The following is a 72,089-nucleotide window of genomic DNA, read 5'->3' as shown; positions in this document are numbered from 1 at the left end:
TGTTAACTTTTGTGTAGACTCCCCAGCAACGGCGCCAGAAATTCTTCTTGCTACCTCTTGAGCACTGCGTTGGATTTCCCCGAAGAGGAGAGGATGATGCAACAAAGTAGCGTAAGTATTTCCCTTAGTTTTTGAGAACCAAGGTATCAATCCAGTAGAAGGCTACGCTTCAAGTCCCTTGGACCTACACAAAACAATAGCTCAACGCAACCAACGCGCTTAGGGGTTGTCAATCCCTTCATGGTCACTTACGAAAGTGAAATCTGATAGAGATATGATAAATAATATTTTTGGTAATTTTGGTATAAAGATGCAAAGTGAAAAGTAAAAGCAAAGCAATAATAAAGTGATGGAGATTGATATGATAAGAAAGAGACCCGGGGGCCATAGGTTTCACTAGTGGCTTCTCTCAAGAGCATAAGTATTCTACGGTGGGTGAACAAATTACTGTTGAGAAATTGACAGAATTGAGCATAGTTATGAGAATATCTAGGTATGATCATGTATATAGGCATCACGTCCAAGACAAGTAGACTGAAACGATTCTGCATCTACTACTATTACTCCAATCATCGACCGCTATCCAACATGCATCTAGAGTATTAAGTTAAAAACAGAGTAACGCCTTAAGCAAGATGACATGATGTAGAGGGATAGTTTCATGCAATATGATAAAAACCCCACCTTGTTATCCTCGATGGCAACGATACAATACGTGCCTTGCTGCCCCTTCTGTCACTGGGAAAGGACACCGCAAGATCGATCCCAAAGCTAAGCACTTCTCCCATGGCAAGAACAACCAATCTAGGAGGCCAAACCAAACTGATAATTCGAAGAGACTTGCAAAGATAACCAATCATACATAAAAGAATTCAGAGAAGATTCAAATATTATTCATAGATAAACTGGATCATAAACCCACAATTCATCGGTCTCAACAAACACACCGCAAAAAGAAGATTACATCGAATAGATCTCCACGAGAGAGGGGGAGAACATTGTATTGAGATCCAAAAAGAGAGAATAAGCCATCTAGCTACTAGCTATGGACCCGTAGGTCTGAAGTAAACTACTCACATTTCATCGGAGAGGCTTGGATAATGATGTAGAAGCCCTCCGTGATTGATGCCCCCTCCGGCGGAGCTCCGGAACAGGCCCCAAGATGGGATCTCATGGATACAGAAAGTTGCGGCGGTGGAATTAGGTTTTTGGCTCCGTCCCCGATTGTTTGGGGGTACGTGGATATATATAGGAGGAAGAAGTACGTCAGTGGAGCTCCGAGGGGCCCACGAGGTAGGGGCGCGCCCTAGGGGGGCGGTGCCCCCCACCCTCGTGACCACCTCGTGGCTTTCTTGACAGGGGGTCCAAGTCTCCTGGATCTTATCTGATGAGAAAATCACGTTTCCGAATATTTTATTCCGTTTGGACTCCGTTTGATATTATTTTTCTCCGAAACACCGAAATAGGCAAAAAACAGCAATTCTGGGCTGGGCCGCCGGTTAATAGGTTAGTCCCAAAAATAATATAAAAGTGGAAAATAAAGCCCAATATAGTCCAAAACAGTAGATAACATAGCATGGAGCAATCAAAAATTATAGATACGTTGGAGACGTATCAGTGTACCCTTTTTGAATACTACAGGGGTTGTTATTGGTTGCAACAAAAGCAAGGTCACTTTTCATATCAATGGTAATGAGTGCACTTTCCGGAGAAACAATTTCAAGTGAATAGTATAATGTTATTAAAAAGGCTCCAACAATTACTATTGGAAGGTTCCAACTTCCCCTTCTTCCAAAAAGAAATATGAAATACTTATTGTTGGGGATGTGCATATCCTCTTGAGGTAACTTAGTGTTTTACGAAAGTTCTTCGGGTTCGTGCTAATCGAAAGTGGTTGTTAATAAGACTTAATCAAACTTATTAATGGATTATTTTCGAGAGTCATGTGATCGATGAATTTAGTAAGCATAACCTTTTGTACCCAGTTTATATTTTTTGTTATTTTTAGTTAAATACAATAAAATGCCCTGAATATCCTGTTTTCTGAATTATCCGTGCAATAAAAAGTGCCCAAAAATGAAAGTGCTCAGAATGACCTGAAATTTTAACACAATTTTTTCTGAATATTTGAGAATTTTTGGTACTAAAAACACCACAGGGGGGTGCCCCAGCTACCCACTAGGCACCAGGGCGTGCCACACCCACCTAGCGCGCCCTGGTGGGTAGTGGGCCCCACAAACACTCCCTCAATTACCTCTTTATCTCACATCATCACCTACCTCCACAAAAAATCTCTGTAGCTCTCTCTCATGTTCTTGCTCTCAAACCCACAAATTTTGATCTCCTTGCTCGGAGCTCTGTTTCCGAAAATATTTTGGGGGATTGCTACTTTGTATGTGACTCCTCCATTGCTCCAATTAGTTTTTGTTCTAGTGGTGTATATTTGGAGTAATTATCTACTCTTGGTGCTACTATAGATGAGCTTGCATGTTGAATTCTTTGAGTTCCAAGTAGTTTGAATGCTTGATATAGCCTCTAGACATCCATATGAGTAGTTGCTATCAATCTTGTGAAGTTTTCTTGATATCATTCTTGTGGCCAAAATTTTAGAAATTGTTCCTAGATAAAATGCACCTCTTTAGGAGGAGTTCTTCGAAGCGAAGGTCTTCGGAGGCATTATCGAGTGAGAGCTCGAAACGACAAGCCTATGATAAACCAAGGGTAAGTTCGGTGTGGGATACCGACACCAGATCGTGCCTATGGTCGTGTGACGAGTTCATGATAGGTGCGGGCATTAAAGAAGAATTTGATCAGTATGTTCACAACACTGAGCTCGCACCCTTCATCACAGATAAGTGTACTCAACATTACAACTTTACTAAATCGTTCACCAAAAAATTTAAGTATCATTCTCGTGAATTCAGAGTCTCATTTTGCCTTTATGATAGAACCTTTAGTATTACTTTAGAAGAATTCTATGATGCATGCAAAATTCCATATTGAGGCTTGCTAGATGAACCACAAAAATCTGACTATGAGATGTTCCTGAGCAGCCTCTGTTTGAAGGAAATATGCCCGAGAGGCAATAATAAAGTTGTTGTTTTATATTTCCTTATATCATGATAAATTTTTATTATTCATGCTAGAATTCTACTAACCGGAAACTTGATACATGTGTGGATACATAGACAAAACACCGTGTCCCTAGTAAGCCTCTACTAGACTAGTTCGTTAATCAAAGATGGTTAAGTTTCCTAACCATAGACATGTGTTGTCATTTGATGAATGGGATCACATCATTAGGAGAATGATGTGATGGACAAGACCCATCCGTTAGCTTAGCATGTTGATCGTATAGTTTTATTACTATTGCTTTCTTCATGTCAAATACATATTCCTTCGAATATGAGATTATGCAACTCCCGAATAACGGAGGAATACCTTGTGTGCTATCAAATGTCACAACGTAGATGGGTGATTATAAAGATGCTCTACAGGTATCTCCGAAGGAGTTTGTTGGGTTGGCATAGATCAAAATTAGCATTTGCTACTCTGAGTATCGGAGATGTATCTCTGGGCCCTCTCGGTAATGCACATCATAATAAGCCTTGCAAGCAATGTGACTAATGAGTTAGTTGCGGGATGATGTGTTACGGAACAAGTAAAGAGACTTTCCGGTAATGAGATTGAACTAGGTATGAAGATACCGACGATCGAATCTCGGGCAAGTAACATACCAATGACAAAGGGAATGACGTATGTTGTCATTACGGTACAACCGGTAAAGATCTTCGTAGAATATATGGGAACCAATATGAGCATCCAGGTTCCACTATTTGTTATTGGGCGGAGAGGTGTCTCTTTCATGTCTACATAGTTCTCGAACCCATAGGGTCCGCATGCTTAACGTTCGATGACGATTTTGTATTATATGATTTATGTGATTTGGTGACCGAATATTGTTCGGAGTCCCAGATGATATCACGGACATGACGAGGAGTCTCGAAATGGTCGAGAGGTAAAGATTGATATATAGGACGATGATATTCGGACACCGGAAGTGTTCCGGGGGTACCGGGTGCATATCGGGTCACCGGAAGGGGTTCTGGGCTTCGCCCCGGCAACTACATGGGCCTGAATGGGCCAAGAGGGGGACATACCAGCCCCTAAGGGGCTGGTGCGCCCCATGTAGACCAAAATAAGGGGGAAGGAAAGAGGATAAGGGAGAAAGGAAGGGGACGGATTCGGGCTCCCCCTTCCATCCATCCTTCCTCCTCCTTCCTTCCCCCTCCGGATGGATATGGAAGGGGGAGGCCGAATTGGGAGGCTCCCAAGTAGGATTCGACCTACTTGGGGCACCCCCTTGGCAGCCTCTCCTCCTCTCCAACCTATATATATATATATATATATATATATATATATATATGAGGGGGGAACCACTCGAACACACAACAACGATTGTTAGCCGTGTGCGGTGCCCCCCTCCACAGTTTACGCCTCCGGTCATATTGTCGTATTGCTTAGGCGAAGCCCTGCGTGGATCACTTCACCATCACCATCACCATGCAGTCATGCTTAAGAAACTCTCCCTCAACACTTTGCTGGATCAAGAGTTTGAGGGACGTCATCGAGCTGAACGTGTACAGAACTCGGATGTGCCGTACGTTCGGTGCTTGACCGGTCGGAACGAGAAGAAGTTCGACTACATCAACCGCGTTGTCAAACGCTTCCGCTTTCGGTCTACGAGGGTACATGGAAACACTCTCCCCCTCTCGTTGCTATGCATCTCCTAGATAGATCTTGCGTGAGCGTAGGAATTTTCTGAAATTGCATGCTACGTTCCCAACAGTAGCATCATGAGCCAGGTCTATGCGTAGATGATATGCATGAGTAGAACACAAAGAGTTGTGGGTGGTGATCATCATACTACTTGCCACCAATGTCTTATTTTGATTCGGCGGTATTGTTGGATGAAGCGGCTCAGACCAACCTTACATGACCACGCTCATGAGACCGGTTCCACCGACAGACATGCAACTAGTTTTGCATAAAGGTGGCTGGCGGGTGTCTTTTTCTCCAACTTTAGTTGAGTCGAATTTGACTGCGTCCTGTCCTTGTTGAAGGTTAAAACAACAAACTTGATAAATCACTATTGTGGTTTTGATGCGTATGTAAGAACGATTCTTGCTAGAAGCCCGTAGCAGCCACATAAAACTTGCAACAACAAAGTAGAGGACGTCTAACTTGTTTTTGCAGGGCATGTTGTGATGTGATACGGTCAAGACATGATGTGATATACGTTATTGTATGAGATGATCATGTTTCATAAAACTTACTGGCAACCGGCAGGAGCCTTATAGTTATCTCTTTATTGTATGAAAGGCAAACGCCATGTAATTGCTTTACTTTATCACTATGCGTTAGCCTTAGTTGTAGAAGCAATAGTTGGTGAGACGACCACGACACTACGATGGAGATCAACGTGTCAATCCGGTGACGATGGAGATCATGACGGTGCTTTGGATATGGATATCAAAGGCACAAGATGATGATGGCCATATCATGTCACATGTTTTGACTGCATGTGATGTTTATCTTTTATGCATCTTATTTTGCTTAGTACGGCGGTATCATTATACGATTATCCCTTACTAAAATTTTCAAGTGTTCTCCCTGAGTATGCACCGTTGCGATACTTCGTCGTGCTGAGACACCACGTGATGATTGGGTGTGATAGGCTCTACGTTCACAAACAACGGGTGCAAGACAGTTTTGCACATGCGGAATACTCGGGTTAAACTTGACGAGCCTAAGCATGTACAGACATGGCCTCGTGACACTGGAGACCGAAAGGTCGAACGCGAATCATATAGTAGATATGATCAACATGGAGATGTTCACCATTGAAGACTAATCCATCTCACGTGATGATCGGACATGGTTTAGTTGATTTGGATAACGTAATTGAAGGAAATATGCCCTAGAGGCAATAATAAAGTTGTTATTTATATTTCCTTATATCATGATAAATTTTTATTATTCATGCTAGAAATGTATTAACCAAAAACTTAGTACATGTGTGAATACATAAACAAAACAGAATGTCCCTAGTATGCCTCTACTTGACTAGCTCGTTAATCAAAGATGGTTATGTTTCCTGACCATAGACATGTATTGTCATTTGATGAATGGGATCACATCATTAGAGAATGATATGATGGACAAGACCCATCCATTAGCTTAGCATAATGATCGTTAAGTTCTATTGCTATTGCTTTCTTCAGGACTTATTACTATTGCAGGATGCTGCTAATGCGACACTATGATCAAAGACCCTTCGATGAAACAGTGTGTGATGCCATAATCACAAACGGTGGTGTAAAATAACCGTCAAAAAGGTGCAAAACGTTTGCGATGAAGGATGCATCAAACATGGTTCAAATTTTAGTTGTGTGTGCGATGCAGGGCATACGGTTTAGCTCAATTAACCATTTGCGATGAGGAGGAACAAAAGAAACGAGCAACCAGATGAAGGTGTGTGCGATGTACAGCATACAGTTCACTCTGATGAACTGTTTGTGATTAGGCAAAAGAAAAGAAACGGTTAGCCGGATCAAAGGTGTGTGCGATATACAGCATGCGGTTCACTCAGATGAACTTTTTGTGTTGAAACATCAGAACAGAAACGGTTCAAATGAACAAGATGTGTCTGATACGAGGCAAACATGTGTGTAATCGGAAACATGTGCGAAGACCGATAACAACACAGACGATTACTGCTAACAAGCCATGTGTGTCGTGAGCAAACGATTGCTGGTATACAATTGTGAGTGATTCTTGAAAACATCACCGATGGGTTCCATTGTTTAGTCCATGTATGATGTGATTTTCTTTGTCCGCACAACATTTATGCTCTGTCTACAGAGCATCAACATATATACTTGAAAGGACAGCTTTGCATAACCAAATTAAGCATACAATTACACAAGTGACTACACACATAACATTTCCACACACCAAATAAAGCAATTACATGCATACTAAAGTAGGAGAAATGAGGATCTAATCATCTACTTATTGTTGCGACGATGCTTGCCTTTGCTCTGCTTCCGGCTGGATCCCTCGCCTATTTGGGGAAGGAGGGACTTCCTCATGTCAACGATCCGCCTGTACATGCCGTAGCTCGTGTACGCCTCCTTGGCCGCGTACACGACGCGAGCTTTATCGAGTTTCTCCATCCATGCCGAGTGCCAGGCACGCTTGTCGTTGTTGCACGAATCTTTCATGTCTCAGTAGTAGGGGTCGATGATGGCCTCGACAAGGTGAACCAGTGAGTCCTTCTCATGCTCCTTGCTTCCCCTGATCTTGTATTGGACCTGGATGTCGACAAGATTCTGGCAGGCAATGCCCGAATTCTCGAGTGCCTTTACATTGTTGGTGATGTCCACCGTAGCGAACATGTAGTGGCGGCTATTGACAAACCTGGCGAAATAGTCACAAGGCCTTGTGCCAAGGTAGTAGTGGTAGACGAGGACGTGGTGGCGCACACACATCTGGGCGACGACGACCTTGGGACGAGACCCGGCATGAGCGTAGGTGTACTCGAGGTCGAACCCGACCACCTTGTACTTCTCCTCGGCAAGCAACACCTACATGATGTGGATGGAGTGCTCCGCCCAGACCGGGTCATTGGTGTACACCACCGAGAGGTCCATGAACCTTCTGTGGGTGTCCACCACGGCACGCATGGTGAACTGCTTCTCGTCGCCGGCAGCCGCGCAGGATACCCTCTAAGAATTTCTCATGGTGGGTGTGCTTATTGCAATGGTGGGGCGTGATCGAAAGGTTGAAGAGACACAAGGGTAGGTTAAATGGCCGCTGTAATAAATGGGGGCCGGTCGGCCTGTAATCCTCACGTCTTGTCACGGCGTTCAAAGCGAAGGATTTCAGAATACAGTGCATGCTTGACAAAACTGCACCCCAGGCGTGGGCTCGAAGAGGCGCCAAATGTATCGTCGGTGAGCTTGTTCCCGTGCTACCGCGCAAGCTTCCCGCCCGAGTAGTTTGGCCACACGTCAGCTAGAAGAGGGACAAATCGTGGGTGTTATTGGCAAAAAGCTTTGTAAAAATGAAGTGTGTGGGATGACATCGGTCATAAGTTTACCCTTAGGTGATGAGGTCAAAGTTACACAGAAGGGTGATGATGGACACTCGAGTGCGATAATTAATTCTGTGCTCTACAGTGCACACGGTGGAAGAAACCAACTATGTGCAATAATGTCGAAGATTGCAGTCGAGTTAGCTATACAGATCGTGTGCTGTGAGATCGACAAGGTAAACTGATTCGAGAATGGTTAATAAAATCTAAGACCATTGCATATTAAGGTCAAAATAGTGCTAGCAATATACGAGTCTCATACGATGCCATTTCAACGATTGTACCACAAAAGCTCGAAATGTTACAAGGTACAAATTCCAGAGTTATATGGCTCAAATTCAAAGATTACAAGGTTCAAACTGATATTAGAAATGAAATTCAGCTCATGAGCTGCAAATGCTCGCGCTAATGCGCCGAACATGGATATCAGAGAGGTTCAAACTAATATCACCGCTTCTATGTCTGGCTTCGAAACCTCGCAATTTTTGCAAAGGGGTCAGCCACTAAGAAGTCATGTATGGGGTTGACCCGATGAGTTCCGATTACTCTGTCATCTGAAGTTCCAAAATGAAATTCAGCATTTTTGGAGCCTACTCCATTCTGCCGCAGGCACCGGTGCTGATCAACAGACCATTCATTTAGGCGAAATAAATGTAGGGAAAACCTCATTTCCTTCAGCACTCTTGCTCTGAGAACAAAGAACCTGGCGAATATAATCTCCGGTAAGGTCCCTCGGTAGGAGTTCAAAGTAATTTCTGAGAGATGCAGATCTAAGCATTCGACGTGATTGTTATATTGTACCCGATTAGCCACCACTTGGCCTAATCTGCAAAACAAGAAAATGTGTTAGTACCTACATGCAGTTTCGAACATTACTACAGGCCTAGCTATTTGGTTTGCAGGATTTGTAAAATGCACTAACATGCCATCTTTGATCTGACATGATTAACATGGGCATTTGATTACATTCTAGAAAAATGTAGCCTTCTTCGCAAGAGGTTGGAGTGGATGAGAAGTTCCCTAAGAAAACTAGTACAGATGAATCCAAAGGATAAATGCTTATTGATTGTAACCATATGGATCAAGCAACCAATATGGGGGGGGGCATGTATGTACTGAAATCCTCCAAAAGAACCATCAGAAATCATAGTACATTGTCATTGTGAACTTGGAAAAAGGTGTCACAAATTGAACTCCCTGTTAACATTTAACATGAAAGGAACATCACCTTGATATATAGCTTCTGCACGCACGGAAAGCATCTCAGGAAACTGACAACTTGCTCCAAGTCGGGCCCGATAGATTCTAGTGCCAAGACCTTCACTGTGCGCAATTTCGGGGTCAAGCTTGTCGGAATCATTTTTTGAATGATAGATGAACAAGCATCTTCAATATTAGAAATAATGTTAATTTGTAGAAGGAGAGGTAGAAGGCGGATGTTGTACTTGAACGGGTGTGGATCCAATAACAAGTTCGGAGTATTTGTCTGACGAGCAGCCCACCAGTGTCAATTTCGGCGCAGAAATGACATTAATTCTTGTTGGGCCTTCTTGATAAACTAGAAGTAATCTCTCAAGTGCAAGTGTGTCCTGAATGACCATACCGTGGTCCACCTTTTGTGATGTCTTCCTGCCGCACCAGCAACACACATAAGTAGTCCAGAGAGTCATGGAGGTGATGTGGAAGGTACTCAACCCATTGATCGCCTAAAGATGAAGGTACTCGAGTGCAATACAGCCACGGAGCAGGCACTCCATGTCACCCTTTGAGAGGCAGACGGCAATGAGCTCGAGGTGCTTAAGTCGTGGTAGAATAAGAGCGGGCGCATCATTAAGGAGCGGGAAATGGCAGTTCCTGAACTTGGCGATGCGCAGCATGGGCGCGAGGCGGAGTGCAGACGTTGGCAGTGACCGCATATGCCCATCATCAAAAGTGAGCTCCTCGAGCTATCTAGGGCGGGGGATCGGAACCAATCGTCAATCTTGGCTCGGTCCTTGTCGTTGGAACATTACTTGCCCATTCTAAGGCCTTTGGTTGGGCCAAGGTGACTGCCGAGGATCTTGGAGAACCCATCCTAGCTTTTGCGATGGCCATGATAGAGCTCGTGGGTGTCGATGAGGTCGAGAGGGCTGGAGTTCCATAGGGGGCGCCACCGCCGGGAAAGGAGGGTTGTTCGCGCCCCATATTTGATTCGGAGGAGGGAGATGATGACTCTCAACATATCATCGGGGAGGCTGCTGATTAAGTCCAGGCCTGCCAGAATCGCTTGTGGTTCTAGCTCGCCCCGCCTCCGCTTGTTGGCAGCCCCGTTCTCCACCTCCAGAGTCTCCTTGTCAGCGGCGCTTTCTAATAGAAATGGGAGTACCGGGAATATTTAGTTAAAACAGGGCAATAGAAAAGTGTATTGGTAACTAGAAGTTATTAGGTAGGAATATAGTAAGAAAAGGGAATAACAATTGGTTGCTTAAATACTACACAATTCATTTGACATTGCTGGGTAAGTCAACATAAGCATATAGTTGAAAAGAAAACTTACTTCGAACAAAGTCTGGACGGATGATTTTGTCGAGGAAGTTAGCATATATCTCATGACCAGGCCCTTCTATGTGCAGTGCAATTTTAGTGCCAACTTTCAGTACATAAAACTTTGCAATTTCATTCCAAAAGCTAGTGCCAAAATAGGAGTTACCACGTTCATCAAGTCGTACAGTAGCAACAATTGTAAATCCATGGTTTGTGTGCAGTATGACATTCGTGGAGCCTTGATGTATGTAAATGGAAAAATTGTGCACTACATAATCTGTTGCATAGTGAGGGATGTCCTGTAGAAAATGGTAGGATTGTTAAAGAAAATATGGTAACATGCAAATATGGACCCAAATTGAAAGAACTGTATAGCAGTTGAAATCGAAGGACAAAAGTCTATAATTAAACAGATAGGGTAAACATGATGTCATGGAAATATGAGAGTAATCGAAAGAACAATACATCATTAATTTGCCTAATATAGAAAGATGAGGGGGGAATCCCCTTTGATGTATATGGTGCATGTGGCACCTTTTATCCAAATATAGCAATATTTAGAATATGTTCAGGAAAGTAGGCCATGCCAACCGACTTAGGGTGAGATTGAACATACCGCGGGCGTCCTCAAGTTATCTGGTATGATGAGATGGAATCTCTGGCGGCGGTCGCCAAGTCCTGAAGTGTCGGTGCACTGTACATTCTATGAATGAAATAAAACCCTCAAATCAGCTCGAATAAAAATGAATTCACGGCGATTTCCGCCGGGTGATTAAAGGAGGCAGATGAACTGGGATAAGAGATGAGATAATATCTCGTTAAAATAGTTACCTTGTCGTCCATGAGAAAGAACCCTCGGCACGGCAGATTCCCCAACCGAGCAGAGCTGGGTCGACCGCGAGCAGCGTTGAGAAAGTCGATGGCGATAGGCGGCAACAAGCGGAAGTGGCGAAATGCAGTGGGCTTTGCCGAAAGCCTGGCGACGGCGGCAGGCGTCGAGCTAAGCGTTTACTGCTGCGATAGGCGGTGCCATGGCATAGACGCGGAGGAGCTTGTGCATGTGTGATTGGGGAACGTACCAGAGGCACCGAGGGGGTGGCAGGCGGGGTGAGGGGTTTTGTGACATGGGGATGGTGAGGGTTTTCTTTTTTTTCTTTTTTGAATTGGGTGGTGAGGGTTTTCTGTCCCACAAAGAATTTTGGGGCGACGGTTTGCTAGAGCTAACCATGTGTGATTGACGCATCAGGCAAAATGGAAGTCATTGCACACGGTTCCAATTTTGGGAACAATGTGTGATTGACGTACTACCTCCGTCCTGGTTTATTGGTCCCCCGTTGTAATTTTTACCAAAATTTGGCGAAATATTTAACATACTCAGACATAGATAATAAGCGTACACGTAGATAAGCATAGTTCAACCATAAGTAGTACATAGTTCAACAGTATTAAGCATACTCAAGCGTACATATATTGTTCCATCCATCCCACATCTCATCTCACAGACCGGTATGATCCTGAAGCTTCTCCAGGTACTCGGTGTACGCGCCGTGCGCCACCCTGCGAGAATACTTCTACTTGAAGGAGCCAACGACCCGTCCTCTTGCATGCGCTAGAACACTTAGATACGCGTCATGAAGCTTCTGGTTGCAAAATGGGCATCCATAGCCGTCGTTCTAGGTCCTAATACGCCTATTATGCATTCCCGCATAAAGCTCCCTCAGGTTTTGCCTGTTGTACCTCCTCTGGACATCTTCATCCTCGCTGTCCACATCATCAGACAACACCTATACAAATAGTAAAACAAATTTGGCATCAAATCAATGATTACATGCCGTGAAGTAGGGTTAGGAATTTATGGCTATTTATTTATACATATCCAGAGATTATGATTCGATTTTTAAGCGCAATCATCTATGTACAGACCAATCTTGAAGAAAACAATGGCACAAACATATGTAGGTCATTGAATATCAATTCTGAAGCCCTGGCTAGGAATTATTAGCATGAACAGTAACCCTAGTCGGATTACTAGCAGAAATCATTTGCACAGATGAAACAACTAATCACTTATCAGATGTACCATTCAAATAATCAATACAATACACGGATCTAACGAAACTTACTCAGATTTCATGGATTGGGAGAACATAACCATAGGATTTCTATTCCAAAAAGGGGGAGGCAGGAGTAACCAGAGAAACCCTATGATCTATTTGACACATAATTGGGTATAGATGACTAACCAGCTGTCTGTCGTCATCGGAGTCGTCACCGGAGTGGTCGTCGGAGTCGTCGTTGGAGTGGTCGTCGGAGTCGTCGCCATAGTGGTCGTTGAAGTCAGTGTGGAACTCCGCCTCCGGCTGTGGAAGCTCAATGCTGTCGACGACGTCAGGGTGCAGCGATAACTCACCGGCTGTGACGGCAACCTATGTCTCCATCTCCATACCGTGCTCCGATGCTTTAGCAGCCCCGGCATCGCTACTCCCTCCAATGAGGCGCTTCGGTGGCATCCTCATACACTGACGGCTTTGAGGATTGAGAGCGGCGTCGAGGATGCAAGCAGAGAGAGAGGATTGTGTGTGCGTAGCGAGGATGGGGGGTGCGGCCGCTCGGGCGCACCATTAATATGGAGTAGTGGGAGTAGTGGGAGAGAGGCGGGCGGCAGTCAAACCGATGGCTCACCTCCCAATGAGCCTACGCACCAGACTACTGGCATGCCTACCAAAGTTTCACACAGCTACTCGCAAGCCTCCCGATGACACTGCGCAGCAAGCACGCCTCCGTCAATTCACACACCTGCATGCATGCCTCCCCGTCTACCTGCACGGTGGACGCGTCCCATCAACGCACGCCTGCTCGCATGCCACACGGGTCGCGTGGTGGCATGTATATTGTTTTTCTATTTGGATGATTAATGCTTCCGCTTTATTGCTTAACCAAAGCATGGCACGTATCCATTGTTGCTCTAACCCTCACGGTTCGAATAAATAATCCGTTTGGGATATTGGTGTTGGGGAACGTTGCAGAAAACAAAAATTTTCCTACTCGTTTCACCAAGATCCATCTAGGAGTTCAACTAGCAACGAGCCATCGGATGCATCTACATACCTTTGTAGATCGCGTGCGGAAGCGTTCAAAGAACGGTGATGATGTAGTCGTACACAACGTGATCCAAATCACCGATGACCAAGCGCCGAACGGACGGCACCTCCGCGTTCAACACACGTACGGGACGGGAGACGTCTCCTCCTTCTTGATCCAGCAAGGGGGAAGGAGAGGTTGATGAAGATCCAGCAGCACGACGGCGTGGTGGTGGATGCAGGGCGTCACAGTAGCAGGGCTTCGCCTATACTACGCGAGAGAGAGACGTAACGGGGAGAGAGGGAGGTGCCAGGGGCTAGGTGTGAAGTCCCTCCTCTCCCCCACTATATATAGGGGTGCTATGGGGGGGCGCCGGCCCTAGTAGATGGCATCTACTAGGGGGGGGGGGGCGGCGGCCTAGGGTGGGGGGCTTGCCCCCCAAGCAAGGGGGCGCCCCCTCAACCCTAGCCGCATGGGCCCTTGGGGTGGCGCCCTAGCCCACTATGGGCTGGGTTCCCTCCCACTTCAGCCCATGGGGCCCCCCGGGATAGGTGGCCCCACCCGGTGGACCCCCGGGACTCCTCCGGTGGTCCCGGTACAATACCGGTGACCCCGAAACTTGTCCCGATGGCCGAAACAGCACTTCCTATATATAATTCTTTACCTCCGGACCATTCTGGAACTCCTCGTGACGTCCGGGATCTCATCCGGGACTCAGAACAACATTCGGGTTACTGCATATACATATCTTCACAACCCTAGCGTCACCGAACCTTAAGTGTGTAGACCCTACGGGTTCGGGAGACAAGCAGACATGACCGAGACGACTCTCCGGTCAATAACCAACAGCGGGATCTGGATACCAATGTTGGCTCCCACATGCTCCACGATGATTTCATCGGATGAACCATGATGTCGAGGATTCAATCAACCCCGTATACAATTCCCTTTGTCAATCGATATGTTAGTTGCCCGAGATTCGATCGTCGGTATCCCAATACCTCGTTCAATCTCGTTACCGGCAAGTCACTTTACTCGTACCGTAATGCATGATCCCGTGACCAGACACTTGGTCACTTTGAGCTCATTATGATGATGCATTACCGAGTGGGCCCAGTGATACCTCTCCGTCATACGGAGTGACCAATCCCAGTCTTGATCCATGTCAACCCAACAGACACTTTCAGAGATACCCGTAGTCTACCTTTATAGTCACCCAGTTACGTTGTGACGTTTGGTATACCCAAAGCACTCCTACGATATCCGGGAGTTACACGATCTCATGGTCTAAGGAAAAGATACTTTGACATTGGAAAACTCTAGCAAACGAACTATACGATCTTGTGCTATGTTTAGGATTGGGTCTTGTCCATCACATCATTCTCCTAATGATGTGATCTCGTTATCAATGACATCCAATGTCCATAGTTAGGAAACCATGACTATCTGTTGATCAACGAGCTAGTCAACTAGAGGCTTACTAGGGACATGTTGGTGTCTGTTATTCACACATGTATTACGATTTCCGGATAACACAATTATAGCATGAATAAAGACAATTATCATGAACAAGGAAATATAATAATAATGCTTTTATTATTGCCTCTAGGGCATATTTCCAACAGTCTCCCACTTGCACTAGAGTCAATAATCTAGTTACATTGTGATGAATCGAACACCCATGGAATTCTGGTGTTGATCATGTTTTGCCCTAGGGAGAGGTTTAGTCAACGGATCTGCTACATTCAGGTCCGTATGTACTTTACAAATATCTATGTCTCCATCTTGAACATTTTCACGAATGGAGTTGAAGCGACGCTTGATGTGCCTTGTCTTCTTGTGAAACCTAGGCTCCTTGGCAAGTGCAATAGCTCCAGTGTTGTCACAAAAGAGTTTGATTGGCCCCGACGCATTGGGTATGACTCCTAGGTCGGTGATGAACTCCTTCACCCATATTGCTTCATGTGCTGCCTCCGAGGCTGCCATGTACTCCGCTTCACATGTAGATCCCGCCACGATGCTCTGCTTGCAACTGCACCAGCTTACTGCCCCACCATTCAAAATAAACACGTATCCGGTTTGTGACTTAGAGTCATCCAGATCTGTGTCGAAGCTAGCGTCGACGTAACCCTTTACGACGAGCTCTTTGTCACCTCCATAAACGAGAAACATTTCCTTAGTCCTTTTCAGGTACTTCAGGATATTCTTGACCGCTGTCCAGTGTTCCTTGCCGGGATTACTTTGGTACCTTCCTACCAAACTTACGGCAAGGTTTACATTAGGTCTGGTACACAGCATGGCATACATAATAGAACCTATGGCTGAGGCATAGGGGATGACGCTCATCTCTTCTATATCTTCTGCCGTGGTCGGACATTGAGCTGAGCTCAATTTCATACCTTGTAACACAGGCAAGAACCCCTTCTTAGATTGATCCATATTGAACTTCTTCAATATCTTATCAAGTTATGTGCTTTATGAAAGACCTATGAGGCGTCTCGATCTATCTCTATAGATTTTGATGCCTAATATATAAGCAGCTTCTCCAAGGTCCTTCATTGAAAAACTCTTATTCAAGTAGGCCTTGATGCTGTCCAAGAGTTCTATATCATTTCCCATCAAAAGTATGTCATCTACATATAGTATGAGAAATGCTACAGAGCTCCCACTCACTTTCTTGTAAACGCAGGCTTCTCCATAAGTCTGCGTAAACCCAAACGCTTTGATCATCTCATCAAAGCGAATGTTCCAACTCCAAGATGCTTGCACCAGCCCATAAATCGAGCGTTGGAGCTTGCACACCTTGTTAGCATTCTTAGGATCGACAAATCCTTCCGGCTGCATCATATACAATTCTTCCTTAAGGAAACAATTAAGGAATGCCGTTTTGACGTCCATTTGCCATATCTCATAATCGTAGAATGCGGCAATTGCTAACATGATTCGGACGGACTTCAGCTTCGCTACCGGTGAGAAAGTCTCATCGTAGTCAACCCCTTGAACTTGTCGATAACCCTTAGCGACAAGTCGAGCTTTATAGATGGTCACATTACCATCCGCGTCTATCTTCTTCTTAAAGATCCATTTATTTTCTATGGCTCGCCGTTCAACGGGCAAGTCAGTCAAAGTCTATACTTCGTTTTCATACATGGATCCTATCTCGGATTTCATGGCTTCTAGCCATTTGTCGGAATCCGGGCCTGCCATCGCTTCTTCATAGTTCGAAGGTTCACCGTTGTCTAACAACATGATTTCCAAGACAGGGTTGCCGTACCACTCTGGTGCGGAATGTGTCCTTGTGGACCTTCGAATTTCAGTAGGAGCTTGATCAGAAGTATCTTGATCATTATCACTAACTTCCTCTCTAGTCGGTGCAGGCACCTCAGGAACATTTTCTTGAGTTGCGCCATTTTCCGGTTCAAGAGGTAATACTTCATCAAGCTCTATTTTCCTCCCACTTACTTCTTTCGAGAGAAACTCTTTCTCTAGAAAGGACCCATTCTTGGCAACAAAGATCTTGCCTTCGGATCTGAGGTAGAAGGTGTACCCAATAGTTTCTTTTGGATATCCTATGAAGACGCATTTTTCCGACTTGGGTTTGAGCTTTTCAGGTTGAAGTTTCTTGACATAAGCATCGCATCCCCAAACTTTTAGAAACGACAGCTTAGGTTTCTTCCCAAACCATAATTCATACGGTGTCGTCTCAACGGATTTCGACGGAGCCCTATTTAAAGTGAATGCGGCAGTCTCTAAAGCATAGCCCCAAAAAGATAGCGGTAAATCAGTAAGAGACATCATAGACCGCACCATATCCAATAGAGTGCGATTACGACGTTCGGACACACCGTTACGCTGAGGTGTTCCAGGCGGCGTGAGTTGTGAAACTATTCCACATTTTCTTAAGTGTGTGCCAAACTCGTGACTCAAGTATTCTCCTCCACGATCTGATCGTAGAAACTTGATTTTCCTGTCACGTTGATTTTCAACCTCACTCTGAAATTCCTTGAACTTTTCAAAGGTTTCAGACTTGTGTTTCATTAAGTAGACATACCCATATCTACTCAAGTCATCAGTGAGGGTGAGAACATAACGATAGCCACCGCGAGCCTCAATACTCATTGGACCGCACACATCAGTATGTATGATTTCCAATAAGTCGGTTGCTCGCTCCATTGTTCCTGAGAACGGAGTCTTGGTCATTTTACCCATGAGGCATGGTTCGCACGTGTCAAATGATTCATAATCAAGAGACTCCAAAAGTCCATCTGCATGGAGCTTCTTCATGCGTTTGACACCTATGTGACCAAGGCGGCAGTGCCACAAGTATGTGGTACTATCATTATCAACTTTACATCTTTTGGTACTCACATTATGAACATGTGTAGCATTACGTTCGAGATTCATAAAGAATAAACCATTCACCATAGGAGCATAACCATAAAACATATCACTCATATAAATGGAACAACCATTATTCTCGGATTTAAATGAGTAGCCATCTCGAATTAAACGAGATCCTGATACAATGTTCATGCTCAAAGCTGGCACTAAATAACAATTATTAAGGTTTAAAACTAATCCCGAAGGTAAGTGTAGAGGTAGCGTGCCGACGGCGATCACATTGACCTTGGAACCATTCCCGACGCGCATCGTCACCTCGTCCTTTGCCAGTTTCCGCTTATTCCGCAGCCCCTGCTTTGAGTTACAAATGTGAGCAACTGCACCGGTATCAAATACCCAGGAGCTACTACGGACGCTAGTAAGGTACACATCAATTACATGTATATCACATATACCTTTTGTTTTGCCGGCCTTCTTGTCTGCTAAGTATTTAGGGCAGTTCCGCTTCCAGTGACCGTTCCCTTTGCAATAAAAGCACTCAGTCTCGGGCTTGGGTCCATTCTTTGGCTTCTTCTCGGCAGCTTGCTTGCCGGGCGCGGCAACCTCCTTGCAGTCCTTCTTGAAGTTCTTTTTACCCTTGCCTTTCTTGAACTTAGTGGTTTTATTGACCATCAACACTTGATGTTCCTTCTTGACTTCTACCTCCGCTGATTTCAGCATTGAGAACAACTCAGGAATGGTCTTTTGCATCCCCTGCATGTTGAAGTTCATCACAAAGCTCTTGTAGCTTGGTGGAAGCGACTGGAGGATTCTGTCAATGACCGCATCATCCGGGAGATTAACTCCCAGCTGAGACAAGCGGTTATGTAACCCAGACATAGTGAGTATGTGCTCACTGACAGAACTATTTTCCTCCATCTTACAGCTGAAGAACTTATCGGAGACTTCATATCTCTCGATCCGGGCATGAGCTTGAAAAACCATTTTCAGCTCTTCGAACATCTCGTATGCTCCATGTCTCTCAAAACGCTTTTGGAGCCCCGGCTCTAAGCTGTAAAGCATGCCGCACTGAACGAGGGAGTATTCGTCAACACGTGTCTGCCAAGCGTTCACAACATCTTGGTTCTGTGGGACGGGTGGATCACCTAGCGGTGCTTGTAGGACATAATCTTTCTTGGCAGCTATGAGGATGATCCTCAGGTTCCGGACCCAGTCCGTATAGTTGCTGCCATCGTCTTTCAGCTTGGTTTTCTCTAGGAGCGCGTTGAAGTTGAGGACTACGTTGGCCATTTGATCTACAAGACATATTGCAAAGATTTTTAGACTAAGTTCATGATAATTAAGTTCATCTAATCAAATTAATAATGAACTCCCACTTAGATTAGACATCCCTCTAGTCATCTAAGTATTACATGATCCGAGTTAACTAGACCGTGTCCGATCATCACGTGAGACGGACTAGTCAACGTCGGTGAACATCTTCATGTTGATCGTATCTTCTATACGACTCATGCTCGACCTTTCGGTCTTCTGTGTTCCGAGGCCATGTCTGTACATGCTAGGCTCGTCAAGTCAACCTAAGTGTTTGCATGTGTAAATCTGTCTTACACCCGTTGTATGTGAACGTCTGAATAAAACACCCGATCATCACGTGGTGTTTTGAAACAGCGAACTGTTGCAACGGTGCACAGTTAGGGGGAACACTTCTTGAAATTATTATGAGGGATCATCTTATTTACTACCGTCGTTCTAAGTAAACAAGATGCAAAACATGATAAACATCACATGCAATCAAATAATAAACGTGACATGATATGGCCAATATCACATAGCTCCTTTGATCTCCATCTTGGGGCTCCATGATCATCTTGTCACCGGCTTGACACCATGATCTCCATCATCATGATCTCCATCATCGTGTCTCCATGAAGTTGCTCGCCAACTATTACTTCTACTACTATGGCTAACGCGTTTAGCAATAAAGTAAAGTAATTTACATGGCGTTTCTCAATGACACGCAGGTCATATAAAAGAATAAAGACAACTCCTATGGCTCCTGCCGGTTGTCATACTCATCGACATGCAAGTCGTGAATCCTATTACAATAGCATGAACATCTCATACATCACATATAGATCATTCATCATTCATCACAACTTTGGCCATATCATATCACAAACCACTTGCTGCAAAAACAAGTTAGACGTCCTCTAATTGTTGTTGCAAATTTTACGTGGCTGAATTAGGGTTCTAGCAAGAATGACTTCTTACCTACGTTAAAGCCACAACGTGATTTGTCAACTTCTATTTACCCTTCATAAGGAACCTATTCATCGAATCCGCTCCAACTAAACTGGGAGAGACAGACACCCGCCAGCCACCTTATGCAACTAGTGCATGTTAGTCGGTGGAACCGGTCTCACGTAAGCGTACGTGTAAGGTTGGTCCGGGCCGCTTCATCCCACAATGCCGCTGAATCAAGAAAAGACTAGTAGCGGCAAGAAAGTTGACAAATCTACGCCCACAACAAATTGTGTTCTACTCGCGCAAGAAGAACTACGCATAGACCTAGCTCATGATGCCACTGTTGGGGAACGTTGCAGAAAACAAAAATTTTCCTACTCATTTCACCAAGATCCATCTAGGAGTTCAAATAGCAACGAGCCATCGGATGCATCTACATACCTTTGTAGATCGCGTGCGGAAGCGTTCAAAGAACGATGATGATGTAGTCGTACACGACGTGATCCAAATCACCGATGACCAAGCGCCGAACGGACGGCACCTCCGCGTTCAACACACGTACGGGACGGGAGAAGTCTCCTCCTTCTTGATCCAGCAAGGGGGAAGGAGAGGTTGATGAAGATCCAGCAGCACGACGGCGTGGTGGTGGATGCAGGGCGTCACAGTAGCAGGGCTTCGCCTATACTACGCGAGAGAGAGACGTAACGGGGAGAGAGGGAGGCGCCAGGGGCTAGGTGTGAAGTCCCTCCTCTCCCCCACTATATATAGGGGTGCTATGGGGGGGGCACCGGCCCTAGTAGATGGCATCTACTAGGGGGGGCGGCGGCCTAGGGTGGGGGGCTTGCCCCCCAAGCAAGGGGGCGCCCCCTCTAGGGTTTCCCCTCAACCCTAGCCGCATGGGCCCTTGGGGTGGCGCCCCAGCCCACTATGGGCTGGGTTCCCTCCCACTTCAGCCCATGGGGCCCCCCGGGATAGGTGGCCCCACCCGGTGGACCCCCGGGACTCCTCCGGTGGTCCCGGTACAATACCGGTGACCCCGAAACTTGTCCCGATGGCCGAAACAACACTTCCTATATATAATTCTTTACCTCCGGACCATTCCGGAACTCCTCGTGACGTCCGGGATCTCATCCGGGACTCCGAACAACATTCGGGTTACTGCATATACATATCTTCACAAGCCTAGCGTCACCGAACCTTAAGTGTGTAGACCCTACGGGTTCGGGAGACAAGCAGACATGACCGAGACGACTCTCCGGTAAATAACCAACAGCGGGATCTGGATACCCATGTTGGCTCCCACATGCTCCATGATGATTTCATCGGATGAACCACGATGTCGAGGATTCAATCAACCCCGTATACAATTCCCTTTGTGAATCGATATGTTACTTGCCCGAGATTCGATCCTCGGTATCCCAATACCTCGTTCAATCTCGTTACCGGCAAGTCACTTTACTTGTACCGTAATGCATGATCCTGTGACCAGACACTTGGTCACTTTGAGCTCATTATGATGATGCATTACCGAGTGGGCCCAGTGATACCTCTCCGTCATACGGAGTGACCAATCCCAGTCTTGATCCATGTCAACCCAACAGACACTTTCAGAGATACCCGTAGTCTACCTTTATAGTCACCCAGTTACGTTGTGACGTTTGGTATACCCAAAGCACTCCTACGATATCCGGGAGTTACACGATCTCATGGTCTAAGGAAAAGATACTTTCACATTGGAAAACTCTAGCAAACGAACTATACGATCTTGTGCTATGTTTAGGATTGGGTCTTGTCCATCACATCATTCTCCTAATGATGTGATCTCGTTATCAATGACATCCAATGTCCATAGTCAGGAAACCATGACTATCTGTTGATCAACGAGCTAGTCAACTAGAGGCTTACTAGGGACATGTTGGTGTCTGTTATTCACACATGTATTACGATTTCCGGATAACACAATTATAGCATGAATAAAGACAATTATCATGAACAAGGAAATATAATAATAATGCTTTTATTATTGCCTCTAGGGCATATTTCCAACAATTGGTTCCCAATTATTAATAATCTCCCGTCTATAATTAGATAAAGATTACATCAAAACTGGTCTCAAATTTGACCAAAAAAGTACAATGCCACATTGTATTGGTGTCCATATGACAACACAATAAGTTTCATGAACTTCAAATAAGTTTTGGATGTACTAGAATTTAAAAATCAAGATTCTCAATGCTTGAAATTTGTTGCACTGGGAGTAAACATGCACCCAGTGAGACACATGTGTTTTTGCAATCCATTTAGGTGCACTATCACGTGTTCATATAGCTCAAGTTTTAGTTTTGCACATTATACCCGTAGAAAATCAATCAATCAATGTACTAAAACGTCCTAATGATCTCTGTGATTTTTTTGAAATTAAAACATCCCTCAATTGGTAACATGTATGTTTAATTAATTTAACATGCATCATAGTTGCGGTAGATTCGCGGTGTGTGTGGGTGTGTGCGTCTGGGGGTGGAGGGTGGCTCGCAGTACACTACGAGTTGTGAGCCACCGTGTGGGTTGGCCGTTTTGTTAGGCAGGCCGATGCCACATCAGAGTCGTGAACTCGTTATTTAAAACATTACACAACCCTGTCATACATAAATGTTTTGGCCACATGCGGTCGATGGTTGTCCTACACGACACTTGATCATCGCGTGTGACGCTTTTTGTGGGCCCACGAGGTCGTCGTCCATCACTTGACGAACAGCCGGTAGTGAGGTTAATTTGACCAGCAAGGTGGAATCTTTTTTGTTTGTGTTATGGTGGTATATAGTACGCGTCGAAGAGGTGGGAGGGGACTAGCATATATACTATACGTACGCATCCGTGAACAAGTACACCTCACTCAGTGTCGGGACTTTTTGGTTTCCGAGGTACGTGCCGCATTAAAATTGTGAAATTGGCTATTCAAACATCACACGACACCTTTTTGGGCCACATACATATCCTAGCTAGGACACTCACGTGTGACGCTTCCATCTGTGGGCCCACGAGGCCATCGTCGATGCATGCATGCATCACTTTGACCTACATAGGGAGAGGTTAATTAATTTCACCATCGATGAGGATTCTTTTGGGTTACATATATTACGGCAGGAGCATATAGTATGCGGTGAAGAGGAGGGAATGGGACCATCATATGTAGTACGCTTGATATGATCCTCGCTCTGTGTGGGTGCATGGTTTACGGTTTTTAAGGCATGTGGCACATCAAAGTTGTGCATTTTGGGTTTTCAACATATATATGTTTGGCCCACATGCAAAGCGATGGTGGTTGTCCTCTCGCACCCACTTAAGCGGTTATCAGCGATATCGATGCTTTCCATTTGTGGGCCCGCTTGGTCCATCACTACTTTTTTCCTGACAACAAGAGAGGTTAATTTGACTTAGGAGGGGATTATTATTTTTGCTCTGGGATGACATGTATGATACAGCTTGAGCACACACGCATGCATGAGTATGCATGAATCCCTCCCATCGAGTCGAAGAGGCTAGTACAACGACACATCATGAACCGATCTCGCTCTGTGTGGGGAGATAGTGTATGATTTTTGACACACATGCCACAACAATGTTGTGTATTCAACCATGCATGCACGCATCACCTCCATACATATGCATGTAGTGGTTGCCTTCGAACGGTACACTCCCTCACGTGGTTATCGGCGACAAGCCTATATATTCGTGGGCCCGCGTGGGCATCCATGATCACCTGACCAACAACAAGATAAGTTACCATGGTGGATTCTTCATTTGGTTCGTGTTATCGTAGTATAGGTCATGGTGAGATTCAGACCTAATTAAGTTTGAGCACATATATTATGCATGCATGCATGAATCCCCGTCGTTGGCTTGAAGTGTGGTGTAACATACATATGCATCGTCAACCTAACCCTCACTCAGTCTGGGGATTTCTAGTTCGAAATCACGGTGCCACATCAAAGTTGTTCCATTGTTACTCAAAAACACACCTCTCCATACCTATGTTTGGGCCACACACATGCAGTGGTTGTCTTCGGGGACTTGCTACTTGCATGATTATTGGTGAGCTAGCCCATCTCCGGGGTCGCTTGGACGACCATCACTTTGACCAACAACAAGAGAGAGGTTGTATGACCAAGGTGGATTATTCTTGGTCCGTTTTACAATCCATGTAGGTGAGATATATGCCTCTCTGGCCCGCCGACTGAAAGTGTGTGTGTGTGGGGGGGTGCTACTTCGCACTTTGCTAGGTGAACCTCGGTTCGGGGGGCATGCATTCATAGCATAGGATTCCCTTCGTGGCGACACGAGGGGTGGGGGCTGCTAGCTACTTCGTAATTTGCTAGGGGAACCTCAGTTGGGGAGGGGGAGAGGGCATGCATTCATAGCTTAGGATTCCATTCGTGCCAACACGAGAGGGGGGCTGGTAGCTACTTCGCACTTTGCTAGGTGAACCTCGGTCGGGGGGGGGGGGAGGGCATGCGTTCATAGTTTAGGATTATCTTCGTGCCGACATGAGGGAAGGGTGGCTGCTAGCTACTTCGCACTTTTCTAGGGTGAACCTCGGTTGGGGGGGCATGCATTCATGGCTTAGGATTCCCTTCATGCCGACATGAGGGAGGGGGCTGCTGGCTACTTCACAATTTGCTAGGTAAACCTCGGTTGGGGGGCATTCATAGCTTAGGAATCCCTTCATGCCGACGCGAGGGGGGGCTGCTAGCTACTTCGCACTTTGCTAGGTGAACCTCAGTTGGGGGGCATTTATTCATAGCTTAGGATTCCCTTCGTGCCGACACGGGGGAGGGGGGCTGCTAGCTACTTCACACTTTGCTAGGTGAATGAACCTCGGTTGGGGGGATGCATTCATATCTTAGGATTCCCTTCATGCCGACACGAGGGAGGAGGGGGGCTGCTAGCTACTTCACACTTTGCCTCGGTTGGGGAGGAGGGGGCATGCATTCATAGCTTAGGATTCCCTTCGTGCTGACACGAGGGAGGTGGGGGCAAGCAATACAGTGCACTTTACGAGAGAGGTGCCACATCGAAGTTGCATTTGGTATTTGAAAATCAAACCACCCTTTTGATACATAAATTTGGTCCACATGCAAGTGTGTTCGTGTTCTGACCCTCTTCCGCGTCATTTTTCGCCAAATTTATGAACATTAGATAAGTCGGGTGACGCAAGAGACACGGTTCACTCAAATTAACCGTGTGCCACGCTGGTGCACCTGTCACGCACACATCCGCACAGTACATTGGGCTCCACGAGGCTCCCCCTCTCAAAAATATCTACCCACTTCGAGGGTTTTTCTGTTTCATAACACACGGTTGTTATCTCCGGACCGTGTGCGATGTTTCTTGTTCCCAATCCCACCTGAATCCCTAGAAAATATCTGCTCGCCTCGAGGGTTTTTCTATTTCATAACACACGGTTGTTATCTCTAGACCGTGTGCGATGCACAATCATCAAAATTTTCAATAGCCCGGCATTTCAATCCCGCGTTTGACTCCCGTGTAGTAAAATTTTCAGTACCCGCGTCATTTCCTCAAACACCCCGCCCCCTCTCCACACACACACACACACCAAAACCTTCTCGGGCATGCGCGCGCGCACACACACACCCTCCCTCGCTCGAAACCCTAGCAAGGTCCCCGCCGCCGCTGCCGCCGCCACAAAGCCTCCATTGTCAACATCTGCCGGTTTGCCCGTGCAGCTTACCCACCGATCTCCATACCCAGGCCGCCCTGAGTTTCTTTGATGACGCCTGCCAAATGCCCCCTTTCCCACAGATCCCCATCCCCACCCCCACTCCAGAGCGTCGCAGCCTAAGCCCGGCTACACTTCCCGTGGAGCTCGTGGAGCAACTGGCCCAAAAGAGGTGTATAGCGGTCTCTTAGCCCGACGTTGCCGAGGAAGCTAACGACCATTACAGGCGGCAGGCACTCAAGCAGCGGGCTAGAGTATGCGGGCATGTCTCGTCCGCCGGCTACGACATCGAGGTCATCGACAGCGACGGCCTGAGGCGGGCTATGTCACAGGTTAAGTGGCCCACACCCAACCCCTCGGGTTCAACCACCGTCGATCTCATCCATGGCCCCGCCGCTGATCTCCTCTCGCTCGCTGTCAACAATTTTCCATTCTACATCGCCATCGAGCCCCTTTTGCCATTTCTGAAGGATAATTTCTGCGATGCTGGCTTGGGATCCACAGCTTCCAAGTCAGACCTCATCAACGGCGACCACGAGGAGGGCACCATCTCCGGCTCTTCCAAGGGGAAAGAACCCATATGCTCTTCCAAGGGGAAAGCGCCCCTCTGCGACATCAGGGAGGGCACCCTACAGCCGTGCTCTTCCAAGGGGAAGGAGCCCATCTGGGACAACATGGAGCGCATCCAGGGTCCGTGCTCTTCCCATGGGAACGAGCCCATCTGTGACAAGTGAGGAAACCTATGATTTGTTTTGTCGTGCCTCTTCACAGGGGAAACCCATGATTTGTTTTGTCGAGTCCCTTTTGTAGTGTAGTGAGAATATGGCCAGTTTTAATTGCTATATCTGGTTGTTTGTAGTATGCCTTGTTTATTTCAGTTGTTCACAATGTGATGCTCTATATGTGCAATTATTTACTGTGCGGTACATTTCATCATTCCAGTTTTAAACATACCGATAGGAATGCATATATTTGCTTGCTGTTAAGCCTGTTATAGCTAGCATATGCATCTTTTAAAGTTTTGATTGTTCGGTTGTTTGTAGTTAGCATATGTCTAGTTTCAAATGCTATCTTTGGTTGTTCGTAGTATGCCTTGCTTATTCCAGTTATTCACAACGTGATGTTCTATATGTGCAAGTATGAACTGTTGTGCTTAACATGCTTCTCGATGTACCTACATAGGACAATTTTGGGAATGACTGTTGTTTTCCATCGAGGTTAGTTTCAACCCATGGCTTATATCTGTTCACTGTTCAGGATATCGGTCGCTGGTACCATATAGGTCGCCGGCTGATAAGGGACTAATCGGTGAATCGGACTTTTAACTGAATATATCCACAACCTATTTATCATTAGGTTAACTAGGGCCATATGTAATATATCCGAGGCTACATGGAAACATGCAGTGTACTTAATGTCTAAATATGCAATCCTAGGCTACATAGCAATAAGGAAGAGTGTTACATTAATGTTCTAATGATGTCTAGATATACATAGAAGAGCGGCAACAACAACAACAACAACAACACAACCCTGTTTGGATACTCAACTTAGCTAAAGGTTAGAGTTAGTTTCTAGCTCATTACTAACCCTGAACTAACTCCATCCAAAGAGTTGTTTGGATGGCAGGCTTAAATTGACAATAAATGCACTAGGAGAACTAGCTCCAATTAGCACCTCTTGGGATGGATATTTTTTGGTGGGTTATAGATGCAACTAGCTCAAACTAGCCCTCATGTTTAGATATACTTTAGGCTATGTGAGCCTGAACTAGCTCAAACTAACTATAACCCCTGGATACAACAACAGTTAATCAGTCGATAATTTGTAAGAATGCACTAAACTCCTTCTGTCCCATAATATAATATGTTAATTCATCTAATATGTGAGTATATTGGATGTTATAAGATACTCCCTCCATTCCTAAATATTTGTCTTTTTAGATATTTCAAATGGACTACCACATACAGATGTATATAGACATATTATAAAAGAGTGTTGTGCTACATCATTGTGCAATTGCTGTTTAGCTTCTAATATTAACTTGGTGCTTTTAGGTACATACGTCATTGGTAAAGATCCGCGCTTCGGCCCTTTCTGCGTATGGGGCAATGTGATATCGATGAACCAGCATCAAGTGAGGAAGCTGATAAAGATTGTTAGTAAAATGGGTCCAAAGATGGCAATTAAACTATTTGTTTACACTTTATCCAAGACAACAGCGAACTGCAGGATGGTAAGTAAGAACTCTGCAGCCTTCTTTTTACTGCCCATAATGAGTTGTGTTAGATGACAATGTCTGAATATTTTTCCTTTGCAGTGGTTGCCAAAGCAGTTTACTCAAGATTACCTCTCAAACTACATGATTGGTGGGCATGCAAAGGTTAAAGTATTTATACCAGAACACGATGATTATCTAGATGTTTTCATGAAGATCGTGAAGGATGGGCGGTCGGCCATCACAAGGGGTTTGACTAGATTCGTGTGTGCCTTCTGTATGGAGGAGGACACAATATGGGCATTCCGCTTCACCTTGTTCAGCAACCAGAATATATTTCGCCTCTTTCATTACCGTCTTTAATAGTACAAGTAACAAGTGTGGTTCATCATTCTTTATTTGGTTCTTATGTAATTCTTGAACATATGTACCTATGAATCGAATAATGCATTGATTGTTTGAACCTGATGGATATGAATAAAGCTGTAGCATACATTCAAATCCAAATCCAAATCTGGTACGATTTGGAAAATCAGCAATTAAATTAGGGTGAAATTATGCTCTCCAGGTTGTTACGGCACACACGGTTGGTAAAACACAAACGTTTGCGATATGCACCATAATCCGGGTTCACAGAGAGGAAACGTGTGCAAGCATGCACACGGTTGCCGTTTGCAAACTGTGTGCGATGTCAGACAATATCACAAATGGTGCGGGTGAAAGAACATGTGGTGCCCCCATGTTTGGTTTTTGTAATTGATGACAATCTCTATGGACTAATGGTTGCCTTGAGTTATATTTGAAGGGTTTGTCCATAGGATTTTCTTGGAGTCCATTTTTTGGTTTCGAGAGTTTGTGATGACCAAGGTGCTATTAAGGAATTATCCAAAGATTGGTCTTGTGAGGGGTGAACTTATTACAAGCATGTCTTGAAGAAGAAGAGTGTGTGATCATTCATGTTTACCTTCAAGATATCATCCAAATGAAGAGAGTTGGAAAGATTCAAGGTTGATCAAGACTAAGTCAAAGAGTGAATCAAGTTGATCAACACATAAAGCATAGAAGATGTACCAAGAGGGATCAAGCGATCCCATGGTATCGTAAGCATTGTCAATTACGCTTTGTGTACTAGCCCATGGTTTTCGTGAGAGTTCTCTGTGGGGTTAGGTTGTGGTGTGCAAGTTCAAGTAGGATCATCACAAATACATTGTATGCTTGAAGTTTGCCATCCATTGTGGTGGCAATGGACTTGTGAAGATGTGCCGAAGAGTGGCTCACCCATAGTGGAGTATGGGGGAGCAATCTACTAGTCTTCACCGAGCCAATGCAATCAAGAAAGGTGGTCCAACTTGAGGGAGTCAAGATCATCATCATCTAGCTCAAGTGGACTATGTGCAAGGCAAAGGTTTTCCCTTGATAGGTTTTCTATTTTACCGGTCTCACGGTGGTAGTTGGGAGACCGGGTTATAGGATCGATTGTCGTACTATCAAGGGGGGCTCTCGATGAGTAGCTTGATCGTATTGTTCATAGAGAGCTCAAACCTTTGCATCCTTGCATCATTTTATTGGTTCTTGTTTGGTTCTTATCTTTGTGAGTTTTGGAGCTTATGGTCATCTTGGTGACAAGCTCGAGTTCATCAAAAATGGAGTTCACTCGCATATTCTATGATTTTTTTGATGTTGGGGGTTATGTCGGTTCTTCTCGGTCGTTGTTTTGATGCTCTCGTCTTCCTCTATCCAACAAGCTTGAGTTTGCTCAATTCGGAGCTCTCATGAAGAAGTTATGGGAGTTTTGGGTTTTCTCCCTGTGGTAGTGCCGTGGTCGGTAGCGGTAGTTCCGCTCGTCATGCGGTAGTACCGCTTCAGTACCACTCTACTACTACTGCCTCGATTTTGGGTCCTGCACTTTTTGTGTCGGATTTAGCAGTAGATGCTCGGCAGTAAGGCACGGTACTACCACCTATAAGCGGTAGTACCGCTCCGGTCGGGCGGTAGTACCGCTACTACATTACTGTCGCCGTACTCGGCTCTGCCCTGCCTCATTTGGTCCCATGTTCTGCTCCTCCAGCGGTAGTACCGCTGGGGTGAGCGGTAGTACCGCTTACTACCGCCCCAAGGTTCATGTTTTGTTGCTCCATTTCCTTGCTTCATCCGCCTGAGCGGTAGTACCGCTCGTGTGCGGGCTGAGCACATAACAGTTTGATTTTTTTCCTCCTATAAAAGGGGGTCTTCTTTCCCAATGAACCTTATCTCTTTAGCTTGTGTTATTCCCCCATTGTTGACCTTCTTCGAGCTTGCTAACTCTCAATCCCTCCATGGATTCTTGCTAGTTTTTGAGGGAAAAGAGAGAGGAGATCTAGATCCACATTTCCACCAATCACTTTCTCCTCTATGTGAGGGGAACCCCTTGGATCTAGATCTTGGAGTTCTTCGTGTTCTCTTCTTCGTTCTTCCTCTCATTTTCCTCCCTAGCATTTGTTGCTTTGGTGGGATTTGGGAGAGAAGGACTTGGGCACTCCGTGTGCCCTTGCCATTGCATTTGGTGCATCGGTTTGAGTTCTCCACGGTGATACGTGGAAGTTACAAGTTGAGAAGCTTATTACTCTTGGGTGCTTGGTACCATTGAGCTTGTTCCTCTTGGGTGCTTTGGCGCCCTAGACGGTTGAGGTCACCTTGGAGCCATATTCCATTGTGGTGAAGCTTCGTGGTGTCGTTGGGGAATTAACCCCAACCTTTGTGGTGTTCGGAGCTCAATCATTGTGGTGTAAAGCTCCGAGCAAGCATCGGGGTCTCCAATTAGGTTGTGGAGATCGCCTCGAGCAATTTGACGGGTTCCGTGACCGCCCCCAAGGGTTGCCAAAGTGTACGGGTTCGGTGACCGCCCCCAAGGGTTGCCATTTCTACGGGTTCGGTGACCGCCCTCAAGGGTCCCTTAGTGGAATCACGGCATCTTGCATTGTGCGAGGGTGTGAGGAGATGACGGTGGCCCTTGTGGCCTCTTGGGGAGCATTGTGCCTCCACATTGCTCCAAATAGAGATTAGCATCTGCAAGGGTGTGAACTTCGGGATACATCGTCATCTCCGCATGCCTCGGTTATCTCTTACCCGAGCCCTTTACTTATGCACTTTACTTTGTGATAGCCATATTGTTTCTTGTCATATATCTTGCTATCACATAGTTGTTTATATTGCTTAGCATAAGTTGTTGGTGCTCATAGGTGAGCCTAGCCGTTTTAGGTTTTGTACTTGACAAATTAACCGCTAGGTTAATTCCGCATTTGTTCAAGCCTAAACCGTAATTATATTAAAACACCTATTCACCCCCCCCTCTAGGCGACATCCACGATCTTTCAGCGGGCAAATTAGACGTTTGTGTTAGTTGCCTTATCGTACACGATTCGCAAACCATGAACTGTTTCTGATGAAGTATGCATCGTAAATGTTGCACCATAGGATAGCGTGTGCGGTAGTTGTCGTGTACGACGATGTTACGACGGGGTCCGGCGTTTCGTAGTCCTGTCCGACACTCGTACAACGATTAGCTAATCTTCTTAACGGTGAACCGTTTATGATGGGCCGCGCATCGTAAACGTAGCACCACAGAATACCCACTGCGATGGCAATGCGAGCAGAAACAAGTAGGAGTACTGTAGGGGCCCTATCCCTGACAGTTTCTGGGTCGTGTGGGAAGGACACCCCTATTTCCCACACTCACTTCGCGGCGGTTCCAAATGCCATCGCAAAAAGGGGTTAAAAACCGTTTGTTTAGGACCGATGCGCACTAGTGTATACATATTCCTTTGACTATGAGATTACGCAACTCCCGAATACCGGAGGAACACCTTGTGTGCTATCAAACATCACAACGTAACTGGGTGATTATGAAGATGCTCTATAGGTGTCTCCGATGGTATTTGTTGAGTTTGCATAGATCAAGATTAGGATTTGTCACTCCGTGTATCGAAGACGTATCTCCAGGTCTTTTCAGTAATGCACATCACTATGAGCCTTGCAAGCAATGTTACCAATGAGTTAGTTACGGAATGATGCATTACAGAACGAGTAAAGAGACTTGCCGGTAATGAGATTGAACTAGGTATGATGATACCGACGATCGAATCTCGGGCAAGTAACATACCGATGACAAAGGGAATGACGTATGTTATTATGCGGTTTGACCGATAAAGATCTTCGTTGAATATGTAGGAGCCAATATGAGCATCCAGGTTCCGCTATTGGTTATTGACAGAAGATGTGTCTCGGTCATGTCTACATAGTTCTCGAACCCGTAGGGTCCACACGCTTAACGCTCGATGACGATTTGTATTATGAGTTATGTGATTTGATGACCGAAGTTTGTTTGGAGTCCCGGATGAGATCACGGACATGACGAGGAGTGTCGAAATGGTCGAGAGGTAAACATCTATATATTGGAAGGCTATATTCGGACATCGGAATGGTTCCGAGTGATTCGGGTATTTTTCGGAGTACCGGAGAGTTACGGGAATTCGTCGGGGGAAGTTAATGGGCCTTATTGGGCTTTAGTGGAGAGAGGAAAGAAGGCCCACGAGGTGGCCCGCGCCTCCCCCTGCCCAAACCAAATTGAACAAGGGGTGGGGCGCGACCCCCTTTCCTTCTCCCTCTCCCTCCTTTCCTTCTTTCCTACTCCGAAAAGGATAGGGAATCCTACTAGGACTTGTGAGTCCTAGTAGGACTCCCTACACTTGGCACGCCCCTAGGAGGGCTGGTCTCTCTCCCTCCCTCCTTTATATACGTGGGCAGGGGGCACCCAAAGGCACACAAAGTCTTCTGTTAGTCGTGTGTGGTGCCCCCCTCCACAGTTACACACCTCGGTGATATCGTCGTAGTGCTTAGGCGAAGCCCTGCACTGGTAACTTCATCATCACCATCAACACGTCGTCGTGCTGATGGAACTCACCCTCGTCCTCAACTGGATCAAGATCCCGAGAGACGTCATCGTGCTGAACGTGTGCTGAACACGGAGGTGCCATACGTTCGGTACTTGGATCGGTTGGATCGTGAAGACATTCGACTACATCAACCGCGTTACTAAACGCTTCCGCTTTCAGTTTACGAGGGTACGTGGACACACTCTCCCGTCTCATTGCTATGCATCTCCTAGATAGATCTTGCATGATCGTAGGAATTTTTTTGAATTACTACTTTCCCAATATTGATCACTTAGATGACTCGAGGGATGTCTATCTAAGTGGGAGTTCTTAAGTAATTTTATTAATTGAACTTAATTTATCATGTACTTAGTCATGATAGTATTTGCATATCTATGTTGTAGATCAATAGCTCGCGTTGTAGCTCCCCTATGTTTTTATATGTTCCTAGAGAAAACTAAGTTGAAAGATGATAGTAGCAATGATACGGACTAGGTCTGTGATATGAGGATTATCCCCGTTGCTACACAGAAGAATTATGTCCTACATGCACCGCTAGGTGACAGACCTATTGCAGGAGCAGATGTAGACATTATGAACGTTTGACAAGCTGGATATGATGACTACTTGATAGTTTAGTGCACCATGCTTTACGGCTTAGAACTGGGACTTCAAAAATGTTTTGAACGCCACAGAGCATATAAGATGTTCCAAGAGTTGAATTTGGTATTTCAGACTCATGGCCAGGTCGAGAGGTATGAGACCTCTGACAAGTACTTTGCCTACAGGATGGAGGAGAATGGCTCATCCAGTGAGCATGTACTCAGAATGTCTGGGTAGTACAATCGCTTGAATCAAGTGGGAGTTAATCTTCCAGATAAGATAGTGATTGGTAGGGTTCTCTAGTCACTATGTAGCGACCCGACCTCGGACGGTCAAGTCTCTGTGCTTAAGTGTTATCCCTGGATCGGTATGCTGACACACACCGTACTCGAGGATTTATAACAGAGGTAAATCACATGTATAAAGTAACATAAATACTATTACCTCAATCCAAATAGCGGAAGTAACAACAAGGTTGTGGATTCCCATCAACACCAACGGCAAAGTTGAGTGTAGAAATCGTAACCCTAACGTATCACTTACTAGTCGTAAGAATCCTGCAAACATGAGACGTTGCAGCCACAAAGGGTCGTACATTGAATGTACTGGAAAATTCACACCATAGGATAATGCTGAATAATAGCTATCACTACATGCATATTTGGCTAGTGGAAGCTCTATGGTTATAAAGTTTTTGCGAAAAGACAATTTTTCCCTACAACAAAGGAATATATTTTATTTAACTATCATAGTAGCTGTTAAACATTGAGAAGGTTCCTCAACTTAATCCCAATTAAACAGTATTAATAACCCAACCAAATTAATTAATAGAGTGATGAGATCAACATGATAATCCAAGATCCAGATACTCAAGATGTCCATAACCGGGGAGACGGCTAACCATGATTAGTTTATACACTCTACAGAGGTTTGCACACTTTTCCCCACAAGACTCGATCTCCTCCGTTGGATTTCTCGCACTACATGGTGTTTGAGAAACGGATGACCAAGACACAGTCTTTCAGAAGCATTAACTCCAACCCCGGGTAGACAGTACCAACCTACATCCCCTACATCTGCTAGCCTACCACTGGAAGAGGTCATGCAACTTACTCAACTATGCTAGAGCCCATAATAGCTTGTGGCTGCACACGGAAGATTCTAGCATGAATAATCTTATGATCCCTTTGAGCCTGGGTGGCGAACCATAGGATCATCACACGGGTACTCCGGGATATCCTAGGACAACACTGGATTCTCCAGGTGCCCGCAACCAATCCACCCAGATGTGTATTTAAGTAGCCACCTTAAGTTAACCATTAATTAACAATCTCACATCTGTCATGGATACACTCAAACCCAATCCACGTCTACGAGCATAGCCTGGCAGTATAAGCATAACGTAGAAGTAACTCCCATGGTTTGATAACAAAAAGGGCAATAGGTTCTACCTCATCGTCTACTTCCCAAATACCCACATGTTATCACATCCTACTCATGCAATGTTTGAGGGTGAAACTAATGCATAAAAACTGTATGAAAAATATGATCAAAGTGTGAAATTGCCTTATACTGTTGATGAAGATGATTCGCACTCATAACTCCTGATAGTTCTACTCGTCTCACTCCGGTCAATCTATCGTGAGTAAGCAATAGTAACCACACATAAGCAATCAAGCAAAAGAATCGAAGAAAAGATCTCGGAAAACTTCAAACACAAGAAATTGACTCTTGCAGCAGAAAACAATTTCTCATAGTACCAAAATTGGGTGAATTTGGCCTTATCAGAAAGTTTAGGTCAAGAGCTTCGATTTGCAAAAAGAATCAACTCGAACGGAGTTATAAAACTCAAGTTATGATCAAACGAAGTTCAAATAAATATCTGTTTGAATTCAAATTTTAAACTTTCAAAAATATGTTCAAGTTGTTTTACTGGATAGAGGAGATTATAACGAAGAAGTGGGCGTTGGATTTGGACAAACGAGCGAAAAGTAGCGAGCGTTTGAAGAATAGGGACTAAACTGTAAATAAAAATATTCATGGATGGGTCCCTGGCCGAAAAGAAAAAGAAAAACTCTACCGAACGAACGTTCGCTGCGGGAAGCTAACGAACAAATTCTGTTTGCCGTGAAGACCTAACCAGCGAACGTTCACTAATTAACTAGGTTAAAAGAAAAACCGGGTTTTTAAACGGAAAACCGAAGAAAAACCAAAACCCTAAAAAGAAAATAAACCGGGCCGGGCAGTTTACCAGTTCGGTCAGCTTTGGCGAGAAAACCGGCGGCGGCGGCGATGAACTCCGGCGACGGAGGAACGGGGCGTGGCGGCGCGGGGCGGAGAACGGCGGTGCGGCGCGGCTTGGGTGCGGCAGCAGTGGCAGCGGCAGGCGGCGGTTGCGGCGGTGAGATGCGGCGGCGAGTTGCTGCAGCGGCGCGGCGGCGCAAGGAGAGAGAGAGGGCGGCGGGGCTGCGGCTTAAATAGGCGGGGAGGGGCGGCTCCGAGGTATGGGGAAGGGGCAGAGGAGGCGGCGGCGCGGCGGACTCTGGGGAGGAGTCCCCGTCAGAGACGGCATTGATGGCGGTGGCGGGTTGGGCCGCGGCCTGGCGAGATGCTAGGCTGGCCCAGTTCGGGGAAGGAGTTTTTTTAACAGAGAGGAAAAAGAAAAAGGAAAAAGAAAAAGGAAAAGAAAAGAAAATAATATATAGGCATATAATATATCCAAATTTTTGGAAAATTATTTTCTACAACATGAACATTATTCTAGCTTCAAATAAAAATCCATTAAATTTTAAATAAAGTAAACCGTACTACTGCTCTAATAAAATCCAATAAAAATCATTTCAAAAATACCAAAATGATTTCAAATTTATTTCTCTCCAATATTCTGATGTAGGGAATCAGTTTACCGTATTTTCCATGTATTTTATTTTTTGGAGAAAAATAATTTGAATAAAACTCAAATAAATCCAAATTGAAAATAATTTCAAAAGGATTTTAAATTTGATTCTTTGAAACCCCCGACTCATATTTCATAGGTTTTGAAGAAGTCATTTTATCTTCCCTCATGAAAATCATTGAGTTACTTAGAGTTTTTGGATTTGAAATATTTCCAAATAAAATTCAAACCTTTTCAAAACCCTTTTCATTTATTTAAATGGAAGAAGTCATGTCATCTTCTCTCCAGGGTTTTGTGGTGAAAAGAATTTGAATTCACGTAGATCATAAATGCAAAAATGGAAGTTTGGGAAAGTCCTTTTGTTCCCTCTCATTTAACTTTCAAAAGTTTCAATTTCACTCACTTTCAGTCAATCAATCACATAACAAACAAACAATGAACAAAAACTATCTATTTAATATAACATTCCAAAATTTAGAATTTTGGGATGTTACCAACCTACCACCCTTAAAATGAATCTCGTCCTCGAGATTTGGAGAGGCTAGAAATAAATAGGTTAGGTTTGGGGTCTCCTCAAAATCCATCGATCGTCACAAGGCGGTCTGGGGTGCTACCACCCTTAGAAACTTAGTTACGGTTGTCGTGGATCTAAGACTGACAGTAGAATGGGGGGTAGGTATGAGGAGGCAAGATCCTAGCTATGGAGCAGTTGTACATACGAGTTTTACGAGTTTAGGCCCTTCTCGGAAGAAGTAACAGCCCTACGTCTCGGTGCCCTGAGGCGGTCAACTGGATTATATATGTGTGTGTGAGTTTACAAAAGATGCGAACCCTTGTGCCAGTGGAGGGGGTGGCTTATATAGAGTGCGCCAGGACCCCAGCCAGCCCACATTACAAGAGGTTTAAGGTACATTAAGAGGAGGGCGTTACTGGTAACGCTAGTAATTAAGTGCTATAAATGACAATTAAGCCTATAAGTAAATGCTCGACCATTGTTCGTGCAGAGTGGCTTTAGATCTTCTGCTCATCGAGTGGCTTCTGCGACGGTCGAGCGACATTGATTCTTCCGAGTGGAACGTCTCTGGTTGAGTGGATGATGGTGCCCTTTGAATGATTCTGGCTTTAGGGTGATGTCCTAGGGGAGGGTGTCTAGGTCAGGCCTATGACCCTACCCTAGGTACATAGCTTCATCATTAGCCCCCAAATGGTTCAGGGTTCGAGTGGAGAAGGGGTTGATAACCTCTTCGATTCAGCTTTTGCGCTTCGGAAATGTCTTGTCCAGAGGTCGAATGAACATTCATGATGACTTCAACTGCTTGTTCAGTCGCCTTGATCCATTCTTTGTTTTCTCGAGTGAACTTTCATTGTTGAGCTTCGAGTGTTGATATGGGAAAAATCTTCCGTCTGACGGGTTGCTCTGCTATCTGCGGATTTCATGGGATTCAAATTTTGGGAAGCGCGCCGGACGGGGGAGGCCGTAGTAATCGGGACGGATTAGGCAGGCTGCCTCAATCTTTGCGTCACCTTTTTCGCCATGTATCATGCACGCGACTGTTGCGGGATTTGATCGGATCGCCTGGGCCCACGAGTCAGTTACTCGGAAATGCCCTCATATAAGGTGTTGGACGGGGATTTTCGCATAGTGCGTTCTCATTGTTCCCCTTCCTCCTCTGTTTTCTCCACCACATCTTGGTAACCCACAAGTATAGGGGATCACAACAGTTTTCGATAAGTAAGAGTGTCAAACCCAATGAGGAGCTAAAGGTAGAAATAATATTCCCTCAAGTTCGGTCGACCACCGAAACAACTCTACGCACGCTTGACGTTCGCTTTACCTAGCACAAGTATGAAACTAGAAGTACTTTGTAGGTGTTGTCGGATAGGTTTGCGGGATAATAAAGAGTACGTAAATAAAAAGTAGGGGATGTTTAGATTAAGAAACAATAAAGTAAATATAGCGAGTGTGGAAAAGTGGTGGTAGGAGTTGCGAAATTGGCCCCAAGCAATTGACTACTTTACTAGACCGATAGCAAGTATTAGGTGGGAGAGGCCACTAATAGCATGTCATCCCTGACTTGGAATTCTATGCACTTATGATTGGAACTATTAGCAAGCATCCGCAACTACTAATGTTCATTAAGGTAAAACCCAACCATAGCATTAAGATATATTGGTCCCCATTCAATCCCGTATGCATCAATTTATATGCTAGGTTGAAGCTTCTGTCACTCTTGCCCCCCAATACATAGTCCTATCAACATACAACTAACCCTATGGTGTGATCCACGTGCACTCTCATATGATGGGCACCAATGGACAGCAACATAACCACAAGCAAATTAAATCAATCATAGCAATTCATCAACCACCGATAGGACAACGAAAATCTACTCAGACATCATAGGATGGCAACACATCATTGGATAATAATATGAAGCATAAAGCACCATGTTCAAGTAGAGGGTACAACGGGTTGTGGGAGAGTGGACCGCTGTAGATAGAGGGGGGAAGGTGATGGAGATGCTGGTGAAGATGGCGGAGGTGTTGGTGTAGATCGCGGTGATGATGATGGCCCCCGGTGGCACTCCGGTGCCACCGGAAGTGAGGGGGAGAGAGCCCCCTCCTTCTTGTTCTTCCTTGACCTCCTCCCTAGATGGGAGAAGGGTTTACCCTCTGGTCCATGGCCTCCATGGCAATGGAGGGGCGAGAGCCCCTCCAAGATTGGATCCGTCTCTCTGTCTCTCTCTGTTTCTGCGTTCTCAGATTCTTCCCTTTCACCATTTCTCATATTCCCGGAGATCCGTAACTCCAATTGGGATGAAATTTTGAAACAATCTCTATCAAGATATTAGCTTTCTTGCGGCAAAAGAAGGGCACCAACCGCCTTACAGGTGGCCCATGAGGGTCAGGGGCGCGCCTAGGGGGGCAGGCGCACCCCCTGCCTCGTGGCCACCTCGGGCACCCTCTCGCGTGGATTTTTCTTCCAAAAAATCATATATATTCCAAAAAATATCCATCAGTTTTTATCCCGTTTGGACTCTGTTTGATATGGATATTCTGTGAAACAAAAAACATGCAACAAACAGGAACTGGCACTAGGCACTGGATCAATATGTTAGTCCCAAAAATAGTATAAAAAGTTGCCAAAAGTATATGAACGTTGAATAATATTGGCATGCAACAATCAAAAATTATAGATACGACGGAGACGTATCAGCATCCCCAAGCTTAATTCCTGCTCGTCCTCGAGTAGGTAAATGATAAAAAAAAGATAATTTCTGATGTGGAATGCTACCTAGCATAATCTTGATCATATGTCTAATCATGGCATGAATATTAAGACATGAGTGATTCAAAGCAATAGTATATCATTTGACATAAAAACAATAATACTTCAAGCCTACTAATAAAGCAATCATGTCTTTTCAAAATAACAAGGCTAAAGAAAGTTATCCCTACAAAATCATATAGTCTGGCTATGCTCCATCTTCACCACACAAAATATTCACATCATGCACAACCCCGATGACAAGACGAGCAATTGGTTCATACTTTTTAATGCGCTTCAACATTTTCAACCCTCACGCAATACATGAGCGTGAGCCATGGACATAGCACTATAGGTGGAATAGAATGGTGGTTGTGGAGAAGACAAAAAGGTGAAGATAGTCTCACATCAACTAGGCGTATCAACAGGCTATGGAGATGCCCATCGATAGATATCAATGCGAGTGAGTAGGGATTGCCATGCAACGGATGCACTAGAGCTATAAGTATATGAAAGCTCAAACTGAAACTAAGTGGGTGTGCATCCAACTTGCTTGCTCATGAAGACCTAGGGCATTTGAGGAAGCCCATCGTTGGAATATACAAGCCAAGTTTTATAATGAAAATTCCCACTAGTATATGAAAGTGATAACTCAAGAGACTCTCTATATGAAGAACATGGTGCTACTTTGAAGCACAAGTGTGGTAAAAGGATAGTAACATTTCCCCTTCTCTCTTTTTCTCTCATTTTTAATGTTTTTGGGGCCCTTCTCTTTTTCTTGGCCTTTCTCTTTTTTTAAAATATTTTTTATTTTTTTCGTACGGAGTATCATCCCGACTTGTGGGGGAATCATAGTCTCCATCATCCTTTCCTCACTGGGGCAATGCTCTAATAATGATGATCATCACACTTTTATTTACTTACAACTCGATACTAGAACAAAGATATGACTCTATATGAATGCCTCCGGCAGTGTACCGGGATGTGCAGTGATCTAGCGTAGCAATGACATAAAAAACGGACAAGCCATGAAAACATCATGCTAGCTATCTTACGATCATGCAAAGCAATATGATGATAAATGCTCAAGTCATGTATATGATGATGATGATGGAAGTTGCATGGCAATATATCTCGGAATGGCTATGGAAATGCCATGATAGGTAGGTATAGTGGCTGTTTTGAGGAAGGTATATGGTGGGTTTAAGGTACCGGCGAAAGTTGTGCGGTACTAGAGAGGCTAGCAATGGTGGAAGGGTGAGAGTGTGTATAATCCATGGACTCAACATTAGTCATGAAGAACTCACATACTTATTGCAAAAGTTTATTAGCCCTCGAAGCAAAGTACTACTATGCATGCCCCTAGGGGGATAGATTGGTTGGAAAAGACCATCGCTCGTCCCCGACCGCCACTCATAAGGAAGACAATCAATAAATACCTCATGCTCCAACTTCGTTACATAACGGTTCACCATACGTGCATGCTGCGGGAATCACAAACCTCAACACAAGTATTTCTACAATCCACAACTACCCACTAGCATGACTCTAATGTCACCATCTTTATATCGCAAAACTATTGCAAGGAATCAAATATATCATATTCAGTGATCTACAAGTTTTATGTAGGATTTTATGACTAACCATGTGAATGACCAATTCCTGTCATCTCTCTAAATAGATATAAGTGAAGCAAGAGAGTTTAATTCTTTCTACAAAAGATATGCCCACGCTCTAACAAATATAAGTGAAGCAAAAGAGCATTCTACAAATGGCGGTTGTCTATGTAAAGAGAAACAGGCAATCCAAACTTCAAATGATATAAGTGAAGCACATGAAGCATTCTATAAAGCCATACTCAAAAGATATAAGTGAAGTGTAAAGAGAATTCTATAAATCAACCAAGGACTATCTCATACCAGCATGGTGCATAAAATAAAAATGAAAACTAAAAGCAAAAGACGCTTCAAGATTGCACATATCGCATGAACGAAACGAATCCGAAAACATACTGATACTTGTTGAAGAAAGAGGGGATGCCTTCCGGGGCATCCCCAAGCTTAGATGCTTGAGTCTCCTTGAATATTTACTTGGGGTGCCTCGGGCATCCCCAAGCTTGAGCTCTTGCCTCTCTTCCTTCTTCTCACATCGAGACCTTCTCGATTATCGAACCCTTCATCCACACAAAATTTCAACAGAAAACTTGGTAAGATCCGTTAGTATAATAAAGCAAATCACTACTCTAAGTACTGTTGGAAACCAATTCATATTTTGTTTTTGCATTGTGTCTACTTTAATATAACTTCTCCATGGCTTAATCCACTGATATAAATCAATAGTTTCATCAAAACAAGCAAACTATGCATCAAAAACAGAATCTGTCTAAAACAGAACAGTCTGTAACAATCTGAACATTCACCATACTTCTGATACTTGAAAATTTTTACAAAAATTAGGAAAAATAAATAATTTGTATAGGAATACGGTGCAAAAAGAATCAGAGCCGTTTGACATTCCAACTAAAAATGTAAAATCGCGCACTACAGCCAAAGTTTCTGTCCTGCACCGTACAAACCATCAAGCAAATGTAAACATCCTAAAGGCAAACCTTGGCACATTATTTTTATTTCAAAACTTTATAAAAGCACATAACAGAAATAAATGACTCTCTAAAACTTCCGGGTTGTCTCCCTGGCAGCGCTTTCTTTAAAGCCATTAAGCTAGGCATATAGTGCTCAAGTAATGGATCCACCCGGATCCCAAGGTATATCAAAGCCAATTTTAATTATCAACGATTTGTAATTTAGTAGTGAGCACAAGGTAACATATATCATGTAATGACGAAGTCTAACTCTCTTCCTATGCATCGGCATGTCATAAAAGAACAATTCATGCACACAAAGTAAAGGCCAATGCATAGTATAAACAGTTTCTTGCAATTTTATCATATTGGAAACATAGAGAGGTGGAGATATAGTTCCTCTCTCATAATAATTGCAAGCAGGAGCAGCAAGCACATGCATATTATATTCATAAAAATCATCATGTGCAACGGTAAAAGGCAACCCATCAATATAATCCTTAATAAGTGCAAACTTCTCCGATATAGTGTAGTCGGGAGAATTCAAAAAGATAATAGGACTATCATGCGTGGGTGCAATAGCAACAATTTCATGTTTAACATAAGTAACTATAGCAAGTTCATCTCCATAAGCATAATTCATATTGGTATCTTGGCCATAAGCATAGCAAGCATCATCAAAAAGGGATATTTCAAGAGAATCAACGGGATCATAACAATCATCCTTCGGTAAGCATGAAGGGAATTTAAACAATGTATGAGTTGAAGAGTTACTCTCATTAGAAGGTGGGCACGAGTAGCTAATCCGCTCTTCCTCCTCTTGTTCTTCGCTCTCCTCATCATCTTCTTCATCCAATGAGCTCACAGTTTCATCAATTTCTTCTTCCATAGACTCCTGCAAAATATTAGTCTCGTCTTGGGCAGCGGAGTAGTCCTCAATATATGGTTCAACATAGGCATTAGAAGCATAATTATCATAACAATATTTAAGTATGGCAAAATTTCAGATTTGTAAAGAGTAGCATCATACTTTTCAATCAAAGAAGCAATTTTGTAAGCACCCTTAAAAGCAACAAATTCTTCAATTTGTTGAACATCATAGTAATTATAAACACCCTTAGCATACGAAGATACGATTCCATTATCACTAAACTCACATTGATAGGGAAGGTGTTTCTTAGGGTTTTTAGAACAACAAGTAAAATCATATATTTCGCATAAATTCCAAGCATAGTATTGCAAACGATGAATTTGACCCAGTAAAATTTTCCCTTTTTCAGATATTCGGTGTCGCACATAACAAGCATGCTCATCTAAAGATTTGCCCTCAACTAAGCTAGTTTGGGTTTCAGCACGAGCACATTGGGATCAAAGATGATCCAAGTAATAAGCTTCAGCAGTGTGATAGAGTTTGAGTGGTTCTTCAACCATTGGTTTTGTAGGCACAACTATTTTTTTTGTATTTTGCGTTTCCTACCCATAACTAAAGATAGAAAACAACTAAGAACAACAAATAAAAATTACTTAGTGATAAAGCAAACAAGCACACACGAGAATATTCACCCCACGCTATTGCTCCCTGGCAACGACGCCAAAAAAAGGTCTTGATAACCCACAAGTATAGGGGATCGCAACAGTTTTCGATAAGTAAGAGTGTCGAACCCAACGAGGAGCTAAAGGTAGAACAAATATTTCCTCAAGTTCTATCGACTACCAATACAACTCTACGCACGCTTGACGTTCGCTTTACCTAGCACAAGTATGAAACTAGAAGTACTTTGTAGGTGTTGTCGGATAGGTTTGCAAGATAATAAAGAGTACGTAAATAAAAAGTAGGGGCTGTTTAGATTAAGAAACAATAAAGTGAATATAGCGAGTGTGGAAAAGTGGTGGTAGGAGTTGCGAAATAGCCCCCAAGCAATTGACTACTTTACTAGACCGATAGCAAGTAGTATGTGGGAGAGGCCATTGCTAGCATGTCATCCCTGACTTGGAATTCTATGCACTTATGATTGGAACTATTAGCAAGCATCCGCAACTACTAACGTTCATTAAGGTAAAACCCAACCATAGCATTAAGATATATTGGTCCCCATTCAATCCCGTATGCATCAATTTCTATGCTAGGTTGAAGCTTCTGTCACTCTTGCCCTCCAATACATAGTCCTATCAACATACAACTAACCCTATGGTTTGATCCACGCGCGCTCTCATCTGATGGGCACCAAAGGACAGCAACATAACCACAAGCAAATTAAATCAATCATAGCAATTCATCAACCACCGATAGGACAACGAAAATCTACTCAGACATCATAGGATGGCAACACATCATTGGATAATAATATGAAGCATAAAGCACCATGTTCAAGTAGAGGTTACAACGGGTTGCGGGAGAGTGGACCACTGTAGATAGAGGGGGGAAGGTGATGGAGATGCTGGTGAAGATGGCAGAGGTGTTGGTGTAGATCGCGGTGATGATGATGGCCCCCGGTGGCACTCCGGTGCCACCGGAAGCGAGGGGGGGGGAGAGCCCCCTCCTTCTTCTTCTTCCTTGACCTCCTCCCTAGATGGGAGAAGGGTTTCCCCTCTGGTCCATGGCCTCCATGCCACGGGAGGGGCGAGAGCCCCTTCGAGATTGGCTCTGTCTCTCTGTCTCTCTATGTTTTTGTGTTCTCAGATTCTTCCCTTTCACCGTTTCTTATATTCCCGGAGATCCGTAACTCCGATTGGGCTCAAATTTTAACACGATCTCTATCCGGATATTAGATTTCTTGCGGCGAAAGAAGGGCACCAACCGCCTTATGGGTGGCCCACGAGGGTCAGGGGTGCGCCCAGGGGGGCAGGCGCCCCCCTGCCTCGTGGCCACCTCGGGCACCGTCTCGCGTGGATTTTTCCTCCAAAAAATCATATATATTCCAAAAAAAATCTCCGTCAGTTTTTATACCGTTTGGACTTCGTTTGATATGGATATTCTGTGAAACAAAAAACATGCAACAAACATGAACTGGCACTGGGCACTGGATCAATATGTTAGTCCCAAAAATAGTATAAAAAGTTGCCAAAAGTATATGAAAGTTGAATAATATTGGCATGGAACAATCAAAAATTATAGATACGATGGAGACGTATCATATCTGCCTCTGCTCTCAGCGTCGTCGCCCTACTTGAACTCGATCTGCTGCCATGGGGAAGGAGAAGACGGTGGCGTTGGAGTGTGCGAAGAAGGCGCCATTGAAGGCGAAAGGGAAGAGGACCAGCCGGGGCGGGTCTTCATCGAGGTCCGGCCTGCCGCCTAGCTGGATCCAGGGCGACTGGATCCGTTCGACAATCAGCCAAGATGATATCGATGACTTGGTTGAGGGGGGACTGATCCCCCATGGATCGGCGCGGCTCCCGGGGAATGAGACCGAGCCAGAGCCGCAGGCGGGTGAGTGCGTTCTTCTTGCCACTCACGTCGACCATGGGTTCTCTTTGCCTCCCCATCCTTTCTTTCGCGGTCTCTTGAACTTCTTTGGGGCTCAACTCCACCACTTTTCTCCAAACACCATCGTGTACCTTGCCGCTGTCGTGTCCATGTGCGAGAACTTCTTGGGTTGTCGACCACACTGGGGTCTCTTCAAGCACATATTCACGTGTCATTCTCAGACGGTCAAGAAGGCCAACCCGAGTGAGGAGAGGACGCATGTGATACAGATGTGCGGGGGTCTTGGGATTCAGATGAGGAACAAAAGCACTTTTCCAACCATGATCCTTCTCGATTCGGTCCGAGGTTGGCAGTCGACCTGGTTCTACTGCAAGGACCAGCCGACTCCGGGTCAGTCGACTGGACTTCCCCCCTTTTCCATAGCTCGAGTGGAGAAGCCCTCCACCTTGAGAGTGATCCCAGAGGAGAAGGTGCATGTGAAGGTGTTGGTCGAGCGGGTTGTCCAACTCATCCGCGACGGAGTGACCAGTATGGACCTGCTGGAGGTCTTCCTCAGTCGACGTATCCAACCACTCCAAGCCCGTGACCATTCGATGTGGATGTACTCGGGACTCGAGGATTCCACTCGGATCCACCCGGAGGATGTCAGTGAGGACATGGTGGAGCAGTGGCTAAGAGGCATTACTGGCAACAAGGATAACCCTCAGGGGTCCAGGAAGGTGGTTCCATTCGACCATTTCCGCCAGCCGGAACAGGTACGATTCTGCATTGTTGAGTGTCTTCTTAATTTTCCATGTAACATCTTGTTGACGACCGACTATCTTTCTTTCGTTCGTTGTCTTTCAGGCTCTTTTTGATATGTACTCAATGCCTAATGGAGTGTAGGAGCAAGATCTCGAGGGAGAGGCGAGCGGAGGCGAGAGCGGTGAGTGGCACTCGGATGCAGAGGAGGACGAGGAGAGCGACGAACCAAGTGACGAAGAAGAGGTCGACTCACCTCCTCCCAGAGAAAGATGGTCCAAGCACGCTCACGACCCGGCAAGCACTCCCGACCGGGAGGCCGCACCAACTGGGCAGTCTTCAAAGCGCCCTCGGACGTCTTCTCCAGTGCCGACCGAGAAGGCATCGAAGCAGCCTAAGACTGCGCCGCCTCCAGTGCCGAAACCACCGAAGGCCACATCTTCCAAACCCCTGAAGTCTTTGCCCAAAATCAAAGTGGTCATTCCCACTGTCTCTGGGTAGCAATCTGGCCTGATCCTTTGGTTGACTTGGGTAACAGAATGTAACCGACTGAATGTTGATATTTGCAGTGCTGCCACTTCTGGAACTTCCACCCACCAGTACCGAGACGAGGAGATGGAAGATGCAGTTACCTCCAACCCAGTTACGATTCTCGTGATCTTGTTCTTGATTATTTGGTTGATTAAATTCTGGCGATTCACTTGGAGTCGACTGATTTCTTTCAGCCCCACTCAATGCTATCGAGCTTCCGGATGACGATGAAGACGTGATACCGAGGCCTAGAAGGAGCAAGAAAGCAGCAGCTGGCAAGATACCCCAGTCGGAACTGGCGACAGAACTAATAGTCCGACAGCCTGAAGATGCAGGTAGAGCCTCTGTAACTTTTGCTGTCCCAGCGTCGAGTGAACGCCCCGCACCGTCGACTATACCAGTGTTTTCTTCAGTCGTCCAACCTCAAGCCTTGGAGCTCCAAGCTGCTGCGTCTGGACCATTTGTCCCCTTCTTCACCACCTATCATGTTTTGGAAAGCCAGTCGGACACCGCTGCAGGGGCTATCCGTCAGGCTGGTGTAATGATGGAGCGGATGAAGGCGGTTCACAACAATAGCCATGCTACTTACGACGCCAGCGCGGCTCTCCGGGCCAATGTCCAGGTAAGTTGACCTCCAACTGAACTTGTTCTATTAGGATATGCTACCTGAAATATTTTCCTTCATACAATCTCTGATTGTCTGCTTCGACTCTATACACCCACTAGGTGTTTTGTTGTCTTTAGTACTTGCACTCTTCCACTCGGTCTAGTCGAGTGGGATCTGAACCGGTGGGGGCACGCTAAGTGCACCCACTGGGTGTAGTCCCCGAGACCGCGGTCGACTGCGGGCATTCGCCTGGGGTCTGAGTACTTCTTTCACTTTCCTTTCTTCCACTCGACCTGGGCGGACCGACCGAGTGGAATCAGAACCAGTGGGGGCACGCCAAGTGCACCCACTGGGTGTAGTCCCCGAGACCGCGGTCGACTGCTAGCAGTCGGCCGGGGTCTGAATACTTCTTCTTCTTCTTTTACTCGACGCGGGCGTACCGGCCGAGTGGAATCTGAACCAGTGGGGGCACGCCAAGTGCACCCGCTGGGTGTAGTCCCCGAGACCACGGCCGATTGCGGACAGTCGGCTGGGGTCTGAGTAAACTTTGAAGTTTTATTCACTCAGAAGTAAATAATCTTTGATCTTGTCGATTGATATGTCTTTTACCCTCTGCAGAAATCTTGTACTCTCATTTCCAAATTCACCGAATTTGAGGAGAAGCAGAGGCAACTCAACCTTGACCTGGAGCTGGCCCAACAAAACTTGAAGAAGGCTCAAGATGAAGTTGCTGGTATGGAAGGTAAATGCATGTCGACTGCTCACGTCGATCATCCTTTAAATTATCCCTTCGATCTTTTGCTTGATCCAAATGCTTACTTTGCAGAGAAAATGAGGTTGGATCTGGAGAAGAAGGACTTGGACCTTGCAGCTGCGCAGAAGGAGGCTCAAGATAAGACTACCCTTGCTGACAAGAAGCTGGCTTCAGTCGGAGCACTGGAATAAGAAGTAAGCGAGCTGAAGTCCTCTCTCACTGAATCCAACCGAGAGGCAACTCATCTAAAGATGGACAAGGTGGGTCTGAATGAGAAGCTGGAAAGCGTGACTTGCAGGAGGAACGATTTGGAGGCTTATCTGAAAGCTCTCGCTAAGAAACTCTTCCTCATGCTCGAAGGTACCCCTTTTTACCCGACTATTTTACTATTTGCAAGTTAGTCCTGACCAGTCGACTCATTAACTCCTTGACTCTGCAGAATTCTGCCAAAAATTTGAAGAAGAGACTGGATGGATCGAGACGGGCTTGGACCCTATCCTTTCTCCAGTCAGTGACGAGGCTGCCATGAATGTGCTTCGACTGGAGTCCCGCGTCGCCAGCATTACAAGTTATCTAGCTCGTCTAAAGGTGGAAGTTTCACCGATCGACTCATCGCTCTGGCCAAGGGCGACGCTTCAAAATGATCTCGAGTCTCTGATGGCTCGACTCAACGAGGTCCCTGGTCAAGTGCAGGAATAGAAGAAGTCCTCTGCCCAATGCGGTGCTGACGTGGCATTGTCGCTGGTAAGAGTCCATTGCAAAGAAGCCTGCGAAGATAAGCTGGCGCGATCAAGGTCGCCAACACCAAAAGGCATGATTTCCAGTCCTTTATGGAGACTTTCATCGCTGCTGCCACTCGGATCACAAATGGAATTGACTTGGGCGAATTCGTCGAGCCTGCCAGCCCTCCTCCTGCCGAATGAACAAACTTGAGATTTAAACTTGCCTTAAATTTGCCTCGGAATGCCGAGTGGTTGCTGTAACTGTTAAACTCCTTCGGGCCTGGTGCCCGAATACTTTTATCTTCGTTTTGGAACTCTTGAGATTTTATCCGATCTTAGTTTATCTTCTGCATATGCCTGTGTTCGTCTTCGAGTAAAACTTGTTCTTCACTCGGAATATTCTTCGAGAAGCAACTTTGAAGGAGATATCCCAATCGACCTGCACATCGCCGTCTTTGCGGATACGGATGGAGCACACATTGTATTTGTGGCGCGACTCCGTGAGAGGATTGCAGTCGACCTGCACCTCGTCATCCTTGCGGATAGGGATGGAGCGGACGTTGTACTTGTGCCGCGGCTCTGTGAGAGGATTACAGTCGACCTACACCTCGTCATCCTTGCGGATAGGGATGGAGTGGATGTTGTACTTGTAGCGCGGCTCCGTGAGAGGATAGCAGTCGACCTGCACCTCATCATTCTTTCAGATAAGGATGGAGCGGACGTTGTACTTGTAGTGCGGCTCCGTGAGAGGATTGCAGTCGACCTGCACCTCATCATCCTTGCGGATAGGGATGGAGCTGACGTTGTACCTGTAGCGTGGCTCCATGAGAGGATTGCAGTCGAACTGCACCTCGTCATCCTTATCGATAAGGGTGCTTTTTCGACTTAGGTGAGTACTGAACTGCAGCTAAGCCCCCGAGTGTGAGGTTTGCTCATCACTCGGTAGGATTTTAGAAACTTAGGCGAGTACTGGACTGCAGCTAAGCCCCCGAGTGTGAGGTTTTCTCATCACTCGGTAGGATTTTTAGAAACTTAGGCGAGTACTGGACTGCAGCTAAGGCCCCGAGCGTGAGGTTTGCTCATCACTCGGTAGGATTTTTAGAAACTTGGGCGAGTACTGGACTGCAGCTAAGCCCCGGAGTGTGAGGTTTGCTCATCACTCGGTAGGATTTTTGAAACTTAGGCGAGTACTGGACTGGAGCTAAGCCTCCGAGTGAGAGGCATGCTCATCACTCGGTAGGATTTTTTGAAACTTAGGCGAGTACTAGACTATAGCTAAGCCTCAGAGTGAGAGGCTTGCTCATTACTCGGTAGGATTTTTAAAACTTAGGCGAGTACTGGATTGCAGCTAAGCCTCCGAGTGAGAGGCTTGCTCATCACTCGGTAGGATTTTTGAAACTTAGGCGAGTACTGGACTGCAGCTAAGCCTCCGATTGAGAGGCTTGCTCATCACTCGGTAGGATTTTTGAAACTTAGGCGAGTACTGGACTGCAGCTAAGCCTCCGAGTGTGAGGTTTGCTCATCACTCGATAGGATTTTTAGAAACTTAGGCGAGTACTGGACTGCAGCTAACCCCCGAGGGAGAGGATTGCTCATCACTCAGTAGGATTTTTGAAACTTAGGCGAGTACTGGACTGCAGCTAATCCTCCGAGTGAGAGGCTTGCTCATCACTCGGTAGGATTTTAGAAACTTAGGCGAGTACTGGACTGCAGCTAAGGCCCCGAGTGAGAGGCTTGCTCATCACTCGGTAGGATTTTTTCGACTTAGGCGAAACGGATTCGCAGCTGAGCCACCCACTGGGGGATTTTAGAAACAGATGTAAATAATTGACAATCTTTTTAGAAGACTGTAAAACTCTTGTCTTTGATAAACAAAATACAAATGTGTTTTTTTATTACATCTCAGCAGACTGAGTGCTTAAGTATAAAAGGGGCGGAGCAGCTCCGCATTCCAGGCGCGCGGCTCATCTTTCTTGTGTTCGACGTCGTAAAGGTGGTACGCTTCGTTGTGGAGCACTCTGGTGACCACGAAGGGGCCTTCCCAAGAGGGGGCAATCTTATGTGGTTTCTGCTGATCCACTCGGAGAACTAAGTCTCCCTCCTGTAATGCTCAACCCCTCACGTTTCTGGCATGGAATCGACGCATGTCTTGCTGATAGATGGTTGATCGGATCAAGGCCATCTCTCTTTCTTCTTCAAGGAGGTCAACTGCATCCTGTCGTGCTTGTTATGCTTCTTCCTCTGTGAAAAGCTCGACTCGGGGTGCATTGTGGAGCAAGTCACTCGGAAGTACAGCTTCGGCTCCATAAACAAAGAAAAACGGGGTTCTGCCAATCGACCGATTGGGAGTTGTCCTCAATCCCCATAATACCGACAGAAGTTCATCGACCTAGGCTCCTACGGCAGGTTTGAGGTCACGCATCAGTCGGGGTTTCAGTCCTTTGAGAATCAATCCATTTGCTCTTTCAGCATGTCCATTCGACTGGGGGTGGGCGACTGAGGCATAGTCGACTCGAGTACCTTGTGAAGCACAAAAAGTCCTGAACTCATCAGAATCAAAGTTTGATCCATTGTCAGTGATGATGCTGTGTGGAACACCATATCTGAATGTTATTTCTCTGACGAAGCTGCAGCAGTACTGGCATCAAGGTTCTTGATAGGCTTGGCTTCAATCCACTTGGTGAACTTGTCGACTGCTACAAGTACATGAGTGAATCCACTCCTGCCAGTCTTCAAAGGTCCAACCATATCCAATCCCCAAACATCAAAAGGTCAGACAAGTGGAATGGTCTTCAGGGCTGACGCAGGCTTGTGAAACATGTTGGAGTAAAACTGACAACCTTCACATTTGTCGACTATTTCTTGTGCCATCTCGTTTGCCCGAGGCCAGTAAAATCCCGCTCGGTATGCTTTGGCCACAATGCTCCGAGAGGACGCATGGTGCCCACAGGTCCCCGAGTGGATATCATTGAGGATCACTCGACCTTCTTCAGGTGTTATGCATTTCTGGCAAACTCCAGTCACACTTTCTCTGAACAACTGTCCCCTTATCACAGTGAAGGCCTTAGATCGACGGACAATCTGTCGAGCCTCTTCTTCATCTTCTGGGAGTTCTCTTCTAAGGATGTATGCGATATATGGTACTGTCCAATCGGGGGTGATGACCAAAACTTCCATGATCAAGTCGACCACGGCTGGGATCTCGATTTCAGTCAGATCAGTGGCACTCTTCGGCTGTGGGGGCTCTTCAGTGAAGGGATCTTCTTGAACTGAAGGTGCATGAATATGGTCCAGGAACACATTACTGTGAATGGCTTCCCTCTTGGAGCCTATCTTTGCCAGATCATCTGCTGCTTGATTTTTTAGTCGAGGGATGTGATGGAGCTCTAGCCCCTCAACCTCTTTTCTAGCTTTCTTACCGCGTTGCAATAACCAGTCATGGCTGGGCTTCTGACGTCCCAATCCTTCATCACCAAATTGACCACTAAATCCGAGTCACCATAGACCATGAGGCGACAGACGCCGAGTGAAATGGCCATACGCAACCCATACAGAAGTGCCTCGTATTCGGCCTCATTGTTGGAGGAGTCAAAGTGAATCTGGATAAAATAACTGAGTTTGTCACCACGGGGGGAGACCAACACCACTCCAGCACCAGAAACATTCAGCATCTTGGATCCATCAAAGAACATGGTCCAATGCTCCGAGTGAATTTGGGTCGGAAGTTGCTGTTCGATCCACTCGGCGAGGAAATCAGCTATTGCTTGCGACTTAATAGCCTTCTTTGCTTCAAACTTGATATCCAGGGGAAGGAGTTCAACCGCCCACTTTGCCACTCGAGCAGTTGCATCTCTGTTGTTCAAAATCTCCGATAATGGAGCGTCGCTGACGACTGTAATGGAATGATCAGAAAAATAGTGTGCAACCTTCTTTGTGGTCATGTAAATTCCATAAACAAGCTTCTGATAATTGGGATATCTTTGCTTTGACAGAGTCAGAACTTCGGAAACGTAATACACCGGGCGCTGAACTTTATAAGTTTTTCCTTCTTCTTCCCGCTCGACCGTGAGTACTGTACTGACAACTTGTCCAGTGGCTGCAATGTAAAGCAGTAAAGGCTCTTTGCTGATTGGTGCAGCAAGCACCGGCTGGGTGGAAAGCAGGGCTTTGAGCTCTACAAACACTGCGTCAGCTTCGGGAGTCCACTCGAACTTATCAGACTTCTTCATCAGTCGGTAAAGAGGCAGTGCCTTTTCACCGAGACGAGAAATGAATCGACTCAAGGCGGCCAAGCAACCAGTAAGCTTTTGGAAATCGTGAACGCGCACTGGTCATTTCATCCGAAGAATGGCACCAACTTTCTCTGGGTTAGCGTCGATCCCTCGTTCGGAAACAAGGAAACCGAGTAACTTTCCACCAGGAACTCCAAATGTGCACTTTGATGGATTAAGCTTGATATCATACCTTCTGAGGTTAGCAAAGGTTTTGGCAAGGTCAGCCAGCAGGTCGGAACCTTTACATGACTTGACTATAATGTCATCCATGTATGCTTCCACATTCTGACTGATTTGAGTGAGAAGACACTTCTGGATCATCCTCATGAATGTGGCTCCGGCGTTCTTTAGGCCGAATGGCATAGTGACATAACAAAAACATCCGAATGGAGTGATGAAAGCTGTTTTTATCTCATCAGGTCCATACAGTCAGATCTGATGGTACCCGGAATACGCGTCCAAGAAGGACAAACATTCACACCCCGCAGTTGAGTCGGAGATTTGGTCGATGCGGGGAAGAGGAAAATGATCTTTCAGCAGGCCCGATTGATATGCTTGAAGTCAATGCACATGCGAAGTGAATCATCCTTCTTGGGGACCACGACAACATTTGTCGGGTTTCGGGTTCCGGCAGACCCTTGAGGTTCGAACACTGGGGTGCGCGTGGAGATTTCGCCTTCTACCTACCTGCACCCCTCCGCCTCGCTAAGATCTAAGCTATGGAAAGAACAGCACAAGAGACACAGGGTTTATACTGGTTCGGGCCACCGTTGTGGTGTAATACCCTACTCCAGTGTGTGGTGTGGTGGATTGCCTCTTGGGCTGATGATGATGAGCAATACAAGGAAGAACAACCTCGCGAGGGTCTATTCTTGGTTGGGGGGATGAACTGCTGGGAGGAGTTCAGTCACCCCTCTCTCTCTCTCTCTTCTCGATCCTCTCTCTGATTTCGATCCCGGTACTATCTCTTGATCCCCCTCTCTACGGGTGGCTAGTCCTATTTATAGGCAAAGGCCCTGGGCCTCTTCCCAAATATTGAGCGGGAAGGGCGCCAACAATTGGCCATTTTGAAGGGGAACATCTGGTACACTTATCCTGACTAAAGTTGGTAATCGCCTGCCAAAGGCTCTGGTGGTGACGTTGGCTTGGGCTCCACAATGACTTCCTCCTTGCCGTTGGACTAGTCTTGGTCTCGTTGCACCGAAACGGGTGCCTTTGCTTGATGCTCTTGCCTGCGCTTGCTCCCTTTGCACCAAAGAGGAAAGGTGGACACTGCACGGTTGGCGCCCGCCTGGCGCCTTTGGTCGTCATGGCTTGCGTCACGGGCACCTCGTGAGGTACCCCTCCTTGATCTCTCCGCCTCCTCGCGAGCCAGCCTGATGAGGCCGTGCCTGAGGAAGCTCCATGTCGTCCGCCCCGCGAGGCTTGGCCCCTGGCGAGGGTCTTGGGTCTGTGTTGATGAAGACGGGCCGCGCTGGGCCCCCTTTTGGGCCATGCCGCAGGCCGCAGGCAGGCAAGTCTGGGGACCTCCGTTCCCAGAACGCCGACAGTAGCCCCCGGGCCCAAGGCGCGCCCGGACTTGGCCGTGCAGGGAGGCGAAAGGGCAAGAGCGAAGCGCCGCAGGCCCTAACAACCTGCTGCCTTGGGCGCCGCGTGGCGGTTGACTGGACATGGGCGCCTCAGTAACCGCGCGAGTTGATAAGGGAGCGGCATCCGCCTAGGATTTGCTTTTTTTTGCCTTCTCCGGTTGCTGCTCAGATCCCCTTTCTTGCGCCTCTCCTTCCTTCCTCCAAAATTTCCAGATCTACTCCGACCGTGTGACCTAGGAAGCTATGGCGCCTCGTCAGTCCCCGGCCGGAGCTTGGTACTCGTCTGCCCTGGACTCGCCGAACCTGTCGGAGGCGAGCCTCGCCCGGTTGCGTCGGATGGCGGCGGCGCAGGGCATCGACGGGGCGAAGGTGTTCAAGGCCGGCTCCGCCACCCGTGAGTGCCAAGGGAGCACCTTCTATCCGTTCTTTGTAAGCGCCATTGCTGCTGGCCTGGTGCCTCCCTTCTCCGAGTTCTTCTTCTCTGTCCTCCGCCATTATAAGCTACAGGCTTTGCATCTCCGTTCTTCTCCTGGCAATCTTCGCCTATTACTGCGAGGCTCACATAGGGGCGCAGCCTTCAGTGGCCTTGCTGCGCCACTACTTCTACCTCCGGACCTCTCGTGGTCCTGCTTCCGCGTGCGCGAGCTTCATCGCGTACGGTGGCGCCATTGCCATTTTGAACCCCGGGAAAAGGATTGAGGGCTTCAGGAGCAAGTGGGTCTTGGCAGATGCTGGGTGCATCCACCCTCGGCTGATCTTGCCCACGGAGCAACCCACGAGCTCCAGCGATTGGGGTCGTGCGGAGCTCGCGGACCCCCGCGCGAAGCTGGTGTTGGAGAAGATGGACATAGATCTGAGGCCGGCCAACATGGCGGCGGCGAAGCTGACCGGCGCGTCGCTGCTGTGGGAGTTCTTGGAGCACCAGCTGGCTCCGCTTCGGCAGTACTCACTTCCGATGTGGAGGCCCCATCCGAGCCCCGCGGCCTTGGCTGACGAAGATCTGGCTGCGGTCCTCCAATCTCTGGTCGGGGGCGATGTGGCGAGGTTGGAGGACGCTCCTACGCCCTTGTTCCTCCGCGACGACTGGGAGCAGGTAGTGGAGTCCATGCCCGTCTTCAACGGGGACGGGCCCGTTCCCATGGAAACTCCTGAGGAACCGGTGGACGTGCCCTCTGACGACTCCAGCGAAGAGGAGGAAGGAGGGGAGCGGGAAAAAGGGCCTGACTCCAAGGCGACTAACGGAGAGTCGAGGGCTCCCCTCCCCCGGTGAAGGTCCCGCGTTCTCCGCCTCTCTCCGAGCGATGACGATGAGGATGATGACGAGCAGGACGGCGGGAGCTTGCCTCCGATCCCGAAGAAGGACAGGACCGAGCTGATCTCCCGCGGGTCTGCCCTGGCCCCGAGGCGGACCGCAGACGCACCTTCCGCTTCCAAGCTTCCCGAGGTTGACCCTTCTAGCCGGCTTTCGGGCTTCAAATTTGGCCGGAGGCCGCTTGAGCTCACTGGCGACGACCCATAAGCGCTTGATTCTTGTCTTTATTTCTTGTTCTGCTTCTGAGGCTTGACGTCCGCATCTCTTGGATAGGCTGGCGCCCACAGCAAAGAAGCCGAAGGGAGCTCCTGAGGTTCCATCCGTGGCAGCGCCTCTGCCCGCGAAGGAAGCTGACCGCGACGCATGGGTTCTCCTGCCCGGTCGTCCTCGCGAGGCCTGGCTGAGCCGGCTGGGGCGAGCTTAGCTCCCATGGCCCAAGTGACTCCCGAGGTGCCTTTGCCTGCTGCCGCCACTTCAGCCGTTGGGGCGCAGCAAGCTCCGCCTCAGGATGCTGTGGTCGCGCTGCCGCCTTCTCCTCCTACTCCACCGATTGCTGTCTCTCCGACTCCTCCTGCCGTTCTGGATCGTGCTGCTGCTGAGCTGGACCGGCTGCAGCAGGATCTTCTTGGCACCGACCCTCGCTTGGTTGTCGGGCGCTTGGAGCTGGCTTCAGGATGGATTCGCTCCGACGCTTTGATTCAGGCGGCGATGGTCCAGGCCTCGACGGCTTGCGATGAGGAGAGGCAGGCCGTCCTTGAGGCGAAGGCTGCTCATGACGCAGCCCTAGGGGAGGTGGTCGACGTCCGTGGTCGCTGCAAGGCGCTGGAGGACGAGCTGCTAGGCCTGCGGGACCAGCTCGCGAAAGAGGCCCGCCTTCGCCGAGAGCAGGAAGAAGGCGTGAAGGCTCGTGAGGCGGCCATCAAGGAGAGGGAGGTCAAGCTCGGGAGGCTCCGTGACCACCTAGGCGCGCTGGAGCAGGAGTTGGGGGCGAGGAAGGTCGAGCTGGACAACAAGGCCCAGGTTCTTGCCGAGGACCGCGTGGCCTTCGCAGAGATGGAGGTGAAGGCTCGCTCCTCGCTGAGGACGCTTTACGACAGCGGCCTGGAGAGCCCGCTGGCTGGCGCCGAGGACGGCCCCGCCAAGCTGCTTCCCTTCCTGGTTCGCGCTCTTGAAGATGTCGCCCTTGGCCTTGGCCCCACGGCCGAGGCCGAGGCGCGTGTCCTATCTTCTGTAGCGCTAACGCGGGTCCTCACCCACATCTACCTTCGCGATCCCGGCGTCGACCTCGACAGCCTGCTGGAGCCAGTAAGCGGCGAGCGTGCCGCTGCCGCTGCCGAGACCGTGAAGGGTCGCGCGGAGGCTATGCTGGGGAAGTTCCAGGCCTTCAGCACCAAGCCGAAGCAAGGCGCTGCCGACCCCGCTGCTCCATGAGGCGAACCCACTCCCCGCTGCTCCACCGTCGACAAGTGACTCCGTTGTGGCTCCTGTCCTGCCTTTAATTCCTGCACATGTATCATGCCTCGGGGAGGCATTTAAACTTGCGTTTGGCATTGAGATAACAGTGTGGACTGTAATATTTGCTTTTGAATTCCTTGAAATTTACGCTTTTCCTTCCTACTTGCTTATGTTCTACGCCGGCAGAGCCCGGCCCCGCGCATACCTCAGCCGCCGTTAGCCCCGACCGGAAACCAGGACGGGACCAAGGAGTGAGGGGCTACGTGACAAGTTAGGCTCCTGAGTCGCGATGCTCAGGAGTCCCCCTTGGCGCACGAACAGCAAGTAGGGAGGTGTGATGTGGGTGGATCTACCATTCTACATCTGCAGAGCCCGGCCGCGCACATACCTCAACCGCCGTTAGCCTTTCGGAACTAAGGAGTGAGGGGCTACGTGACTAGTTAGGCTCCTGAGTCGCGATGCTCAGGAGTCCCCCTTGATGCTCAAACGGCCTTCGTACCTTGGCTCCGCTCGGGGAGAGACGCGCGACGAACCAGGCCCGGGGGGCCTGGCTGGGTGGCGTGCGTCTGTGCGTGACCCAGGCGCAGCCCCCGTGCCCAGCCCCCTCGCGCGGCACTCCCGAGGGGAGGCGTTATGATGAGGCTAGACACTGAGCTCTGGGCTCCCTGAGGTTGGTGCGGCCCAGGGGCTGCCCTCAATTGTTTATCACGAGCGCGGAGCATAGCGCTTCCGTATGTGTACGGGCATAGCCGCTCCTCGGCAGTGTTGTCAGCCAGCGCGGAGCATGGTGCTTCCACTGGTACGTGGGAGGGGGCTCCCCTCCGGGAGGAGCCCCCGGGGAGTGTACAGCCCCGCCCTCACACGTGGCTGGCACGGTAGGGCCTGGCGAGGTGTATCTGGGCACCCGTGAGCCAGCGCGGGACTCACGGGGCCCTACCTCTAGGCGGGTTGCGCCTGGCACTGGGCCTTATCTTGTGATGTGTCCCTGCAAACTTGATTAGATGCCAGCACTCTACGTCCTCGGGTCCCGGTCCTCGAGCTGGTCTCAGCCGTCGCTGGTATGCCAGGTCGCGATGCCGTGGACAAGGCCAGAGGGTGAGGGCTGGAGAGCCAGTAAGAGCCCTGAGTCGCGATGCTCAGGTACCCCCCCTTTAACGTGCAAGTGGTCGGCATGGAGAAGAAGAGGTGCCGTGGACAGGCATCAAATAATCAAGCATGGTGGGTCGAACGCATAGCCGGAAATAAACGCAAAAGGGATACATGCCGCTGGGTCTGGCCCGAGCGACTTGGGGGATGATGCAGCCCGAGGGGAGCCCCCAACAAGGTAAGCTAACAACATAAAAAAGGGGATACATGCCGCAGGGACGGACCCACGCGGCCTGGGAATAATGCAGCCCCGGGGGGCGCTCCCAGCTGGAAATGAAACTTGAAAGATGTCACCTGATGATGTTGAGGACGAAGGAGTGTTGGTGTAGCAGACTCGGTGGGCTGCGGAAGCCGATCCTCACGAGCCCCCAGGCCCAGGGGCCTCGGGAGGCTCCGGAGGCGCTGGTGGCTCCTCGCGAACCATCTCCATCACCGCCAGGGCTGCGGAACGCCTGGCCTCTGGAGCCTCCATGATACCCCTCATGAGGCGCTGGTACGTGGCAGCCGCATTCGGCAAGCCGTAAGGCATGCGAACGTAGCTGTGGGGTGGACCTTCGCAGCGCCCCACTCACGAGGGCCAGAGGCGCTCCAGAGAGGCGACTCGATTGAGCCCTGGTATGTCGATGCAGACGCGCAGCCCACCATCCTCGCCTGGATGGGGAGCCACAGCTGGTAGGCGGCGACTGCCTTTCATGACTCTTGACTCCTGTAGCTCCTGAATGGCCTTGCTGACGAACTCCTGAGGGTCTGGCCCTCCCTCCTTCTTGAGGGAAATGTGCTTCGAAGCACACCTCCATGTGGTGCCCAAGCACCTCCCTCGTGACCTTAGCCAGGTCGGTGGCCCTCCAGGGGAGAGCCCCCGAGCCCTGCCTGAGGAGGGCACCGGGCGCGCTTTCTTATGCGATGGAAGGAGGTTCCCCTGGGCAGGCGCGGGCCCTGAGGGGCCTGCCTCCTGAGGGGTCGGGCCGGACGATGTCTTCTTCTTCTTGGGGGCGGTCTCGGGAAGCCTCCTGCTTCCGCGATCCGGGTCTTCCAGTGATGCGGCCTGAAAGGCTCGTTCCAGGGAACACACCGCGTCCTTCTCTTCATAGGGCTCCGTGATGACCCCGCCACTTCCTGGCATCTTGAGGACGTTGTAGCCGTGGTGAGTTACGGCCATGAACTTGGCCAACGCTGGGTACCCAAGGATGGCGTTGTACGGCAGGCGAATGTGAGCGACATCGAAGTCGATGAGCTCGGTGCGGTAGTTGTCGCGTGCCCCAAAGGTGACAGGGAGGCGGACCTGCCCAATCGGGACCGTGGAGCCGTCGGTGACTCCGAAGAAAGGCTTGGTTGGCTGAATCTGGTTGTAGGGCACTTGGAGATTGTTGAATGTTTCCACGGACAGGACGTTGAGCCCTGCCCCGCCATCGATGAGGGTCCTGGTGACCACCACGTTGCTGATGATTGGGGAACAAAGCATCGGGAGGACTCCGGCTGTGGCCGCACACTTGAGCTGATCTGCTGAGCTGAGCGTGATGGCACACGCCCAGCACCTGAGAGGGCGTGTGGCTTCCAGCTTGGGGAGGGCCGCATTCACTTCGCGGGCGAACTGCTTGAAGATGCGTTGAGAGGCTGGGGCTTGAGCCCCTCCCAGGATGCAGGCGATCACACGCGGCTCCTGGAAGCCCCCAGCCCCCTCGTCCTGATGGCGGTCCTCGTTTCTCCTTGGCTGCGGCGGCAGCGGAGGGAGGCCTGTGTTGCCTTGCGGGCTATCCTCGCGAGGCTGATCCCTCCAGTCTCCCTCACGAGGCGGGTCTTGCCAGCGATCCTCGCGAGGTCGATCACGCCACCCTTGGCGCGGGCAGCGGTTTTCCCAACGTCCTGCGTTCCTTCCTCCTCCTCGACCGTAGCCCCGGTCACCGTGGTCGGGGCGACGGCCGATCCTTCCTTCTCGCACGGCTCGGAGCTCTTGACATTCGTTGGTGTTGTGGGTGTGGAGGTCGTGGTACACACAGTACCGACTGCCCTTGGGTGATTCGGGATGATCTCTGCCCCGCTTGGTGTCTGGTTCTGCCGCGAGCACAGCAGCCCCCTTGCGCTTCACGTCCTTGGCCTTGGGCTTCTTCTCTTCTAGGTCTGCGGCAGGCAGCTCAAGGAGGGAGAGACACCCTTCTTCAGCCCTGGCGCACTTGGTTGCCAAGTTGAACAACTCCAAGGAAGTGCACAGGTCTTCATGCATCGCCAGCTCCACCTTCATCTTGACATCGCGCACGCCGTCGGAGAAGGCTCAAATGATGGCCTCCTCGGTCACCTTGGGAATCTTGAGGCGTGCGTTGTTGAAGCGCTGGATGTACTTCTGCAGGGTCTCTCCGGGTTGTTGCTTGATGCGGCGCATGTCGCTCACGGCGGGTGGCCGGTCGCGAGTACCTTGGAAGTTGGCGATGAAGCGGGTGCGCATCTCGTCCCAGGAGGAGATCGTGCCTGCAGCCAGGTTCAGGAGCCAGGTGCGGGCCCCGTCCTTGAGCGCCATGGGAAACCAGTTCGCCATGACCTTCTCGTCTCTGTTGGCAGCTTCGATGGCCAGCTCATAGAGCTGGAGGAACTCGGCAGGGTCGGCCGTGCCGTCGTAACGAGGAGGCAGGTCTGGCTTGAACTTGCCGGGCCACGCGACGCTGCGTAGCTCGGTGGTGAAGGCGCGGCAGCCTGCTGTGGCCACGGGAGGCCTTGGGTGACGGACAGCTTGGTCTTTCATGTCCCCACGCGCTGCAGCTGGGAGCAGCGCGGGGTCTTGATGTGCATGCTGGAGCAGGGAGCGCCCTGGCAGCTTCTTGCGGGTGAGGGACTTCTTGGCAGCTCTGCTCTTGCCGCGCTAGCACCTGACGGAGCAGGTTCCGCCCAGGGGCCACGCGCCTTGGAGCCATGGCGCCTTCTTGAGGAGGAGGTGGCCGGGGCGCCGCCGGAGCTTCATCGCCCGCGCGGGGCGGGGTGCGGTGCAGCGAAACGGACGGCGCAGGAGAGCCCCCTGCGGCGCGGACGAGCTCGGCGACGCGGTCGAGCCATTCTTCATAGACGTCGTTGACGGGACGGTAGCGCAGGAGCTCGTTTGCCGCGATGAGCGCAGCTCGAGCCTCCATGGGTGCGCGGAGCGCGCGGGACGAAGAACCAGCTGGGGTGAGCGAGGGAGTAGCGGTGCGGCCGTCTTGTCACATGGACGGATGCTGAGACGATGCTTGCTGCTCGTCCCCCGCCGGGCCGGTGGCGGCGTTGACGGCAGGTGACGGGGAACGGCGAGGACGCCCGCCGACAGGATCCTTCTGGGCGACGTGGGAAGCGAGAGCGACCCGGCGCTCGGCGCGGGTCCAACGAGCGTCAGACATGGACGCGATGGTCGGAGGAGAACGGGGTGGTGGAAGACGAATTCCGGCGCACCCCTATCTGGCGCACCAAATGTCGGGTTTCGGGTTCTGGCAGACCCTTGAGGTTCGAACACTGGGGTGCGCATGGAGATTTCGCCTTCTACCTACCTGCACCCCTCCGCCTCGCTAAGTTCTAAGCTATGGAAAGAACAGCACAAGAGACACAGGGTTTATACTGGTTCGGGCCACCGTTGTGGTGTAATACCCTACTCCAGTGTGTGGTGTGGTGGATTGCCTCTTGGGCTGATGATGATGAGCAATACAAGGAAGAACAGCCTCGCGAGGGTCTGTTCTTGGTTGGGGGGATGAACTGCTGGGAGGAGTTCAGTCACCCCTCTCTCTCTCTCTCTTCTCGATCCTCTCTCTGATTTCGATCCCCGTTCCCAGAACGCCGACAACATTGGCGAGCCACTCGGCGTGGTAAATCTCTTGGATGAACTCAGCTGCCAGGAGCCGAGCCACTTCCTCACCAATTGCTTTTCTCTTCTGGCGGCGGACCGGCAGAGATGTTCCTTGACTGGTTTTACTTTCAGGTCGACTCGCAAATGATGCTCAGTCAGTCCCCTGGGTACACCTGGCATGTTAGAAGGTTTCCATGTAAAGATGTCCTAGTTCTCACGGAGGAACTGGATGAGCGCTTCTTCCTATTTGCGTTCGAGTGTTGACGAGATATGGGTCGGAGCAGCATTGGGATCGGTCGGGTGAATATGAATCGGCTTCGTTTCCCCTGATGACTAAAATGCGGACTCTGTGGCAGGCTTCTTGGCTCGCAGTAAATCACTCGGATCTACATTTTTCTGGTACTCTTGTAGTTCCACTACTGCCATCTGTGCATCGACAATTTTTGAGCCTTTCTGGAAGTACTCTTCTGCCTTCTGCCGATTTCCAGTGACAGTGATTACTCCTTTGGGGCCAGGCATCTTCAATTTGAGATACACATAACATGGCCGAGCCATAAAATGTGCATAAGCGGGTCTCCTTAGAATGGCATGGTAAGCACTCTTGAAATCCACTACCTCAAACATCAACTTTTCCTTGCGGTAATTCTTGGAATCACCGAAAACCACATGAAGTACTATCTGGCCGAGTGACTGAGCTTTCTTGCCAGGTATAACACCGTGGAAACTCATGTTGCTTTCACTAAGCTTGGACATCGGAATGCCCATTCCCTTCAAGGTTTCAGCATAAAGGATATTCAAGCCACTGCCACCATCCATCAGCACTTTAGTCAGTCGAGTGCCTTTGACTACTGGGTCGACCACCAACGCTTGCCTCCCAGGGGTGGCTATATGCGCTGGGTGGTCTGACTGGTCGAATTTGATGGCAGTCTGGGACCACTTCAGATAACTGGGTGTAGCCGGAGCAACCATGTTCACCTCCCTGTTAATAACCTTCAATCGACTTTTGTTTTCAACATCAGCGAAAATCATCAGCGTGGAATTGACATTGGGAAAACCGTCATTGTCTTCTTCCCTATCCTCACCTTTGTCCGACTCCTTTTCCTTTTCCTTGGGTAGTTTTCTCCCGGAACTGCTGGATCAGGAAACGACACTGTCGAGTGGTGTGTTTAGGGTAAATGATGTTCCCCTCTTCATCTTTCTTGGTATGAATATGGCACGATAAATCCAACACATCATTCCCATCTCTATCCTTAACTTTTTTGGGAGCCCAGGGCCCTTTGCAATTTCCTTTGAACTTTCCTTGGGCAATAGCTAAAGCTTCACCAGGAGCAGCTGGTTCGACCTTTCGCTTCTATTTCCGACTGGAATTCCCTCCTCCGGTTTCTTGGGCGACTGTTTTGTGTTTGCCACTCCGGAGTCGGTCTTCCTCTTCACCATTGGCATATTTGGTGGCAATCTCCATCATTCGAGTCAGAGTCATATCTCCTGTCTGACCGAATTTTAGGTTCAACTCTCGATACTTAACGCCCTCCTTGAAGGCACAAATTTCTTGGTGATCTGACACATTCTCCACTGTATGGTGCAACATGATCCATCTCTAGATATAATCCCTCAACATTTCATTCGGTTTCTGGACACAACACTTCAATTCTGTCAACCCTGTCGGCCTTTTGCAAGTGCCTTCAAAGGTCCTAACAAACACTCGAGCAAGTTCCTCCCAACTGTAATGCTGCCAGGAGCCAACTGATTCAACCACGCTCTGGCAGAGCCTTCCAACATCAGGGGGAGGTGCTTCATGGCCACATCATCATTACCACCACCAATCTGCACAGCCAATCGGTAATCCTCAAGACAAGTGTCTGGCTTGGATTCTCCGGTGAACTTGCTGACTCCAGTCGCCAACCTGAAGTTGGGAGGAATCACTGCTGCTCTGATGGCTCTGCTGAAACACTCGGGTCCTGAAACGTGCACCCTGCTTCTAGTCGGATGATCTCTATCATGGCCTTCTCTGTGAGCTCTATTCCTATCAACCAGTCCTTGAACGAGGATAGACCTTGCATCAAAACCTGGCTCTCTGGGGTTGACTGGAATTCTTTGTTCGCCGCTGTGAGGGCGCCTGTCATCTTGCCGCTGAGGCGCGTATGACCCACTCCTCGGAGGAGGCGTGGGCACTCGATGACGGTCACCATGGTCGAGTCGATGATCATACTACTCACGGTTCATGTACTGATCTTGCTGGTATCCACGTCCCACACGCCATGGAGGCGATCTCGGGCTATGGGCAGACTGGACAGTATCCGCCACCACATACCTGCTATGAATCCTATTCCGCAACTGAGATACTGCCATATTCTGCTCTCCTGCTGCCCGAAGTAAAGCCCGGATCTGCATCAAACCTCGGCCAGCTTCTGACTGGGAAGGTTGAATTGACTCTGCTATTCGAACTGCAGCTGTGATATTCTGGATCGGAGTACGATATACCTGAGTCGGAGGCAGAAAAAGTTGTCATCGACTGGACTCGGGAATCCGCTGCCGAGCACGCTCGTCGAATGCGCGCTGGAGGTTCTCCAGTTGAGTGCGCTCAACCAAGTTGGCCAGGCGCGCCTCCTCCAAGGCCTGGGCCTCAGGGGTTTCTCCAACGATAGGAGTGTGAAGCGCATCCATATTACAGCGGCGAAGATCTTCCCTCCGCTGTGAAAAGAGGGGTTCGGGGAGGTACTCTTCCTGAACATGCGACGGATCACCACCGCCATTGTCCCCGCCTTCGCGGGTGAAGCCAGGAGGACTGCGTGGTCCATTAACCATCAAGACTTCTGTCGCGGGGTCGCTGCTATCGCATTCGGACACAGTCTCGACAGAGCCAGTCGACAGATCAAACAGGCCGTAGAGAGTTTCATCGGGCTCGATCGCCGCGATTTGTGGGGTGGCTGATTGGTGGGCCACCACGTGCCTCACCCACCGCGGAAGCCGCGACCGACCGGATCGCTGGCGCCGGCGAACAACGGAGAGGAAGGTTGCCGTAGGAGCCGACTGATACGGAATCAACGGTTGCTAAAGAAGGACGCCGCGAACGCATGCGCGGAAGTGCGTCGCCCCGCGCGCGGGGAGCGCCTCGACGTCGAGTGGAGCATCGTGGAGCCAAGCGGAGTCGTCGGCGATGAAGATGAGCGCGCCGAGACAGATCTCGCGGCCATCAGCCAATCCTCCGCCGGAAACCATGATGATGGGAATCGGAAGAATCACAACTTCTCCAATAATCTGCTAAGACACCTGCCCCACGGTGGGCGCTGACTGTCGTGGATCTAAGACTGATAGTAGAATGGGGGTAGATATGACGAGGCAAGAACCTAGCTATGGAGCAGTTGTACACACGAGTTTTACGAGTTCAGGCCCTTCTCGGAAGAAGTAACAACCCTACGTCTCGGTGCCCTGAGGCAGTCGACTGGATTATATGTGTGTGTGTGAGTTTACAAAAGATGCAAACCCTTGTGCCAGTGGAGGGGGTGGCTTATATAGAGTGCGCCAGGACCCCCAGCCAGCCCACATTACAAGAGGTTTAAGGTACATTCAGAGGAGGGCATTACTGGTAACACTAGTAATTAAGTGCTATAAATGACAATTAAGCCTATAAGTAAATGCTCGACCATTGTTCGTGCAGAGTGGCTTTAGATCTTCTGCTCGTCGAGTGGCTTCTGCGACGGTCGAGCGACATTGATTCTTCCGAGTGGAACGTCTCTGGTCGAGTGGATGATGGTACCCTTTGAATGATTCTGGCTTTAGGGTGATGTCCTAGGGATGGGTGTCTAGGTCAGGCCTATGACCCTACCCTAGGTACATAGCTTCATCAACGGTCCCATAAGTACTCATATACTCCATCCTTATTCTTGATAGGGCCGGTCTTCTCAGATCTTCAGTATAATTCCTTCTCTGGCTCTTCCGGTAGCGGCATAACCTTTTCCTCAATTTCTTCTGTCCTTTCATCTTGGTAAGGTTATTCTGAGTCTGGGTCTTCATAGCTGATAGGTCTGGCGCCATTACTAAACAACTATCGATATCTCATGGTGGTCAACAATTTATGATTTTTCTCCTGCAGGAAATGGGTTTGGGTTGAGCCTCGCCGTATAACCTACGGTTGGCAACAGCTGCCTTGTAAAAGGGGAAAATTGTCATACAATTCCAAGGTTTAAACAAGGTTTTGATCATCGTCTCTCTACTATAGGTAAGTCACCCAGATTTACCAACCCACATATGTGTGCCCCGAGACCGATGCGCCAGGTGTCTTCCAGTTATGCGTCATTGTTGCCTTGTCATTCGCTTGCGTGTTGCATCTTGCCATGTCATCATCCACATTGCATCATCATGTTTTCGAAACTTGCATCCATCCGGGTTCCCCAGTTCTGTCTGTTGTCTGTTATGAGCCCAGACACACTTGCACGCGCCCGCGGCACATCCAAAATATTATTTTATAAGTGGCCGGAAAATGTTCTCAGAATGGGTTGAAAGTTGGCGTGCGGTCTTATTATAGTGTAGATAGGCTGCGTGCCAAGTTTCATCGCATTCGGAGTTCATTTGATGCCCCAACGGATAACTATAGCGACAATATAGTCGGTCAAATCGTCGGACATTTTTGGTCTCCGAAAACAGTCGCCGGGTCTCTCTCTTCTCTTCTCTCAGCCCTAGGCTTTCTGTACAGCCCACTGCCACTCACTGCCACGCCCTACCTAACCTCTCTCGTCAGCCCACGACCCTCCTCTCGCGCGCGCCCGGAAGCTGTCCTGAACCTGACTCGGACTGTCGCTACCGTTGTGTCCGGATCATCCCCAAACATCTACAAAATATCTTCATTTTGTTAATTGAACTCCCTAGCCTATTTTTTCCGTCCGTCCAATTATGATTGGAGGGGCTAGATAGCCCCTACCAAATTTCTACCTACTATTTATAGTAGATGAAACCCTACCTAAACTAGTCCAACCCTAAAACCTAGGGAGCCTGTCCGGTCGTGCCGCCGCCACGTATTCCTTGGGATCTCCATCGCCCCAATTCAGTGCCTCCTCTGTTTTTCATTGATCCAATCCCCTCCGCCTCCTCCTTCTGGCCTCGGTCGTGCCTGAGCACCCCGCTGCCTCGTCGTTGCTCCCACCGTCGACCCTGAGCCACCTCCCCCGCCGGCGACCGAAGCCACCACTAGGCCGACCCCGTGCCCTCTTCCTTGTTCCTCCTCCCTCCATTTTTCCCTCTCATGGCTTCCTCTGCCTCTCGTCCATCCTCTCTCTTCTCTGTACAGGTGCTCCCCATGCCATGGAAGCCACCGCAGGCCTCCACCTCGACCACCGCCGCCATGGACCAGCACCGCCGTAGAGCGCCATGGCTTCCACTTCAAGCTTCTGCGCCGCCCGGAGCTCCTCGATGCCGGCCGGATCCGTTGCCCGGGAGACCCGCGTCCCTGCCGGGCCTCCGTCCTCTGCTGCTCCTCTACATCGCGCCGCCGCAAGTCCCCTATCTCAAGTGCCGCCGCACCTTGGAGAAGTCATGGTGGCGTCGTCCTCCTCCGAACCCCTCCGTCCTTGTCTTCTCGCGCAGCCAACCGCCTCGACAGCGACCTCCAGGACCACCGCCGCGCCCTTCTTCTTCCTCCTCGAAGAGATGCCCCTCGCCTCAAGCTCCAGCGCTACAAGGCCCGCCTTCTACATTTCGTTGTCGCCGGAGTTCCCCACCACCAGCAGAGCCGTCGCCTGAGAGGCTCCTCATCCGCCGCCACCTTCAACCAACGCCGCCGCGCCCAAGCTCCTCCGTCCGTGCTGCCGTTTGCCCGGATCCGGCACCAGCTGACCGGATCCACCCGTCTTCGTGTTCCCGGCGCTGCCGGAGCCCCAAGTTGCCGCGCCGCTGTCCTGCATCAAGCCCATGCGCGTGCGCCACCCGCCAAGTCCCCTGCTTCACCCGCTGCCGCATGCTTCATTTTTGTCAAGCAGAATGCTCACCCGTGCCTGTTGACCCGTTGCCCGCATCGCCTCCTCTACTCCATCGCGTGGACCGTGCACATGCCCCCTTTGAGGCCCACCTCCAGATCCGGCCGGGCCAAGGCCCATCAGTGAGGCAGCACCCGAGCCCGCCTTGCACTGTTGTGCTAGCAGATTCAGCCCATATTGTTTTTTTTCCTGACCTGCAATTTTGCAAATTTTCCAGAGACCACCATTTTTACAGAAAACCCCTTGTCGATCATGCATATAATAACTTAATAACCGTGCATCATATTAAAATGATTTATATATGAAAGTTGCTTCGAATCTTGTATAGTTTCATAATATCCAACTTTCATCCATGTTAAAAATGTTTAAACTGCTATTTGCATTAATTTGCTCATATGCCATGCTAAAATGATTAAATTCATAACTTAATAACCGTAGCTCCATTGTAAATAATCTTTATACGTAAATGGGGTAGAAAAATGCCTAGTTTAACATTGCGCACTTTTCTTGCATGTTTAACTCTAAAATATGGTTTAGGGCAGATCAGTACCAAACCTAAAATATGCATATGAGGAGTTTTCGGACTTGTTGTTTGTTGTTCCGGCCTCATTTAAACTTGCCTAGATAGGTAGTTTTCATTTGCTTCACCTCTTGCCATGTTAATCAACATTTAATATTATTGGGTAGATAAACGAGATCGAACTAAATAACTTGTTGTGGTGTTTCGTCAATATGCAACTCGTTGCCTATTGAGCTCCACTTAACTTGTAGTTTTGCTTGTGCTCTTTGCCATGCCATGATTATTTAAAACCGGACATGCATCATACTTGGTTGTGCATCATGCCATGTTTATGTGTTGGTTGTTTACTATGTTGTTTGCTTCTTTCTGGTGTTGCTTCTTCCGGTTAGTTCTGATAACGTCGTGTTGCGATGATTCGTTTAACTACGTCCGTTTGTCTTCTTCATGGACTCATTCTTCTTCCTTGCGGGATCTCAGGAAAGATGACCATACCCTCGAAATCACTTCTATCTTTGCTTTGCTAGTTGCTCGCTCTATTGCTATGTCGCGATACCTACCACTTGCTTTATCATGCCTCCCATATTGCCATGTCAAGCCTCTAACCCACCTTTACTAGCAAACTGTTGTTTGGCTATGTTACCGCTTTTGCTTAGCCCCTCTTATAGCGTTGCTAGTTGTGGGTGAAGATTAAGTTTGTTCCATTTTTGGGAACATGGATATGTTGGGATATCACAATATCACTTATTCATATCAATGCATCTATATACTTGGTAAAGGGTGGAAGGCTCGGCCTTATGCCTGGTGTTTTGTTCCACTCTTGCCGCCCTAGTTTCCATCATACCGGTGTTATGTTCCTTGATTTTGAGTTCCTTACACAGTTGGGTGTTATGGGGACCCCTTGACAGTTCTCTTTGAATAAAACTCCTCCAGCAAGGCCCAACCTTGGTTTTACATTTGCCTCACCACCACCTACTTTTCCCTTGGGAATCGCGCTCCCGAGGGTCATGTTATTTTAACCCCCGGGCCAGTGTTTGTCTAAGTGTTGGTCCGAACCAGAGCACCGTGTGGGACCGTCCCTTGGCAACTGGGGTTATGTTGGTACCTGTACGCTTAGCTTGGCTGGTGTTGCCCTGAGATCGAGATATGTGCAGCTCCTATCGGGATGTCGGCACATCGGGCGGTCTTGCTAGTCTTGTTTTACCATTGTCAAAATGTCTTGTAACCGGGATTCCGAGTCTGATCGGGTCTTCCTGGGAGAAGGAATATCCTTCATTGACCGTGAGAGCTTGTGATGGGCTAAGTTGGGACACCCCTGCAGGGTTTGAACTTTTGAAAGTCGTGCCCACGGTCATGGGCAGATGGGAATTTGTTAATGTCCGGTTGTAGAGAACTTGACACTTAACTTAATTAAAATGCATCAACCGCGTGTGTAGCCATGATGGTCTCTTTTCGGCGGAGTCCGGGAAGTGAACACGATTCTTGTGTTATGCTTGAACGTAAGTAGTTTCAGGATCACTTCTTGATCACTTCTAGTTCATGGTCGTCGCACTGCTTCTCTTCTCGCTCTTATTTGCGTATGTTAGCCACCATATATGCCAGTGCTTGTTGCAGCTCCACCTCACTACCCTTCCTACCCATAAGCTTAAATAGTCTTGATCTCGCGGGTGTGAGATTGCTAAGTCCTCGTGGCTCACAGATACTTCCAAACAGTTGCAGGTGCCGATGATACCAGTGCAGATGATGCAACCGAGCTCAAGTGGGAGCTCGATCAAGATCTTGTTCGTTGTGTTGTTTCGTTTCCTATTGATCAGTAGTGGAGCCCAGTTGGGACGATCGGGGATCTAGCATTCGGGGTTATCTTCTTTTATTTTGGTTCTGTAGTCGTACCTTGATTGTATTCTGGATGATGTATGTTTAACTTGTATTTGTGTGAAGTGGCGATTGTAAGCCAACTCTTTATCCCTTTCTTATTCAGTACATGGGATGTGTAAAGATTACCCCTCTTGCGACAACCCTACCATGCGGCTATGCCTCTAAGTCGTGCCCCGACACGTGGGAGATATAGCCGCATTGTGGGTGTTGCAAGTTGGTATCAGAGCCTTCCCCGACTTAGGAGCCCCCTGCTTGATCGAATAGCTGACGTTGTTGAGTCTAGAACAAAATGTTTTGAGTCTTAGGATTATATATATCGGAGAGTAGGATTCTTTTTACTTACCAGTCCCTTCGTCTCTCTGGTGAGGCCTTCTGACGTAGAGTTTTGACTCTTCTCTCCTCAAATTTCACAAAAAAAAATTTAGGATCACGCTTGTATCTTGGAATCGTTCTGATAGTCTTGTGACGAGAACATTGTTCTTGGTGCCTCCTGACATTTAGGGGTTGTGGCAGTGTCCCGGGGAGTTGAGCTCCGAGGTGTTGTCGTCACAATTTTATCATTGCAGTTCTGGAATACCTGAGTTCGCCGACATCGAAAATCTCTTTTATGTAGTTGTTGGTGAGATAACCTAGACGCCACCCAGTACTGGGGCGGGATTTCGGGAGTATTGCCATAACACGTATAATGGATGCTTTTCGAAGGTTGAGGTAAATGATTTCCGAAGGTTTCTTGGTTATGTGTTGAAGGATGGATACAGCTGGATGTAGAAATTGTTAGTTTGGGTGAGATATTATGCTTCCCCTGTATCCC

Source organism: Triticum urartu, chromosome 3A (genome assembly GCF_056163025.1).
Source record: "Triticum urartu cultivar PI428250 chromosome 3A, HENAU_Tu73, whole genome shotgun sequence".
NCBI lineage: Eukaryota > Viridiplantae > Streptophyta > Magnoliopsida > Poales > Poaceae > Triticum > Triticum urartu.
This window is presented reverse-complemented; position numbering follows the sequence as displayed.